At 42.8% G+C, this 68,133-nt stretch overlaps 1 protein-coding gene across 1 annotated transcript; it reads right to left on the bottom strand.

Moving 5' to 3' along the window:
• Positions 1–14,878: 14,878 nt before the first annotated feature.
• Positions 14,879–67,759, bottom strand: LOC148008130 (uncharacterized; the record flags this gene model as incomplete). The annotated part of the gene is made up of 10 exons (XM_087674464.1): positions 67,318–67,759; positions 66,175–66,356; positions 19,384–19,536; positions 19,155–19,265; positions 18,831–19,043; positions 17,598–17,659; positions 17,307–17,358; positions 16,205–16,264; positions 15,196–15,270; positions 14,879–14,965 (listed from the first exon to the last, which is right to left on the bottom strand). Coding segments are annotated over exons 1-10 (1,320 nt in total), but the record flags the coding sequence as incomplete, so codon positions are not given.
• Positions 67,760–68,133: the final 374 nt, after the last annotated feature.

Genomic DNA, 68,133 nt, shown 5'->3' with positions numbered 1-68,133 from the left:
TCTGCAAGTACATCATCACCTGTATCAAGACGCTTGATGTCTGCAAGTACATCATCAGACACTACCATCTTAATGTATGCAATGGCCTTCTTGTTAAGTCTAGCCCAATCCACATCTGTCATAGCTACAGGCTTAGTCTCCAAGAGAGTATCTTCACAATCCTTGAGAAACAAAATGCCTTGCATCCTATCTTTCCACAAGTCAAGCCAGTGCCATCAAACCTCTTGATTTCAAAGAGAGATTTAGTGTCACTGCTGCTAGAAGCATTTGCAGCCATTTTTCAGCAATACACTAGAAATTCAATGCTGCAATTTATGACAACAAAAATGAGCTGAATATTCAGCTGATTTCAGCCCAAATTTTCAGCAAATAATAGCAAGATTCAGTCCAAGTATATGTACAGCAGTAGAACGAATGACTTTCAACAATATGACTGCAATTTCAGCATACATTAAATGCATACATCGCTGCCAGGTAACTCCCACTTCAGTAATATCACCAAAAATACATCTGCAACAATCCCAAATCTGCAAATGATCACTAAGACTGCTGCAACATGAATACTCAGCAATACATCAACTCAATGGGAGCTGCCCAACATGTGTACTGCATACATATGTGCTCATATCAACTTCTGATACACAAAACACCAAGAAATCTCTGCAATTTCTCCAAAACCGCACAGGCGGGAGATAAAAAATGCTCAACTCACTCTGCTTATGGCAACAAGATTGCTTCAACAATATTCCCAAAGTGCATTTCACGCATCAACTTTGCCAAAATCCATAGATTTCAGCAAAAGCCCCAAAATTTCAATATCACATCTGCCCCAATTACATTAATGCATGTTCCCGAGAGCATTAAACCGGAAAATTTAGTAAAATTTTACAAAAACTTGCAAAAGCCACAAAATTTCCAGGTCCAAGTGTGCAAAATGTCAGCCAATTTGACTCTGCTGAACAAAATTTCACCAATACAGCAAAAGCCCCAAATTTTATAGGTCCAATGTTGAGAGATTTTCCTCAAAGGAGTAAAATTCTATCTAATTTGGCAAAATCCCCAAATTAATTGAAGTCACCACCGCACGCAATGTCTACAATTTCTAACTTAAAAATCACTGACGGGCATAAACAAGGTCTAATCTCGGAAAAGCCCCGAATTTCGGGCTCGATTTTGCACAGAATTTACAATTGTGATTTCAGGCGTGAATCCCTGGTAAGAAGAAGGGGTAATTTTGAAATTGAAGGAATTTTGTTTTACTCCTTACGTAATGACAAGAAGGGAAGGTCCGTTGACCTCACGTGACTGACGTGATGCCAGTTGTTGATTCCCCGCTTGGTCACGTGACTGAAGTGATGCCTGTCGCTGGTTCCCCGCTTGGTCGTCGCCTGCCCATCGCCACGCTAGTCCCCCCCGCTTGATCCGTCATGTTGCAACCGTCGCCTACACACGAACGACTGGTCAATTGTTGGTCGCGACCTATCTTCTGCGTGTCACCTGGATTGGGGGCACAATTGTCCTCTTGTCGACCTGCTGGTTCCCAACTCGTCACGTCTTCTGCCTACTCTCAGCCGGCAATCTGATCTCGATAAGCATGCACAACCTGTGCTCTAATACCAATTTGTTGCACTTGAGTGCTGACCAAAATGTGAGCTCGGAGTGAGTAGAGATAGAACAGAGATCGAGTAGAGAGCTTAGAGAATCGTGTTAGAGTGTACCAGTGTGTTGCCCGGTACGCAAAGAATAAAAATGTATTTATATGTTAGGGTACAAGTAAAGGGTGTGTCCACACCCGTAGGTTTATACACACGGGAGTTTACACTCGAAGGGGCTTTACACCCAACACCTTGACCCATGAGAACTCCCTCCGCGATAAAGCGCTGTGCATTGAAGCCAATCCCAAAGCTTGGCCCCAGATGGGGAGTGTCCTACAACCTAACCAAAGATCCTTGTTTCTTTTAGCTCCAACTCTGTGGCACGAACGGCTAAGAGCTATTCCTCAGTGAGAACGATACGCAAGGTGTTTCACTGGGGGGCACTCACAGAATGCATCCGCATCTGACCAGAGGTTTCCATTGCACGTCCCTATACTGAGAACCTACCAATCACATTGTTGTGCTACCGGAGGGAGAGAGTCGATGGCCAAAAGGGGGAGATGCTATTTTCTAGCGGTGGGGGGAGGTGCTAGACACCACGGATAGCCGGCTCACGACGGGCACAACGCAGGTGGTGGGTTTGCCAGACGGGGCCACAGGGCAGAGGAAGCAAGGGTAGCTCAGGGGAGAAGTAGGGCGGGTGAGGGGAGCTAGCGTAGGACCTTGCCTGGCAGGGGGGGGGCGCGGGGGTTTCTCTCTCTCTCTCTCTCTCTCTCTCTCTCTCTCTCTCTCTCTCTCTCCGTAATGGATGTTATATTTATAAAGTACTAAACAACAAAAGAGTTACAAAAGTCATGGCAAAGACGCAGAGGAAATTGCCATATGCCAGGGAAGTAAGTCCTCCCGAGGGAGTAAGTCCGAGTGCCGAATGAGATCTATCTGCCAATGCAAGAGGCCTTTAAGCCTCGCAATATGTCCCCGAACATTAGAGGCTGAATCAAAAAGAAAAGCATTTCGAATGGTCCAATTGTGCCAGCAGCCCCAATATCTAAGAAAGTGAAACAAGATCTTCATATGCGACTGTGCCGGTATGGGGTATTTGGGCCGTACAAAAACCCAATCAAAAGAACTTAGCGAGAAACCAACCACCGCTCGCCAAACCGCTGAAAAGAGTAACTTGATTTTCTTAGCCAGAGGGCAAGAAATAAATCGATGACGGGCCGATTCCACACTAGTGGTGCAAAAGAAACAATTGCCGTTGGAGATTGGACGCTTGGAAAGGGCTGAAGCAAGAGGAAGACCACCAATCATCACTCCAAAGAAAGACCTTGCATTTGAAAGGTGTCTTCTTCAACAAGCCCCCCATCACAGTTTTCTTCCACCATGACTGAGATTTACGCAATCCCCATACAGTATTAACTTTAGTAACCAGCAATTGATGATCTTTAAACAGAAGATGATACACTTGGTTAGTAGAGGCCTTTTCCAAATTCAACCGGCCCGCAAGGTCCCGATCCTGCCAGGGATGATCCGAAGCAAGGGCAGGAAAGGGTTGTCTGCTCTGGAGCACCATCAAAAGCTGTCCCCATAAATCACAGTATCCATGAGGAATCCTGAAAAGCCTCTTGGCTGTACGAAACGATATCAACACATTGCGACTAGCAAGGGTGGCATCTGCAACTAAAGTCAAGCCCAAACGTGCCATGTGGTTCAATTTTGGTCTGAGCTCATGTTTGCCTTCCCAAGAAAGTAATTGCGAGGCTACCAACAATTCCAGTTGAAAAGAGTTAGTATCTAAGCGATCCTCCGCTAGATGCCACCGAGCCTTCTGGAGTCAATTTTCAGGAGCATACCAAATGAGCAAGTAGGGATGAAAAAGGACTAGAAAACCGAGAGTCTGTATTAAGAACATGTCACCAGGAGCTCCGAATTTGGGAATTACCATGCATTTTTTACAAGCCCGTGATCCTCAAGAAAATAACGGGCTATAAAGACCCACGGGTGATGATCCAAGCACATGGCACGAAAAAGAGACCAACAGAGTGCCAACATATGAGTTTCAACATCCAAAATTGCCCCACCACCCATACATTTGGGGGTACATGCATGCAACCAAGAAATCCATAAAAGGCCTACATGTAAGGAGTCCTTTCATAACATGAAACGAATGTACTGAGTAAGAGCATTCAATGTAGTAGTAGTCCAAGGCAGCAATGGCAAGAAATATGTAAGCATTGGCAACATGATTGTCTGAATCACTTTGAGGCGAACATGGAAGGGCCAAGCCTGTGATTTCCAATACAGAAACTTAGCTGCCAGTTTCTGTGAAATCCACTCTAGTAGTTGCTTTGGCCGAACATCAACACCCAAAGGGTACCCAAGATGCCTGACAATGGAACCACGAGAAACAACCATTCCCTGCCAGTCCAATGACTGTAAATCTGACTCCGTGCAGTTGAGAATGGCTGATTTCAAAGCATTGATATGAAGACCAGAAGCATGACCAAAGAGAGTCCAAACATCTAATGCTTTGCGAAGATTATCCTTGTCCGCACACAAGCTGTCATCAGCCAAGGATTGACTAATGAAGTGCTGTCCAAAAGGAAGAGACAATCCAGCCAACTGAGTAGAAGCTGCCATATGAGATAACATCGAAAGAACCGGATGAGTCGCAAGGGCAAAGAAGAGAGGACTCAAAGGGCAACCCAATCTCACAGACCGTGCAAGGACAAATGGCTCGGTAACACTATCATTTAGCATAACTCATGAAGAAGCCGCATCACTTATGGTGTAGATCAAACGAGACATCCGATTACCAAAGCCCATAGTAGACATAAGTTCTGCAATGAAAGACCAGTCTAAATAATCAAAAGCCTTTTCCAGGTCCAATTGAATCAATACCACCTCGTGATTAGAGTGCCTTGCATAGTCAATAGCCATTTGTACATTTAAGATATTATGCAGAATATTTCAGCCCTTAATGAAACCATATTGAAGAGGATGCACAATGGCAGGAAGATGCTTATGGAGTCGATTCGCCATCACTCTGGAAAAGATTTTATACATCAAACCCATCAAAGAAATTGGTCGCCAATGTTTCAACATGAACAGCGAATGAACTTTTGGAAGCAGTTTGATAAGACCTTTCCATGAGGAAGGCATGAACCCTGTTTCCCAAAACTGTTGAAACATAGCCGTCAATGATTTCACTAGTTAGGTAGCAAAAACCTCAAAGAATTAATTGGTGAGACCATCCCAACCGGGACTTTTATCCTTAGGCAAGTGTAACAAAACATCCATAACCTCCGCCTCACAAATATCTGTCTCCAAAGTAGTTTGCATGTCATGTGGAACCTGATTGCGGACCAAATCATAGAAAACTGAAAGTGCATGAGTAACTTGGTCAGAAGGTGAAGGAGCAGAACCAAGAAGGTCTAGAAAATAATTCCTGCACATATTCACAATAATTTGAGGATCAATGACCATTTGACCTTCTGGATCCTAGAGTCTAGTCATATTTTCTCGAGCAGGAGATGCATGTAGAGCTCGAAAGAACTTATGAGTCTGACAAGCCCCATCTTGCAAATTCTCAGTCAAATTTTGCAATTTGGCCTGCTGATAAGATTTCAACTGAAACTCTTTAATAAGATCAGCCAAACGCATAGCCAATGGCAGCAGAAATACATCATCTAGAGTCTCCACCAGTAGAGAACGAACCAAAGCCAGTAATTCCTCCGCTGCTTGTCGACGCCGCCGACAAAGAGAGGCATGATGAATCCCATACTACCGAACAACCCGCTGCACATTAGAGAGTAATCGTTCAAAAGAAGCATTGCCCTCAGAGGAGAAGTCCAATAAAAATCTATCAATCAATTGCTGCATATAACCCTAAAAGATTGAATGCTTCAAATAAGACGAGTTGAAACACAAAGGGAGTCTATCCAGAAATTGCTTAAAAGGTGCAATGGGTTGAACAAGCATCTCAAGCTGTAGAGGAAAATGGTCCGATAAGGCATATTGCTGCAACACTTTCATTTCCAGCATCTCAGGAAAAAAAGCATCATCCTGCATGATATACATGCGGTCCAACCACGACCATTTAGTTGTATACTGCACAGAATAAAAAGTAAACCCTGTAGAAGAAAGGTGTAGCTATGACCAAAGATCTTGCTTAAGTACAGCGAGGGCAAATGCATTCCACACATGGCTTTCCAGAGCGTCCATCACTGAATGCTCTGATGTGGACTATGCAAGATCAACACGCATATTAAAATCCCTCATCAAAAAACCCCATCTGCCAACTGACAAGGAGATCTGCAAAGTATTCCAAAGATTCTGGCGGGATAAAGGGTCATTTGGAGCATAGAGCCCAAGTAACCATAAGATCTCTCCTTCAAATAAAACTTCAATCACCACAAAACGACCATGTACATCATTTCTAATAAGAACAGGCTGATATTTCTCATGTACAATCATAAGCACACCAGAATAATGCATGGCATGTGTCCCTGCATAAAACAAGCGAAACCCATGGTAATCCACAATTTTTCCTGCTTTACCGTGACTCTTGTGCTCAACAGCACACAAGACATCCCACTGATTCTCATGCAATAAACTCCACATAGCATGTTGCTTATTGCGAGAACAAATGCCTCGCACATTCCACGTGGCTATTTTCATGTGTATTTAAAAAAGAAAATCAGGAACGAGGCAAAGCTTGCCTCGATTTAATCTTTTCTGCTAGAATGTCAAGGACTCCCTCATCCAAAAAATCAGCTAGCACGGCAAAAGAGTTCTGACGGCCAGATTTAGAGGTAGACGGTGTATCCACTGTCTTGGGGATGGAACAGAGATAACGACGATCCCATGGGGTAATCACGTTACCTCTAGCATCAAAAGCCAACTTAGCAGGTGGGCCCTTCGGACCATCCATATATACTTTCCTAGTGGGTTGATTGCGAGCAGAAGAAACCATAGCATGAGTAGTGTGCTCTGAAGACAACATGTCTTTCCTGCGCATATAAGTACAAAAGGAATCTTGTGAAGCATTAGGCGCAGTATCCGCCATGCCAACATCAAACCTTTTACCTTTTTTGGCACATACATCTACCCAGTCATTGTCATGGGAATCCAAACCGGAAACATGTTGTTTACCTTTATCCAAAACTTTAGGTGGATGGGTCGCAACCGGCGACGAAGCATTAAGCACCATATCTTCCATGGGAGGCAAAACATGCTCAGCATCTGAAGTCGGTTGCTTCGCTGGACATTCGGCCATAAAATGCCCCAATTTTCCACACGAAAAACAATGCCCTGCAAAGTTACCCCATTTCAAACAAAAGTGCAAAGGATGCATGCCAGAGCAATTAAGACGTAACCAAGCAGGCCTTTTCCGAGCAGTGTCCCATAACATACACAAACGGTTACGATTCGTGGCCCTTAGGCTCGGGGGAACCAAAACAGTGCCCACAACGGCCATGACATCCTTTAACAATGGCCAATAGACAGCCAGGCAGTTTTCCACTTCAAACCACACCGCGCATTCGTGTTGAAGCGAGCGCTGAAAATCTACCATCGGGCGCCATGGCATAACATGGACCAAACGGCAATCGAAGAACAATGGCAGTTTAGTCAGCAAATCGGCACGATGCTTCTCGGATTTCAACAGCACCTCATAAAAACCTCGGGGCCCAACAAAAATCTCTTCAACACACTCCCCTTGTAGTAGACTTTGCAGCCACTGGCGAATATAGGAAAGCACTGGGATCCTACCAATGAAGAAGAGTATAACAGCACGTTCATAAAACACTGAGAATGAGCGCAAAACATTTTTAGGATCCACAGTGGCTTCCAGAACATCTTCAGTTTCAGAGTCAGAAAACGCTTCATGATTATGTTGGACATAATCACCAAGCAGAGTGTTGGCAAACTCCAACAAATGCTCCCAGTCAACATCCTGAGAATCCACAGAATCAGAAGCAACCTGAGCATAAGAACGTTCCTGATGATCCATTGTATCTTCCGAAGTATGCTTGGTGCGTTTGCCCGCAGGCTGGAAGTCAGGACCAGGTGGCATCTCCTCTGTGCAAGGATCCTCTGGTTCCTCTATTTCAGAATCCGGACCTAGGGCTGTCACCGTTTGGTCAATAAAGGCCATGTCCAAACCAGCCATGTTGTATCACCACTTTAACAAGAGATCTGAAGCTATTTGCAGGGCCCTCTCTCTCTCTCTCTCTCTCTCTCAACAGAGACAGCACAGCTGCTGTCACGCAGAGATGAAAACGAAAACCTAGAACAGTTCTGCAGCTGATTTCGAAACCCTAAAAACAGGTCTGTACAGGAATTCAAAACCCTAAAACAGCAGCACAGATGAAAATGAAACCCTAAAACCTCTCTCTCTTTTTTATTTCCTAAAAAAAAACTCTCTCTCTCTCTCTTTTTTTTTTCGTAAAAGGTAATTATATTAATTACGAAAAAAATACAAGATTACTGGATTACAAGATACATGATGACACAAAGCCATCATATGAAGAGGTTTTCTCTTTCTCTCTCTCTCTCTTTTTTCTGATTACAAGATACACGAGGGCCCTTGGCCAACGTGTGGGGAAGCCTCGTAGTAATGCACTGAAAAAGTTACACCAATCATGGCAACGACCCAGAGGCAATTGCCATATGCCACGGATGCAAATCCTCTCGAGGGAGCAGGTCGGAGTGTCGGATGATATCCAGCTGCCAATGCAAGAGCCCTTTAAGCCTGGCAATATGTCGGGGTACATTAGAGGCCGAATCAAAGAGAAAAGCATTGCGCGTGGTCCAAATGTGCCAGCATCCCCAATATCTGAAAAAGTGAAATAAGATCTTCTCATGCAACTGTGGCGGTGCGGAATACTTGGGGCGCACAAAAACCCAATCGAAAGGAGTTAGCGAGGATCCCACCACCGCGCGCCAAATGTGCGACAAGAGTGACCAGATATTCTTGGCGAGCGGGCAAGAGAGAAAACGATGTCGGGCCGATTCCGCCGGTGTGGTACAGAAGAAACAATTGCCATTCGAGATGCGACGCTTGGCAAGGGCCGAGGCCAGAGGAAGACCACCAATCATTACCTGCCAAAGAAAAACCTTGCATTTGAAAGGTGTCTTATTTTGCCAGCCCTCCATCAGCGTTTTGTGCCACCATGACAGCGATTTCCGCAGTCCCCAAACAGTGTTAGCTTTCTCTCCCAGCCATTGGTGATCTTGAACAAGAAGATGATACACCTGATTAGTGGAGGCCTTTTCCAGACTCAGGCGGCCTGCAAGATCCCAGTCCTGCCAAGGGCGATCCACCGTCAAGGCAGGAAAGGGTTGCCGACCCTGAAGCTTCGACGAAAGCTGCTCCCACAAATCACGGTATCCACGCGGGATCTTAAAGAGTCGCCGAGCAGTCCGAAATGAGACGAGGACATTGCGAGTAGCAAGGGTAGCATCCGCAACCGACATCACACCTAAACGGGCCATGCGATTAAATCTTGGTCTGAGTTGATGTTTATCTTCCCATGAAAGGAGTCTCGATACTGCCAACAATTCCAGCTGAAAGGAGTTAGTCTGCAAGCGGTCCCCCACTGGGTGCCAGCGGGCCTTTTGGAGCACCACTTTCCAAGAGCCGACCAAGTGCAGTAACAAAGAGGAAGAGGGACTGGAAACACGAGAGTCAGCATTAAGGACATGCCACCAGGAGGCCCGAAGCCGTGTGTTGCCATGGCGGAGCCCGCTGTCCTCAAGAAAATAACGGGCTATGATGGACCAAGGGTGGTGATCCACACACATGGCACGAAAAAGGGACCAACGGAGAGCTAACATATGAGTGTGTGCATCCAAAATCGCTCCGCCACCCATGCGCTTAGGGGTACATGCGTGTGACCAAGAAATCCAGGAAATGCCGGCCTGCAGTGAGTCCTTCTTCCATAGCATGAAACGGATGGGATGAGTGAGGGCCTTCAAAGTAGTAGGAGTCCATGGCAACAATGGCAGGAAATACGTTAGCATTGGAAGCATGATTGTCTGGGCCACTTTGAGGCGGACATGAAATGGCCACGCTTGCGACTTCCAATACATAAACTTTGCTGCCAATTTTTGTGAAATCCACTCCAGCAGGGCTTTTGGCCGTACATCCACCCCCAATGGGTATCCAAGATGCCTGACAATGGAGCCACGGGAAACCACCTGGCCTTGCCAGCCTAAGGACTGCAAATCAGGCTCCGTACAACTGAGAAGGGCTGACTTAAGGGCATTGATGCGAAGCCCAGAGGCCTGACCAAAGAGTGTCCAAACATCTAATGCCCTTCGAATGTTGTCCCTGTCCGCCTGCAAAATCATAAAGGTGTTATCCGCCAAAGATTGGCTAACGAAGTGCTGACCCAACGGAAGAGACAGACCGGCCAGCTGGGCAGAGGCTGCCATGGAGGATAACATTGAAAGGACCGGGTGAGTCGCCAGGGCAAAGAAGAGAGGGCTCAAAGGACAACCCTGTCGGACCGAGCGTGCAAGGACAAATGGCTCTGTAACTCCACCATTAAGCATAACTCTGGAGGAAGCCTCAGCACTGATGGTGTAGATCAATCGGGACATTCGGGTACCAAAGCCCATAGCCGACATGAGGTCTGCAATGAAAGACCAGTCCACATAATCAAATGCCTTTTCCAAGTCCAATTGGATCAATACCACTTCCTGACCGGAGTGCCGCGCATAGTCAATGGCCATTTGCACATTTAAGATATTATGCAGAATGTTGCGGCCCTTAATGAAACCATATTGGAGAGGATGCACAATAGCTGGAAGGTGCTTGTGGAGCCGATTCGCCAGCACTTTGGAGTAGATTTTATACATGGAGCCCATCAAAGAGATTGGTCGCCAGTGTTGCAACTTTGACGGCGAAGGGACCTTTGGAATTAGTTTGATAAGGCCTTCTTTCCATGAGGAGGGCATGACCCCCGTTTCCCACACCTGCTGAAACATGGCCACCAATGGCTTCGCCAACTGCGTGGCCGTGGTCTGAAAGAATTCATTAGTGAGACCATCCCAGCCAGGGCTTTTATCATTCGGCAGGTGCAACAAAACGTCCATAACCTCGTCCTCACAAATATCCGTCTCCAAAGCGGCTTGCATATCAACTGGAACCTGCTGGCGGACCAGATGATAGAAGACCGCACGGGCATGCGTAACCTGGCTAGAAGGCGAGGAAGAGGAACCAAGAAGATCCATAAAATAGTTTCTGCACATAGTGACAATGGTTTGCGGATCCGTGACCATGCAACCTTCCGAATCCTGGAGTCTGGTCATATTTTCGCGGGACGGAGATGCATGCAAGGCGCGAAAGAACTTATGAGACTGGCAGGTGCTATCTTGCATTGTGTCCATCAAGTTGTGCAGCTTGGCCTGTTGATAAGATTTCAACTGAAACACTTGAATAAGATGGGCCAACCGCCTCTCCAGAGACAGCAGAAAATCATCATCAGGGGAATCCAGGAGCAAGGAACGGACCAAGGCCAGTAAGTCTTCTGCTGCATGTCGACGTCGGCGGCAAAGCGAGGCATGATGGATCCCATACTGGCGAGCAACCCGCTGCACATTAGAGAGCAACCGTGCAAATGAAGGCCAGCCCTCAGAGGCGAAGTCCAATAAGAACCTCTCAATCAACTGCTGCATATAGCCCTGGAAAACTGAATGCTTCAGATAAGAGGAGTTGAAACGTAAAGGGAGCCTATCCAGGAATTGCACAAAAGGTGCAATAGAGTGTGCCCGCATCTCAAGCTGGAGGGGGAAATGGTCCGACAACGCATATTGCCGCAAGACCTTCATTTCCAGCATGTCGGGAAGAAAGTCATCGCCCTGCATGATATACATTCTGTCCAGCCGCGACCAGGTAGTTGCATATTGTGCGGAATGAAAAGTAAACCCTGAAAAAGAAGGGTGAAGCCACGACCAAAGATCTTGCTTGAGCACGTGCAAAGCAAAAGAACTCCACACCCGGCTTTCCGGCGTATCCATTACCGAATGCCCTGAAGTGGACTGAGAAGAGTCGACACACATATTGAAATCTCCCATCAAGAATCCCCTTCGGCCGAGTGACATGGAGCCCTGCAAAGTGGACCAAAGATCCCGCCGGGATGCGGGATCATTCGGAGCATAGAGGCCCAACAGCCATAAAATCTCGCCTTCAAATAAGACTTCGATCACCAGAAAGCGGCCCTGCACATCATTTTTAACAAGGACAGGCTGATATTTCTCATGGACAATCATCAGCACGCCCGAATAGTGCGTAGCATGGGTCCCTGCATAAAACAGGCGGAATCCATGACAATCCATCACTTTTCCTGCTTCACCGTGACTTTTGTGCTCAACTGCACACAATACATCCCACTGGTTCTCGTGCAAGACGGTCCACATGGCATGTTGCTTATGGCGAGAGCAAATGCCTCGCACATTCCACGTGGCTATCTTTATGTATCCTCAAAGAAGGAAGTCAGGAACGAGGCACCTGCTGCCTCGATTTCACCTTTTCCGCAAGAGCATCCAGGACACCCTCATCCAGAAAATCAGCCAATACTGCAAAAGAATTCTGACGACCTGCGTTGGAGGTAGAAGGGCAATCCACTGCCTTGGGAGAGGGGCGGGGATAACGCCGATCCCAGGGTGTAATAACATTTCCTTTGGCATCGAACGCCAGCTTGGCAGGTGGGCCTCTGGGGCCGTCGGTATAGGCTCTCCTTGGAGACCGATTGCGGGGGCCCGACGGGGCCCTAGGACGCGGAGCCTGCTGTGAAGTGACCATTTCTTTCCGGCGCGTATACGTGCGCACGGAATCCTGGGAAGCGGGCGGCCCAGGATCCGCCAAGCCTGTATCCAAGTTTTTACCTTTTTGAGGACGTGCCTCAATCCAGTCAGTACGACGGGAATCCACACTTCGGACCTGTTGTTTGCCTTTGTCCATGACATGAGGAGACTGAAGGGCTTCCTGGGGCGTGGCATCAAGCACCATGTCGTCCTTGGGCAGCACAACTTGCGCATCATCCGAAGACGATTGCTTTTCAGGGCATTCGGCCATGAAATGCCCCAATTTACCACATGAAAAGCAGTGGCCCGCAAAGTTGCCCCATTTTAAGAGAAAATACAAAGGATGCATGCCCGAACAATTGAGGCGAAGCCACGCGGGCCTTTTCCTGGCCGTGTCCCATAGCATGCATAAACGGTTGCGGTTCATCGCCCTGAGGCTTGGGGGAACCAACACTGTTCCCACAACTGCCATCGCATCCTTCAACAAGGGCCAATAGACCGCCGGACAGTTTTCCACCTCTACCCACACCGGGCATTCGCGTTGAAGCAGACGCTGGAAGTCGGCCATGGGGCGCCATGGCACAACATGAACCAGGCGGCGATCAAAGAATAGCGGCAACTTGGACAGGAGCTCAGCGCGATGCGTTTCCGATTTCAGCAGGACCTCATAAAACCCGCGAGGTCCAAGGAAAATCTCCTCAACCGACTCCCCTTGCAATAGATGGTGCAGCCACTGGCGAATATGCGAAAGCATTGGGATCCTGCCAGTGAAGAAAAGAATAACTGCACGGTCATAGAACACGGAGAAAGATCGCAAAACTGATTTGGGGTCCACCGTGGCTTCCAGCACATCATCCGTTCCCGCAACAGAAAAAGATTCGGTATTATGCTGGACATAATCGCCAAGCAGAGTATTGGCGAAGTCCAGCAAATGCTCCCAGTCGATTTCCTGCGAATCCACCGGATCAGAGGCCACTTGCGCATAGGAGCGTTCCGGAGGACTCATTGGCTCATCAGGCGTAGGCTTGGAGCGTTTGCCGGCAGGCGGCTGTTCAGAACTCGGCGGCAACTCCTCCGTGCATGGCACCATATCTTCCGGCTCCTCTGCATCGGAATCAGGGCCAAGGGCTGCCACTGTCCGGTCAAGAAAATCCAAATCCAGGCCAGCCATACTGCTGTCTTCACACAGAGGACGAACTCTCTCCTCTCTGACGAAGGTCAGGTTCAGGGTTTTCACAAGAACTGGGCGCCTCTGCACGAAAGGAGGAGCACACGCAGGCGGCGCCTCGAGCCGCAGCAGAGGTGAAGTTGACAGGGCGGCTTCAGATGATTCAGCGAGACAGGCAGGGGCGGATCCGCTGACTCACGGCTGCAGGGGCAGGCTGCCGTGGCTAGGGCGGCAGAAACAGGGCGGCGGGACGGCTCCGTGAGCAGGCGCGACCGTCAACCAGAGGCGGCGATTCCTCTCTCTCTCTCTCTCCGAGGAGGGCGACCCAGAACAGCAGGTCGCACGGCAGTAGGCTCTGAAGGACGGCAGGGTACTTACAGGTTGGCAGGGCGAGATATTGTCGTCAGGGCGAACCCCACGCTGGTCTGAGGGGAGATCTCCCGCAGCGCACAGGTCAGGACGCGCGTCACCAGGTCAGGCCCCAGCCAGTTCCGCCATCGCTCGACGCATCCTCCATCCGTCCATCGCGTTCCACACCTCTCTCTCTCTCTCTCTCTCTCTCTCTCTCTCTCTCTCTCTCTCTCTCTGCCTCTCTCTCTCTCTCTCTCTCTCTCTCTCTCTCTCCCTCTCTCTCTCTCTGTGTGCCAAACAGCCGACTCTGCATACTGCAGGAACAGGCGGCAGGCACCTGAGATGCAAGCTGGTGGCTCACAGGTCGCAGTCCCACAGGGGCGCAGCGTTATGCAGGGCAGGTAGAAAACACTCGGCACAAACAAGCTCTCTCTCTCTCTGAGTTGGGCACACAGCGACAGGCACCCACTGACCTTAGGCAGCAGACTGTGCGCAATGGTACAGGCAAGGGTTTGAGCAGGTCGATGCAGGACAGTCGCGACAGGTCACCATCCCCTCTCTCTCTCTCTCTCTCTCTCTCTCTCTCTCTCTCTCTCTCTCATAAAGAGATCAGTGATTTTTCATTTTCATCTCATAGGTCATTTGGCCTTTTGCTGATGTTAATACAACTTTCTTTCTTTTTCTTCTCGTTAATTCCATACATGCTCTGATTTTTAAAAGGAATTGTTGTTAAAGTACAGCTGATACTCATTTGCAAGCAACTTATATTCTAAAGCTTTACTTATATTCTAGAGAAAGAGGAAAGAAAAATCTAGCTCTATAAAGCAACACCTTTTGCAGAAGGCCATTCTTTGAATATAGAATCTCAAAATTTTGAGACAGTTGCCTTGCAAACATGAAACGTCTATCTCTATGAATTCATGAGATGCAAGGCTATTAGTTTAAATCATACCTCAACAACACAGTTGTAAAATATATCGTAGCCACACACTCCTGACACACCTTCTGTCACTTGTTTGACTACCTCATCTGAAGGAGCCTGCAAAAGCAAGGTCCTTCTGCATCACCCCAAAAAGGAATGGAAAATCTGCATAGAGATTGGCATTAAAAGGAAATGCTCTAACTGTGACACAGAGAATTTAGATATGGATTATGGTTTATTTATTCTATGCAATTTTTTATACATAAGGTCAGAAAAACTCAAATAGCCACTACACGACCAAGTCTGCAGATGTCAAATACAGTCCTTAATAGTCCTTAGAAGCTTACCTCCATATAAAGTGGAAAGTCGATCTGCAATGGACCCAGCTGAAAACATATTCCTCTCCGAAACCTAGTCCTGAACTGAACATGCAACATGCCAGACACCATTCTACAATTAATTAATCCTCTCTTCCCACCACCACCTTCCCCCAGGCCCCACCCAAAAGAAAAGGAAAAAAAAACATAAACATAAGACCTCAGAAAAGAAAAACCAAAACAGAATGTCAGAAGAAGAGTTCCACACTATGAAATGCATCGGTGCAAGCAAGCTTCAAAGTGCACAGTGCCACCAGCAAACATTGAAGTTTCATAAAGTAGATCTATTGCACATGATAACACTCTATTGCGAATTTATGGGCTTTTTCAACATTGTGTCAAGGAGGTCAAGGATGAAACTGAATTTGTCCCCTACAAACTGCAATGGCAAGACTATACAAGTTAATTTAACTCGGGCTCAAGACAGATGCTAGCATTTAAAGACCTTTTGTAATAAGAAGAGAAAGGATCCAGGCAAGGGAGAGGGTGCTGTGCAAGGCTTCCCAAATCTTGGAGCATTGTTCCATCTATGCACTGAGCAGTTGGAAGAGGTAATTGTAGAGTCTGCTATAAACAAAACATAATCAAACATGTGCCAACAGTTCAGTTTTATTTTACTACAAGGCTGACGCATAAACTCTTACAGAACTTGCCAGCATTAGCTGTCTGCAATACATGCCATATTAGAGTAGAAACAGTGCATAGAAACTGCCAAATCTTAGTTGGTTTTCATAAGCGGGCCAACCAAGAAAAGCACATTAAAACTAATGTCATAACACGTGTTTTGTGACTTCTGCTATATTTTATTATAACCAAAAACCGCTACGCCATAATTGAGACAAAGCAAGCAAAGAAGCATTTTTCTGAACCTTGCAAAAATTAATAAGTGGGGCTTATAAACTTGAAGTTTTCTATTCAGCTTTAGGTACAGTTGGATCACAAAAACCCAAACATAAGCAATATAACAAAATTTTCTCACCTTACCCTCAACCCCTATCCCAAAAGCTTCACCAAAAGCAACCATATTGGCCTCATTTGCCTGGATCAAAACGAAACTTCCTTGGGTTGATAAAAGTACATATGTTACATGCAAACTGAATGTACATGTCAATCTCTGATTTGCTGCACAAAACAGTGTTTATTCCTACAACTGGAATGAGTATCATGTTAAATAACTAATGAATGTCTTAAACAATGGAGAGAAGAAGCATCCCATTAATTCATCTAGTGTCTGCTTTATAAAAAAGAAGGTTTACCCCAAAACCTTTACGATAAGAAATTAAGTGATACAGTGGAGTCACACAGGCTTGTGCTCCTGCCACTACGATATCCACATACAGATCTGGGCATGATCCCAACCTTTGTAAAAGATAAGTCATACTTCACTACTTGAACTGCACCAATATATAGTAAGGCTGATTCCTACGCATGGAAAGTTGAAGTTCACATTTATTGCTGGCCCACTGCATCTGTTGTAGACCACAAAAACAAAGAAAGCCTCTTTTTATAGAGGTTTCTTTCTCCATATTTCAGCATTTGATCACATCAAAGGTAATGTGGTCAGATTAATATAGAGTACATACCAAGCTCTGGTTAGTGCATTTGAATGAAACTAACAGCTTCCATTGCATGCTCATTAAATGTAAATCTTCACACTTACAGAGAATGTAGTATAATCTAGACATGAATCTTATTCTGTCAATTTTAGCTGCACTATAAATGAACCTTATGCAACACGCACACTCTATTTTTAATGTCTCCTTCCAAGAATAAAGATCGTACTTCTATGCAAACGTAAACAGAATGTTTCTAAGGGATATGCAAGTCCTTTAGTCTTGAGACCATTAGCTTCGTTGGTATCTGACAAATCTTTGAGAAATGAATCTAGCTCCATTGGTCTAAACTAAGCGCAAAGAAACAAATCCCCAGACCATTAGCTCCACTGTTATCTAAACTATTTGCTGAGAAAAAAACCTAGTGCCCTGCACAGCAGTAGCAATATTAAGAATCACTGTACAGAATCAAGAGAGAGAATTTTAAAGATTCAAATTGTAGCCCAAAGGATGGTAGAGATTCCTTACCTTTTTCCTAGAGATAACCAAACCACTTGCTCCTGTATCAATTATGAAATACCTAAAGAATCAACATAGCAAACAGGTCATGTCCTTCTGTGACAAGAAATTTACCATTCCAAGAACCATTTCTCATTAAGAGATTTATGGTTCTCTTATACTCCATATATAAGAAAATAGCATTTAAGCACAAAAAATGTGAAGCAAGTATTGAAAAAATATATTCACAATACCAAACTAAAAGAAATTCAAGCAATTTTGACCTCCAACAATATGAAATAGATACTAGTTTTTGATTACCCAATGTCACGTCCATCAACCATAGGGCAAACAAGATGCTGACCGCTCCTTGCACGCACCATCTAATACCAAGAAACATGGCAGCCAAGGGTGAAAGAGCTTTATTTTCCTGCTCGAAATATTAAATTCATGTGATTAACTTTTTGGTAAGTACCTAATTCCCTGCATATTCTTTGATGATGCTTGCATTTGATTGAAAAGACTGGTAAGATGAAATGAGTTCACCCAATATACAGGAGTCAACATAAATAAGCCTTTGTAAAAAGTTTGCAAGACACAAAATTCACTGCACAGACCTACAATATACAGGTTCAGCACATTGAACCCATATATAAATAGCACGTTCAGAGCACAATTTCTATGAAGTCCTTAAGATCGATTGATCATGCTTGCATTCAGCTGATAAAAGAAGTCTGCCCAAAATATGGGAGTTAAGATAAATTAGCCTTTGTAAAAAAGTTGCAAGACAAAATTCACAGAACATAGAGGGTTTGATGTGAATAGCACATCCAACCCATATGTGAGTGGCACATAAAGTGCAGAGGTTTTTACAGCATCTGTATAAGGTGGGTGAAAAGTACTAAAAAATAGTAAAGAGAGATGAGGATTTCCAATTCATAATAGCAAATATGGGAATCTTGAGGATTTGAAAATCAAAACTTCACAATAGCAAATATCACAATTGCAAATATTTTGCACATCAGAATAAAAATTGATCATTTCAAATTTTCCCAGACGTTTGCTAAACAGCATTTACCAAAACAGTTAAGAACACAGGCTTAGGTTTAAAAGCTCTAGCCTATCTAGTAAGTATTTTATATATCATATTCATTTCTTTGCACACTATCGACAAACAATGCAGGATCTCTTGTTGAAGCCTATGTTCTGCATACACTTGACAAATCATACAGCTTGAATAAACATTGCAGGGTATATCATTGGACCCAACATCCTGCATACACTTGAATAAATCACTACAGCTCGGTGCACTGAAGGGATTGCAATAGCCAAAACAGACAGCTCCGAGCCAGGCCAAGCATTTTTGTGATCAACCCATAATGTCTTACAATATCACCAGTACCAACAAATGCATCGAGATTCGACATTCTAACCCAAAGGTTTCCCCAATCTTTGTCCTTTACTAATGTTTCTACAGGTTATTGTCTATTAGAGATACAATACAATTTTGACCAACACAAGATTCACATAGAGCTGTTATTAGCCAAGATATACCTTCACAGAAGGGGGGCAAGAGTTATTAAATCGCACACGAGGATAGTTTGCTGTATGCCGTGGTAATACTGATGTACTTGGCTGGGAATACAAGCAGTCTTGAGATAGATCATGCATGCTGCATGTGATGCTGTTCCCAGACACAGAATACAGATGTCTTCCACCAGATGCAGGCCAGTATGCTGTTGACTTGGCAAACATGAAGCTTCCAGGCTGTCAACAATTTACACTCCCTTGGTAAAACTTCACATATCCATGCATAACATGAAAGTTGAAGAAAATAAAAATTAATGAGATTTTGAATACAATGATATATGAACAAACCTTAAGACATTGCCAGTCTGTAAATTCCCATCTTTCAATACCTCCAAAAGCCTTGATTTCAATCCTTACAGGAAGCCAAGTGGTTTCATCAACCAAGACATGGCCTAGCATCTGGACTCAACATGGAAAAGGTACTCAGAACATGTGTCAGTCTCAAATGATGAACAGAAATTACATGAAGTCTGTTGTGAATGCAGGATATGGGTGTGATTAGATCTTCCATTTTTACCTTCTTACCCTTTATACAGACCGACAGCATGAGCTCTTTGTTAGCAGAAGAATTCTCATACTGTAGACTATCTTCTCTTTCGATTATCAGTTTTTGAATCCCCTCATCTGTGAGCCAGTAGCCCGTTCTTATCCAGACAGAAAGAAGGCAAATCTGAAGGGAAATAGCAAGATAAGCAGATCCTTCTAATTATCTTTCTTGATTAACAGAGGAAGATCTTAGGCACTCAAAGCTACAAACCCAACTATTATTTTACAAACAGGCCAAGACAAACTTCGGCATGAGTATTAAAGAAAAATGAAGATGCAATGAAGCATGGGCATGAATGGGATGAAGATCAAAGACATGAATAATGAGAACTTATAGCCTTACTATGTACACACTTCAATAAAATAATCAGCATCTACTTGCAGTCGGGAATATTCTTTAATCTCGTCGACGGCAAGAAAGACACTTAGATGGTGATGAAAAAGAGAGCATGTTGTTGAACAGACCAATATACAGCAGTAGAACATGTATAATGATAGCCATTTCTTCTTGTAAACCCCGTTATTGACTTAACAACAAGAAGCAAAAAGATTGATGATAAAGCTAGAAGCAGCACTCTGGCTTCGCCCATAAGGGACGAAATCAAACACCAAGGGGAAGGAACTCACAACAGATGCAGCAAAATAGAGGTGCTTGTAACATGACACATGCAACAGAAAGACAATTGCAATGGACAAAAGGCAAGGGCAATTGGCAATCCTGTTGCAACAGCAATGGCTTAGAACTTAAAGCAGACACTGCTAAGAAATAGTTAGCCAATATCAAAATGTAAACTTCTTCACAAAACAAACAGTGAAGGGAAACTTTGAGAAACACATAGACATAACTTGATATGGCAAGAGAAACTCTTTGAAAATGGAAGTTTCATAGTTGTCAAGCTAGAAAATTATCATTTCCCTATGTTTTCCACATGTCTTCATCTTGGTAGGAGCTCATTTTAACCCTCAGAGCCAAAGGCCTTGCTTGTAAATATATAATCTACTTGCCACATTGCAATCCACTAAGATTGGCCAAAGACACTGAAAGACAGGACAGGGAATGGGAACAGGGAAACAAGGATGGGATGGGCATGAGATGGCATATTTATCTGTTACTAAAAAGCCATTAGAATATGCATACCTTCATATGTAGTTGCAAAAAGGAGGGCCCTATGTGTATGTACGTGTGTGTGAGTGTGTGTTTTTGGGGGCTGGGGATGTTTGTTGGTTGGGGCAAAGAGATTTAAATATGAATGTGTGTGCACAAGTGTGTCTCATCCCACCTTTTTACTCTTGCAGCTTCTTCCAAGGATCACTTCAGCAACCTTTGTTTGATTGCCTCTCTCAGAGTCTCTCTTCTTGAGTTGGACCACCATATATATTAGCTTTTTACTTCGTTCTTTTGTTGTATTCTCACAAAACATAACACCCACTTTACATTAATGCAATACATCCAACTCATTTTACCAAACAAATGATGGTGAGGAGGGTCATCCAATCTGGGACAAGTCCATCTAAATAGTTTCAAGTGGGGGACATTGATCCAGTATCGTAGGGGCCCTTCCCATTTAAACCCCTTTAACTATGTCAAAATCAGCATGACAAGGGGGGGTCCATTTGGTGACAAGTCACACCATTGTTCTCCTACCACACCAGCATCATGATCTCTATTATTTTCATGCATAGAATTACTCAACTAGGCATAACATCCATCTATTCACTGGAAAACATCTGAATGCGACTTACAAGTTTCTTCCATCCAACCAGTAAACAAAGGAGGTAGATAAAATAAGCTCACGAGCTGTTGCCACAGATCAGCAAGTGCAAATGGCTGAGGCGATTACCAAATATTGGATTGGCCACTCACAAATACCTTGACCAATTTACCCTCAAAGCAAGCAACACAAATCAACATCCTCGCAAACAGCTCCAAAAGAACATCGTTCTTCACTCACTAAGCCTTAGCAATAACTTCTAGTTTCTGGGAACTATTCAAGATAAAAAGTCCGATGGGATCACTCAGTCATATGGTTGAGAACCTCAGCAAAATCTCAGCAATATCCTCAAATCTCTAGGAACTAATTGAGATAAACAATGTCGCGGGATCATAATCCTGTGGTCAAGTGAAACCAGCCTTCCTTTCCATGAAAGGGTGGTAATGACATGATAAAACACTAATCACAGCAAGCATGAACTTCATATATACTGAAATGAAATTGTTATGAAATGAAATTGTTACCAATCAATCTTGGACAATGGACACCTGATTGGCCCCAAAAATTGGCACACCTTGCAGTATTTCTTTCGCTTGAATTGAAATTAATTTGAAGTACACCAAGAATCTCCTTCAATTTCCAATTCCCCTTGCTGCTCAAGATGGAAAGCAAGTCCTAAATTCAATTTGCCCCTTGATTCTACAAGGATTGGCCTCCAACTTGAAATTCAATTATGGAAAGCAGGCCTCTTGGAATCCTTTGGAATTTTTCAAATTCAGCAACTGAATTCCAAGTCCCAAGCCTCAATTTCTGAGCACGCTTCCCAAGGTGGCTGTCAAATCCTAGTGTTACGTATCTGGTAGAAAATCTTTTGACGAAATCTCTGCCGACAGCCCTCATTTCGTAACAGGAAAATGGCTCGAGAGATCCTTTCCTCTCACCACCCAACCTCGCCTAGAAGATTGCTAGCTCCTCCTCCAAATTCGACTGCCAGCTGTCCACTTCAGGTGAGTCCTACTATTCTTAGACTCACTTACTCTCTAGGCTCCCCTTGACCCCATTCGGGTGCCCAAGGCCCCCGGACGGTCATCCCTCACGCCTGTCTCCCATAAGTTAAATTTATTAATGTAACATTTCCTTCCCCTTAAGAATCGGTTTCGTTCTCGAAAAGGATACTTGGAAGGTCCAATTGTAAATTGGAAAACCTTTTCCTTAAAGTACTTACTTGCTCCCATGTTGAGCTTTCTTCTGAACAATCTTTCCATTTGACCAAATATTCTTGATAAATAGTATTCCTTGTTCGTCTGTTACGAACATTTAATATTCTTTCTGGTTCATGTGGATTAGATTGGTCATCTAATAGCTCCTGAATGTTATCATTTAATATTAGATTGTCCAAATCACCCAGCTTCTTCCTTAGCTTACTTACATGAAAAACTGGATGTGTTTTACTACCAGCAGAGTAGTTGAAGCTTGTAAGCCTGTTCTCCCACCCTTTTAAGTATTGTGAAAGGACCACAATACCTGGGTGAAAGCTTTGGACATCGTCCCGTTTTCATGGTTTTAGTTTGTTCAGGCACCTTAAGATAGGCCAATTCTCCTTCTTCAAAGATGTCTCTTTGATGAGAATTTGCATAAGCTCTAGCTCGATTTTGAGCTTTTTTAATATTTTCTTGAGCACATTTTAACATACTATTCATATCCTCCAAAAAGTCCTTGGTTGCCTGAATCTTTTCCTTATGCAGTCCCACTGCATGAGGAGCTCTGGGCAGAACCCCATACATTAGTATAAATGGACTATATTCAGTGGAAGAGTGCTTGGCACTATTATATGCAAACTCTGCTATCGGTAGATACTCTTCCCAATTAGTTTGCCTTTTACTTACATATGCCCTGAGCATATCTTCAAGGATTTGGTTAACCCTTTCAGTTTGCCCATCAGTTTGCGGGTGGTCCACCATACTCATGCTAAGTTTAGTATCCAACTTCCTAAATACAGCACACTAAAATTGACTATCAAATTTTCTATCTCGATCAAAAACTATATTTGCCGGAAGGCCATACAATTGGTATATGTTCTCTACGAACAATCTAGCCAATTCTAGTGTTTTAACATCAATTGAAGTTGGAATAAACCTAGCCATTTTGGTTAACCTATCCACAATCATCCACACAGAGTCGTGCCCCCTCTGTGTTCTAGGTAACGCAACAATAAAGTCCATGGAGATACTCTCCCATTTTCCCGAAGGAATCTCTAATGGGTGGAAAAGTCCTCCCATTTTCAATCTTTCAGCTTTATTAACCTGGCATTTATTACATTTAACCACATAGTCAAGGACGTCTTTATTCATTCCAGGCCAATAGAACTGCCTTTTAATAAGACTATAAGTCTTATTAACTTCTGGATGTCCCGCACTAGGGGTATAATGACACTCAAAGAGTATCTGGCGCCTTATTTCATCATCTTTCGGGACACATACCCTACCCTTGTAGAGTAAACAACCATTATCAATGATAAAATTCTTCCATTTGAATCTCATTTGAGCAACCCCTAATGCTCCATTTCCTTATTGAACATCCTCATATATTCCTTCCTCAGTGGAGGCCCTTCCATTTGGATCCCCATTTTCTATTGCTTCCCATATGTTGGAATATGTCGTATCAACCTCGCATTTTCCTTTCAAAGATTCAAGTAAATCGGAAGTGAACTGAGTAAAACTCAATTCATTTATGATGGGCATTCTGTTGAGTGCATCAGCCACTATATTGTACTTCCCCTTTCTATACCTTATTTCGTAGTCAAACTCTTGAAGGAATTCGGCCCATCTGGCTTTACGCCCTTGTAGATCCGGTTGGTCATTAAGCCACTTAATGCTTTCATGATCCGACAAGATCAAAAGTTTGGCACTGTACAGATAGTGCCTCCATTTCTTCATTGCATGTACTATTGCATACAGCTCCCTCTCATAAACAGAATAATTCCGTTTTGCACGATCTAATTTCTTGCTTTCAAAAGCAACTGGTCAACCTTCTTGTAATAAGACCGCGCCTATCGCCTTATCACTGGCATCGGCTTCAACCACAAATGGTTTATTAGGATCCACAATTAAATGTACTGGAGCTATAGCAATAGCTACCTTAAGTTTTTGAAAACTTTCATTTTGGTCTATTATCCAATTAAAGCTTTTCCCTTTCCCTTTCAGTTGATCTGTCATTGGAACAGCTATTTTGGCATAATCTTGAATGAATCTACAATAAAATCCAGATAAACCTAGGAAGACCTGCAGCTCTTCCAGGTTCCTTGAAGATGGCCATTCAATAATTGCCCTTACTTTTACTGGATCCATCTTGATTCCCTCTTTCGAGATCATATGCCCCAAATATTTGGCCTCTTGTGAAAAGGATTCACATTTAGTTTTCTTCGCATAAAGTAAATGGGTTATTAACTATTAAGTATTCCAAATGTTCTTCTCTTGATTTACTAAAGATCAAGATATCATCCAAGAAGACTACTACAAAGTATCCTAGATAGGGCCGTAACACACTATTCATCAGCTTCATAAAAGTAGCTGGTGCATTAGTGAGGCCAAAAGGCATCACCAAAAAATCATAATGCCCATATCTAGTACGAAATGCTATCTTAGGAACATATTGTGCCTTACTTCTTACTTGGTGATAGCTTGATCTTAAGTCTATCTTTGTGAAGAATTTTGCCCCTTGTAATTGATCAAAAAGATCTTCCATTCTGGGCATAGAAAATTTATTCTTCACTGTTATCTTATTAAGTGCTCTATAATCAACACAAAATCGCATAGAACTATCTTTTTGCTTTACCAATAAAATTGGCGAAGCCCAAGGTGAATTACTGGGTTGTATAAACCCTTTATCAAGATAATGTTTAATTTGTCTTTCAACTTCTTGGTGCTATATTTCACTTAGCTTATAAGGTGGTTTAGAAATAGGGTGTGTATCCCTATCTATGTCAATTGGGTGATTTACATCACCCCTATCTGGTGGAAGGCCACTTGGTAAATCAGAAGGAAACACATCTTTAAATTCATCTAACAAACCACTTAATTTATTACTTACATTCAGCTCATAAACATAAGAAAATTGTTCCTTTATATTACAGAAAGTAAAAGGGTTCTGTACAGGAAGGGACCATAACATATATACCTCACAAGCTTCCTTCTTTATCAGCTTCTGAACTTCAATGAAACACAACAAAGGGTTATCAGATACTTCATGTTCACCTTGAATCACAAAAGTCGTACCATCCCTTTCAAATTCCAATGTATTATGATGATAACTACGTTTTAAGGATGGTTCCAATCACCATAGCCACTCCCTCCCTAAAGCAATATCGGCTCTTTCCATATTCATAATTTGGAAATCAAGTTTATCTTTATATCCTTGGATCTCAATTTCCAAATTGGATACCATTGTATCCCATATTTTATTATCCTGACCTTGCATCATACGAACAACATATTGATGCCCACTCTTTTGTTGGGGAAGTTTCAATTTTTTGACAAGTGCATAATTTATGAAATTGTGGATGGCAAAGTCATCAATCATGACTCTAACCCTCTTTCCAGCTATTAATCCATGCACTCTAACTAAATCATGTGGCCCAAAAGTAGGCTACCACATACAAGTTAACATACAACACCTGTGTTGTATATCCTTGTGCAAGGCCTCTAAAGATTTATACTTTCCATGCCCCTTTAATTCTGGGGTCTGCACTACATGGATTTGTTTTTCTTTTCTCTTGCCCTTGTCCTTATCCTTTCCTTTATCTTCCCCCTTTTTCCTTTGAGGGCAATTCCAGGCAGCATGGTTAGGGGATAGACAATTGAAACACGGCCTTTCTTTTTTTGCCTTATCAAAGTCATCTTGATAACGAGCAACGGCCCACAGGCAACGGCCCAAATAGATTACGGGTCCAACTTTAAATCGTGAACCCAAACTCTCCGTGCGTTGCGTAGCTGGGCGAGAGATGGCCAAGTGATAGTTGATGCGGCTCTGATACCAATGTCACGTATTTGGTAGACTATCTTCTGACGACAACTCTGCCGACAACCCTCATTTCGTAACAGGAAAATGGCTCGAGAGATCCTTTCCTCTCACCATCCAACCTCGCCTAGAAGATTGCTGGCTCCTCCTCCTAATTCGACTGTCAGTCGTCCGCTTCAGGTGAGTCCTACTATTCTTAGACTCACTTACTCTCTAGGCTCCCCTTGACCCCATTCGGGTGTCCAAGGCCCCCGGACGGTCATCCCTCGCGCCTCTCTCTCATAAGCTACATTTATTAATGTAACACCTAGTTTCTATTGTAAATTAGGTTCTTGAAGGAAGCTGTGAATTTGAGCCCAAATGGATTCACCAATAGTGACTGGAGCATCAGAGGCTATAATCTTCAAAGAGAAAGTACATCAACAGCAATCATCAACTTCCCAAGGTCAAGAATATGTAGTTGCCTTCACCAAAATGGTCTCCAATGGTTGGGAAATGGCCCCAAGAGTGCTATTATATTTTGGTAGTGACATGTGAATACAATTAGGACTGCTAGAGAAATTTATTCCCTCTTTAGAATCCCCCCCACCCCCTCCCCTAGGGCCTTGTATATATACATATTCACTTTTAGAGCACACTTAGTCTTGTAAATCTTCTTCATTGATAACTCTCAATACACTTTGAGTTGTGCTCTCTCAAGCTTTTTATTCTCCAAGTTATGTACTTTCATCCCTCCAATCCTAAATCCAACAATTGGTATCAAAGCAAGCTTCAACCTCTTGGGCAAAGTTGTCAACACCCTCCACTTGACTTTGTCTAATTGTGATGAGATTTTACGAGCATTCAAAGGTGGATATAAACTGAGGGGCAAACCCGCAAAGGCTTGGCATCATCAAATTTTTAATTCATGTTCGTTTTAGCCTCTATTTGCACTACTACATAACTACACAATAGTGACAATAGTGCAAATAAGAGTCCTTACAATCTTCATTTATACTCTATTACATAGCACAGCTTGGTTTTGTGCATGTTTTCCTCTATACAGGTAACTTCTGCATCAAGAACAGCCAATGGCCATGGTTGGAAACAATGATGTATTCCATATGTTAGATGTTGTGAAGATAAGCTGGATAGAACGAACTATTCATTCTGGGCTTATATGATGCATCATGTATCGGTCGCAATGGTATCATTATATTGTATCACATCACCCATGATCTAAGAGAGAGTGTTAGCAAATTAATTAGCTCATCAATTATGGATCCACCCTATTCACGACAACTCCTATGGCAGTCTCTATGACAAGACCTCTATACCAATATCCTACACACATTGTCAGAAGTGGGTGCATCGATGGAAGTGTACAAGACTATTGTAATAGACTGCACAACACAAGCGAGGAGAGACAACACAACAATAGAGGAACATTGCAAAGAGAACTATTAGCTTTATTTATCCTCATGTGTAAACACACATTTATTGTGTGTAAAAGTATGTGTTTAGATTGGAATACCTTTTGCACCACTTAGGATTAAATAAAGGTCAAAAGGTTACCTAACAGCTTTCCCAATAAATTCAAAACCTATCATTTATACTTTCAAGCCACATCTCTCACTTGCTAAACCACCTTTCTCTACATATTTACATTCTATCACTTGTACTTTCAAGCCACATTTCTCACTTAATATTATCAATCTATCTATTCAGTTTCTGTACTTGCAAGACTCTCTCTCTCTCTCTCTCTCTCTCTCTCTCTCTCTCTCTCTCTCTCTCTCTCTCAAAGTTCTATAAGCCAAAACCTATTGGTCACACATAAGCTCCATATCCAATGGTGATATCAGAGCTGAATTCGACTACACCTCAATCAGTCATTGCCACAACTCCCTTGAAATGGAAGAGTCGCCTCATTGAAGCCCACACCTCCACCCCAAGCCAACAAGGAAAAGAAAAAATAGTTGAAGATCAAGAAGAAAGAGAAGTTGAAGAAGTGCACCAACGTAGTAGTCTGCTCCACCTTGACACAACCTATAGTTTCCATCTACTTGTCTCGTTTGTTGGCTAGTCAATCTATCCCTATCTACCTGCACAGTGTCATCACCGTTGACTTTGGTTCCTTGCTCCATGCTAGGTAAAAAGGAGAGAGAGAAGAGAAAGAAGAAAAAAAAATGTCTCCAATTTTGCCCGTCTAGACTACCGCCTACCATCCCTTAGCTCACACTGCTAAACACATCTGTCTGTTGAGAAGGGAGATGACAGCTCTAAAATGAAAGTACACAATAGACAATAGAGAGAGTGAGAGTGAAGACATAGCTCTACACATGATGCAATACCCGAGTGTGTAAGTGAAAGTACAAAGTACAACCCTTAGACATTAGGGTTGTTAAAGCGCGTTCACACTCGAAAGGTATAAAGTATGGTAAGGGACCGAACTATATAACATAAACACACAATATAGAGAATAATGTGACTTCAGATAAAAACCTCTCGTAGGAAGAGTAGAAAGAGCCCCAATGTCCTATTGTGGATCGCCGATACTCCTCTGTGAGCGTAGGCGAGTCAATCCCTAAAAACCCCCCTGGAGTGAAAAGTGATCAACATACAAGGATTATAACTAACCTTTTGTATATCAATTGTTACCAAGACATATTGGCTCAATGATTTCAAACTAATTTGATGCTCATGTACTTTGAAAGACGATCTGTATTATTTAAGTGTTTTAAAATATAATTAAATATATATCTTTCTATTTAAGGATGGTCAATAGCTAAAACACCCTATAATTATACTTGGGTTGTCATTGATGAGCTGCCCAAGAGAAATTAAAAATTTAGTTGAGTAGTAAGACTAACCAAAAAGCTCAAACGACTAAGACTTTTACACTCAAATAGTCGCATTGATTGGAAGCCCATATAATCAGTGGTTTCACAAGGCGAAACCAAATGCCTATGATCAAAGAAACAAACTATAAACTAGTGAATCTATATAATGAAGCTCTCTATAAGCTAAATTTGGCGACTCTTAAAATTTACGAGATTACTATTTTTTGGAGTTGTTGAAATGGAAATTTTATTCATATCAAAGGCTCTGGAATTTCACAAAGAACAATTTTATCTTGAATAGCTATCTCAAATTCTTAACCATTGTAGAGATTTTTAAGTAGAAGGTTTGAAAGTTTCTTTCTTTAGAAAAGTGACATGTGGCATCTAAAATAGGACATGTGCCATTTTGAAGAGACAAGTGTTCTTGTAGCCTCTACTTTTCACTTTTGAGCACTCAAGCCCACACCTATATATTAGAGATGTTTCTCTTCATTTGGAATAAGCTCTCATGCTAAAATTTCAACCACATACTTTGTATTCTCCTATATATATCTCATCCAAGAAGCACTTTTTACTTAGTTTAATCTAATCCAAACACTAAAAAAGAAAATTGACTTGCTACCTGAGTTTCCAAAAATTAAGATTTCAAAACCCTAATTTTCAGAATTGCAGCAAATCAACAGTTTATATATGACTCATGCACTTAGTGTATGTGGTTTTATTTCAATAAATTCCTGTAAAGAGGGAGGGGCCGGTTCTCTCAACGTAGTGTTGACTCTCTCTCTCTCTCTCTCTCTCTCTCTCTCTCTCTCTCTCTCTCTCTCTCAATTTTCATGGTGATAATTGTTCAAGTTGATTAAGTTCAAAGTATTATCATTCACGTTCTTTCCCGTGCTTACATGGATATCAAAGCAAGGACTTCTTCTTTGCAAGAACTTTTCTAGGTGACAAGATCTTTGGACCTAACTTTCTTACCATGTCAAGAGGCAAAGAGAAGAATTTTGATGAACAACCACAAGGCTCCCGAAACGTTGTATGTGTATACTTCTTTGATTATGAAAAGATACAAAGATACAAGGAGTTGAAAGTCGATCTAGAAATTTAAGCTTTGATGAAAAGAAGGGCTAAAGCACGCGCTGAAGTCCTTACCGAGAAGGCTCTTAAGACAAATGGTATTGCGACTACGAAGGCCTATCTTAGCTTGAAAGGTATCAAAGTTATTGATGCAACTAAGTCTATGAAATGTAACATATCACCTATCATTCGAGGATTTATCCAAGCAATGACTTCAAAGTCTCATTATACACAAGATGCCTCCTCTTGTCCCAAGAATCTCTCCATGGAGAAGGCCAAGGAGAGAATGTCAAAGAACCAGCTACTTCCATGGTAGCTGAATATCCAAAGATGTTTTTAGCAAAGAAAAACAATGCTAAAGAAGACTTCAAGCTTGGAGAGAAGAGTGTCAAGTTTGATGTTTTCTATGGTAAGACAGTTTCTCAAACAACTGTGTCTTTTACTAGACAATTTGATGTTGCTTTTGTGGTGAAAATATACCAAAAAAATCAAAAATTAGCATGATCAAATTGCATTTAAACAATGTTGCTTTAAATTGGTGGCTTAAAGTTGTTCAAGAGGGAAAGAAATCTAAGTCTTGAAAATGAGTTTAAGGAGATATTCGACAAGAAGTTTCTTCCTTCATCCTTTGAAGCCGATATGCAATAAGAATGGGATCAACTAGAGCAAAGCCATAAAGACAATATTGAAACATATATCATCACGTTTGCAATTGTTTCTCTTAAATTTACATCTCTTAATGAAGTTCCTTCCAATATGGAGATGAGAAAGTTTATCCATGGATTATATCCGACAGTACGGTGAGCTATCAAGATAGCAAAGCCCGATACTTTGGAAGAAACCCAAGATGCGGCATAAAAGCTAAAGGACTATATATGCCATGGATGCTTAGTAAAGCCTCAAAAGAAAAACCACAGAGGAAGGAGACTAAGATGTTTGACCAAAAGAAGTTAGATAAACAAGAACCAAAGCATAAGAATGGAGGTAGATTACCTTTGCCATCCAAAAAGAAACTAACGTATCGATACTTAGCATAATATACAAGAAAAAAACTATATTTCTCTTGTGGAGAAAAAGAACACATGGCTGGTCAATGTCCTAATAAGACAAAGAAGAAAAACCAGCCTCAAAAGACACCTCAAGCAAATGTTCTACCTAAGGAATCCTTGCAACAAGATGAAACTCTGTCAGAGAAAATAAAGCTTTTTATGGCTTAGGGTAAGATTGCTAATCAAGTTGTTCTCACTCATTTTGATACAAGGGCTACATATCATTATATCCATCCTCAAATTGTTGAAGCTTTACATCTACCAAAGGAGAGGCTTGAAACACCCAAAATGTCAAGTGCTGCTTTTCAAGGAATGGAGTCTGAAGTTACTCCCATTCTTGGGAAACTACAAATTGAGATAGGAGATTATGCAGATCATGAGAGTTTTGTCATGGGAGATCTTGGTCAGTGTGATGTTACATTAGAAATACCTTGGTAAAGAAAAATAGATTCAACCATTGATTGAAATCAAAATAAGTTTAGATTCACTTGTAAGAGTTAAAATGTATCTTTTGACATGAAAGTGAAGGAAAACTCTATTCCCATCTTATTCCATGTACAAATTTGTAAAGCAATGAAAAAGTCTATTTCCTCAAACTTGATTTTTGTCAAAGATTCTAACAAAGAGCCTAGAATTTAAGAGTCCATCTCAAATATGAATGAGAACTCAATGAGTTTCTTAAAGAAGTATGAAGATTATTTTGCAAATACTTTACTTGACAAGTTACCACTAGAGAGACTAAAAGATCATCATATTGATCTCATTCTTGGAAACTCACCTCCAAATAGGCCACCCTATCATGTGAGACCAACAAAATAAAAGGAGATTACGAAGCAAGTGAATGAGCTCTTGGAGAAGGGTGTAATAAGACCCAATTCCTCACCTTTTTGCTCTCCGGTCCTCTTTAGTGTAGAAGAAAGATTGATCTTGGTACATACATAAGGACTAAAAGGTCCTCAACAAAATTACGATTCAGAATAGATCTCCCATTTCAAGATTTGATGATATCTTGGATAGACTAGATGGATCCGAAATATTAAGCCGGATTGACAAGAAGAGTGGCTATCATCAGATAATAATTGCTCCTCAAGATATTCATAAAACAGCATTCAAGACAACTTTTTGGTTTGTATGAGCTTCTTGTGCTACCATTTGGTCTCACCATTGCTCCTACAACTTAATAGAATGATGGAAAGAATCTTTAGAGCACGTCGAAAGTTTACAAGTACTTTCTTTGATGATATTTTGGTTCATTCAAAGGATGAAGAAAAGCATAAGCAATACTTGAAAATAGTATTTCAAAAACTCCGCAAACACAAACTTTATGTGAATGGCAAAAAGAGTGATTTTTTTCTAGAAGAGATTCATTACTTGGATCATATTGTATCCAAAGATGAGATTCGGATGGATCCAAAAAAAGTCAAGGCTATTCTAGAATGGCGAGAATTGAATAGTGTTCATAAAGCTCGAAGTTTCTTGGGATTATGCTCTTATTACTGTTGGAGCTCAACGATGGATGTACAGCAGTTTGAGGAGTGAGAGTGACAGCTGAAGAGAGTCGGAGAGGGAGAGTTAAAGTATGATTAGATTTTAGTGTACCAATAAATGCATTGGTACACAAAGAATAAAATGTATTTATACTTAGGGCACATAAGGGTGTATTCACATATACAGCTAAATAATATGTAAGTACTTTACACGGAGGTCAAACAGGCCTTTATCCCAACAACCTCCCACTTAAAGGTCCAAAGTGAACCTCTAACCAACTCCCACTAGTCGTATGCAATGTTCATGCTGAGCTTTGATTAGACTTTTAGTGAGAACATCTGCAGGATTGTCCTATGTTTTGATCTTGGTCATTATGATGTTGGAGCTCAATTGTAGATGTGCAGAAGTTCAAGGAGGAGTGAGCGTAAGAGTGTGACAGCTGGTGAGAGAGAGAGAGTAGAGTAAAAGTACTATCCAATATCAGTGTGCCAATGATATGTTGGTACACAAAGAATAAAATGTATTTATACTTAGGGCACGTAAGGGTGCATTCACATGTACAGCTAAATAATGTACATGTACTATACACGGAAGGTTCAACGGGCTTTTATCCTAACAACCTCCCACTTAAAGGTTCGAAGTGAACCTCTAATCAACTCCCACTAGTCGTATGCAATGCTCGTGCTAAGCTATGCTTAGAATTTTAGTGAGAACATCTGTAGGGTTGTCTTGTGTTTTGACCTTGGTCAATGTGATTTGAGCATCTTCCAGAATCTGTCTAATGAAGTGATATCGCACATCTATATGCTTTGTGCGTGAATAATACATGGCATTTTTAGCAAGATACACAGCACTCTGGCTATCGCATCTCAAAACTACAGTACCCATAGACATGCCGAGTTCCTCTGCAAGTCTGCTCAACCATATAGCTTCCTTAGAAGCTTCAGTAGCTAATATATATTCAACTTAAGTGGTACTCAGTGCAACGATGTTCTACAACCTGGAACACCAAGAAACAGCCCCACTAGCAATTGTAAAGATATACCTGCTGGTGAACCTCCGAGTGTCCAACTCACCTGCCATGTCTGCATCACAATAACCCTACAAACTAAGTGCACCCTACCCATAGCAAATACACTCTCTTGTGTACATGAGCAATGTTTGGACGAGTACCAACCATAGCATACGTAAGAGAGCCACAAGCTAATGCATAGGAAACTCCCTTCATAGCATTTGCTTCCACGTTATCTTTTGGGCTGTTAGCTTTACTAAGCTTAAGATAGGGAGATAAGGGTATCCCAAAAGGCTTAGCTTCAGCCATGTTAAATCTGTCCAACACCTTTTCATACCTTTTCAATGTACTTTTCTTGAGATAAAAACAGCAACTTCTGTATTCTATCTCTGCGAATCCTCATGCCCAAAATATGCTCTGCATTTCCCAAATCTTTCATGGAAAAAGATGATTTCAGCTGATTTTTTAGAGCATCCAAGCTGGTCTTTATTTTCCCAGTTGGCAACATATCATCCACATACAAAACAAGTATGATGGGACAGCCATCTATATCCTTTTTCATATACAAACAATGATCTGCATGGCTGCGTGTAAACCCGTGAGATAGCATAAAAGTGTCAAACTTTTTGTACCACTACCGTGGTGCTTGCTTCAACCCATACAGGCTACCTTTTAGTTTACACACCATCTGCTCTTTTCTAGGAACTATAAAACCCTCGGGTTGTTTCATGTAGATTTCCTCATCAATGTCACCATGCAAGAAAGTTGTTTTTACATCCATTTGGTACAGCTCTAAGTCCAATACAGCAGTGAGAGCAAAAAACACAAGTAGAGTGGTCCTCTTCACAACATGTGAAAAGACCTCTTGGAATTCAATTCCTTCCTTTTGTGCATACCCTTTGGTGACCAATCTTGCCTTGTACTTGGGTTTCCCATCAACTGTATTTACTTTGTACACCCATTTGTTTGGAAGAGGCTTCCTTCCTTTGGGCAACGACACAAGATTCCAAGTATCATTTGCATATAGAGATTTAATCTCTTCTTGCGTAGCTAGCTCCCGCTTACTGCCGACTTCGCACGACTTGGCCTCTTTGTATGTAAGAGGCTCACCCTCATCTGTAAGCATCACATAATGCAAGGAGGGGTCAAACCTATGTGGTTGCCTTCTTACGCGTGTAGACCTGCATACCCAATGATCAACATTTTCAAGAATTGGGTCTACATCTGGAGGTAAATTATTTTCAGCATTTATTGGCTGCTGTAAGCTAATTTTAGCATGCTGTTCATGCTGTACAACACCTTCATTTTCATTACCAGCACCTACATTTCCATAATCAGCAAGTCTATCTTGCTGTCCATGACCTCCTTGTGCTCCTATTTGCTGTCCATCATCATCTGGCTCAAAAATAACCAGCTAATCATCAATTTCAGCCTGTGGTACAGCACCATGAGGCTAATTTTCTAAAGTAACAGGTGGCTGCAAACTCTGAAATTTGACCTTATTCATATCTTCATTAGAGGCTAAAGTACGCCTCATTAAACACAACATTACATCTGCGAATAATTTTCTTGGGCTGAGGTAACCATACTCTGTAGCCAAATTCACCCTTATCACCATAGCCCATGAAAATGCCTTTGGTAGATTTTAGGTCAAGTTTGTTCCTCAGCTCATCTCTAACATACACAAAAGCATCACAACCAAATATGCATAAATGGTCCTTTGAGGCCGATTTGCCAGACCAAACCTCCTCAGCGATGCCATTATTTAAGGACTAGTTTGGAGAACGGTTGCAAATGTGAACCGCAGTTTTGAGTGCCTCTCCCCAAAATTCACGAGAGAGATCAGCAGTGGACAACATGCACCGCACTCTTTAACATAAAGCCTTATTATATCTTCCAGCCACCCCATTCAAAGAAGGACTCTAAGGAGCTGTAAGCTCCCTCTTAATACCATGCAAGTCACAAAAAGACTTGAATTCAGTAGATGTGAACTTGCCCCCATTATCAGTTCTCAAGCACTTTAGCTTTCTACTTGTCTAAGTGGTCACAAATGCATGAAAAGTTTTAAAAACAGTAAACACTTCACTTTTCTTTCTCAATAAGTATACCCAAATCTTTTTGGAACAGTCATCAATAAAGGAGATAAAATATGCAGCACCACCCAACGATTTCACGGACATACTACGTACATCAGAATGCACTAAGTCCAAGACATTGGACTTACAAGAGACACCAAAGTAAAAGGAAATTTTTAATTTGCTTTCCAGATTGACACTCATTACAAAAGTCAAGTTTAGAGCCTTTTCCATCAACCCTCTTCAAAGAGGTAAGAACATCAAGTCCTTTCTAGCTCGTATGGCCTAATCTCTTATGCCATAACTCCAAGTGACTGCAAATTTCAGCAACTGCAAGAAACTTGCCATTCAAAGCTTTATAGTGCAAACAATTACAAAGTGCCCTTCTTGGTTCCTTTTGCAATCAACATGGAACCCTTTTTCACTTTCCACAATCCACCACCAAACAATGTAGTGTAACCATGCAAGTCAAGCTGACCAACAGATAGTAAACTCTTTTTAATGCCAGGCACATATCTAACATCTTTCAACACAAGCACTTGCCCATTATCTAAAGACAAGTGTACATTGCCAATCCCATCAATGTTGCAAGCATGGTTACTTCCAAGATACACCTTTCCATAACTGCCTGCATTAAACATAGCAAAACACCCCAAGCAAGGACTTACATGGAAAGAGGTACTAGAGTCTACAATCCAAGTCTGAGTGACACTATCATCAACTGGCAAAAGTGCATCAATCACATCAGCCTTGGTAAGAGAGTCTACAATCCAAGTCTGAGTGACACCATCATCAACTGGCAAAAGTGCATCAATCACATCAGCCTTGGTAATTTGCATATCCTACATGTGACATACAAGGGCATCATAATCAACTGCACATAATACATCAGCCTCTGTATCCAAAAGCTCCTCTATGACTATACTAGAGGCCACATTGGCCTTTTCCTTGCCTTTGGTTGCCTCAGATGCATCTGTCTTATCCTCCTCCTTTTTATCTCTTTCTTCTTTCTCTCTTGTTCCTTCTTGTAATACTTGCAATCAGGTTTCTAATGGCCCTTCCAACCACAGTGATAGCAAGTAATGTCACTCTTTTCCTTTCCTTTGCTCTTGCTCATGTTTCTCTATCCTGCATTTGCATTTTTCTTTTCAGCCTTGACTCTTACATTATAAGCTGAGTTGTTGCCTTCTCCACTAGACATACGTCTAATTTCTTCATTCGAGATTGAGCCTCTCACCCTATCATATGAGAGATTGGGGTTATTGCTGAGAGAAACCACCAAGGTACCAAGGTCTCCCAAGAGTCAGGCAATGTCATGATCAAAAAGATCGCTCTCAACTTACCATCAAAATCCAAATTGGCATCCTTGAGCTGATTTAAAATGCCTGCAAATGCACTCAAGTACTCAACTGCAAACTTTGACTCATCCAGTCACATATTCACCAACTTGTGCATTAAATGCACCTGATTAACAGGTGTGGTGATCTCATAGGTAGTTTTCAGCTTCTCCCATATTGCATAACCTATATCTAAACCCTTAATGTTTGTCAAGATGTCATCAGTGACACCCATCTAAATGTACGCCACAACCTTTTTGTTGACTCTCGTCCAATCTACATCAGACATTAGTACGAGTTTATCTTCTTGCAAAGCATCCTAACAATCCTTAAGGAACAATATGCCCTACATACGGTCTTTCCAAAGGTCAAAGCCATGACCATCAAACCGTTTGATTTCCATCAAACTCTCGATGTCTAAACTGGAAGAAGTTGCAACAATTTTATCACAAACACAAGAGTAAATGCCCCCAAACTGCAAAAGCACAAGCTGAACCAGCAAACACACTATTGTTCTTCCTCGACCAGCAATAAATCTCTGCTATTTGTACATGAACCAACCACCACACGGACAAAAATGCAGAAATTTACCAAATTCTGCACAAACCCCCAAAATTTCAGGTCTAAAAGTACATAAATATCAGCCAATCTAACCCAGCTGAGCAAAATTTTACCGATACATGAAAAGGCCCAAATTTCCGGGATGCAATGTCAAGAAATTTTACTCAAAAGAGCAAAATTTTGACAAATTTGATAAAATCCCCAATTTAATTGAGATCACCACACGCAATGTCTTGAAATTCTGACCTGAATGTCACTGCCAAGCATGGATGAGATAAAATCCGAGAAAAGCCCCAAATTTCCAAGCTCAAATTTGCACAAATCTGAGATCTGTGCCTCTAGTGCGTGGACCCTTTGTGGGAGCTTTCACTCAACCACCAAGACCCACGGACCGCTTATTGTTTCAAGCGTTCCAAGCCGAGCACTAATGGCTACCTCTCACATAGCCGACGCGCCATCCATATCGATGGGTGTAGTAAGCTTACCTTGATGCCGTTCAAGTTACCTCCTCTCCCGCACACTCCGGTAGCTCTACGATCCAAGTGCAAGCTTCAAGCAAGTTCCATCCTCAAACTCCACGCTCCAAGCTCCATTGCCGCGAGCAAGACAAGACAAGAGAAGAGAAGAGAAGAAGAGAGGAGAAGATGGAGAGCTTCTCCTCCTCGGTCCCTCACCCTCACACACTCACTCCCTCACTCTCTCACACTCCCTCTCTCAAGCATGAGCTCAAGCAAGCAAGAACAAGAAGAAGAAGAAGAAGAGGAGAGCTACTTTTGGCCACACACAAGAATGAGCTTCTCATTCACTTTTCAACTTTATATACAAAACCCTAAATCCCTTTTGGGCGGTCATCCCCTTTTCCCCTTTTTACATGGCCGGCCATAGCCTAGGCCATTTTTCCCATTGTCCTTCTATCTTCCTAGCTTCCTGTCCACCGCCCGTCTACATTTACAAATTGCACGGGTGAGAGCCCGGCGCTCTTTTACAAGATTTCAGGGTGCGCCTTTTTATTTTTAAAATGCGTCTTTTCCCTTTTGCCTTTGCCTTGGACTTTTAAGATTGCCCTTGCGCTTTTGGCCTTTTCTCCTTTTCTTTCATCAGTCGGGCTACCTTTTTTCCGCCTTTGCCCTGCGTCTTTTCCACTTCCTTTTGCTTTCTTCGTGTTGGGGTTAACATTACCCCCTCCTAGACGAGTACCAGTCCCATGGCACTCACCGTCGTAGGTAGCAGGCTGTAGCATGCACGAAAGACGTGGGTGACAAGGACGCCTGTGGTTTTCGTGGAGAAGTGTTGGTGGTGGTGTGGCAGAAGGTCCTGGGGGCCTGTTGGTGGCCAAGGTGGCTGGTGGAAGGTTGTTGGAGTTGGTGGTAGGGCTATGCTGTGTTGGGGATTGCATTGATAGCCAGCACAAGTGTTGGTTTGTTGGGGATTCTGCACATGACGATTCTTTGCGGGCTTGTCGGATAGTAAGGGACAAGCATTCAAAGTTGAGTGTTGATGAAAAGCAAACAACACCTTTTACCTGCAATTGGAAAACCTCACATGTGGTCTCTCCTTAAGGGGTAGTGCTAGGCTTCTCATCGTGCACAAGACATATTTTGATTAATTTGGGAGACAGGTCGAACTCTAAGCAAGCTTAGAGTATTGTCCTGCACTTGAGGACCCAAACTGTGGATATACTTCGATGCAGATATTATGTGAGTGCTCGTGCATACTTAGATATTACATAGTTAGGAGACCGTGGGCTAGTTTCTCATAACAATGCGTGGATGAAGCAAAGTTGTCCGTGTGGAGAAGGAGTACACGTGAAGGTATATGAGACATCCTTTGCATTGTGACTGCACAATGTAGCATAATTGAATACAAGAACACCACACTTTCAGTAGCTGGAAACTATTGGACTTGCGTGATGAGTACAGTGTACTTTTTCATGGCCAATCGTGGGGTGCTTATCACCACTACTTGCAATGGTACTAAGGCAGAGTGCAAAAGAAAGTTGTGCAAGTGGGTCAGGGTGACAGGTCAAACAAGCTCCCCAGGTATGTCCTACCCTTGATGTGCCCTAAACAATTGTGGGTGATTGTAAGGGGCTAGGGGACTAGGGACGAAGCCGGTTGGTCACCAGACGTACCTAATTTGAGGACCCCTAGGTGTCGTGCTGTGATCGTGGGTGCTTCTTATCTTTCCATTCATTTCTTTTTCTTTTCTGTTCCTCTTTTCTCTGCTTTTCTTTTCTTTTCTTTTCTCTTTTTTTTTTTGATTTGCCCGAGTACAACCATTACAATATGTTGAGGCTATCAGCCTTTCAATGGGTTGGAAAATGTCAAGCTTCGAAGGCTCAGAAATGGATAGGACAATGATGATTGTGCCCTAGCCTCGTTGTTAGAGAAGCAGTTGACGAAAGGGGGAGATACACTTGAGATATTGCAACCCTCCTTGTGGCACATGCGATGTGGGTACAATTGAGGTAACGACTGCCGTGAGCCAACCATAGAGCTTGACCCAGAAAGGGGGCGTGGCCCAGGAATGTGTTTTGGGCCATGCGACGTGGGCGGTTGGCAAGGGTGCTTTCGGCAGCGTGGCTTTGCCGCGGCTCGTTGTGGGGTTGTTGGTGTTGCGGTAATTGGGCATTGAATATTTTCGCACAAGGACCTGTATTATCCTGCATCCACTTGTCGCTTCATGAAAGTACATGCATTGTATATGCCGCAACTATAATAAACTAGTGCAATGCAAGGAGACATCACTTATCGGAATTCTATGGTGTTGACTTAGATATTTTATCACCTGCGCTTGATTAGCTTTTTCTTTTGCTAAAGGCGTGGAATATATTAAACGCAGACATGAAAAGTTCATACAAGTCGGGAACATGTCAACACTTAACAAGTCGGGAACACTTAACCATTTAAAAACAAAAAGTTATGACCAGTTATCATTTGATAAGCCCTTTATGCATCATGGGCTACTCGATTTGTACGAGGCGGGGCGAGTCTGGGTGGCCGGGTGATTGGGGCTCTGCTGGTGTGGGGCTCCCGTGGGGGTGAGCAGGGAACATGTCGATCGGGACATGAATGCTATAATCCCGGCCCGCTACCGTCTCCAGAATGTCTTTAAATAATTCATTAAATTCTTCTCTTTCCCGAGCTGCCCTTTCTGTCTTTGAGCATCTGGGGCCCAAGCGAAAGCTGGGAGTTCGTGCCACTAGTGCTGCCACCTGTTGCGCGTTTCGAGTCTCGACTTTCTTGACTCGAGGATTCTTCGGCCTTCGCCCTGGGCAGTGTCGCTTAGGGCCTCGCTTCTTGGCATACCTCTTGATGGTAGGCACATAGCGCTCCGGTGGAGGGGCGCGTGCCACATGCTCCCGCCTTCTGCAAAGAGCGTCTTTGCATGCTAGATCTTTATGATTCTCCATGCGTTCCGCCGCAAAAGGAAACCTGCAAAACGCAATCCAAGGGTTAGACCTGGATATAGAATACAACAGTTTGCATGGAAGGGATTTTAGTGTGGTTCATGAAGCGCATATGACAAGGAGGAAAGGGGTGAGGCATGCGGTGTTTGTTGTAGAGCAATGGCCCCCATGCTGATGTTTGCGTTGCCCCCAGTCATTAGCGGATATTAGTTTATGCTAAGTGGCGTGTACTGGTTGTCATGGAGTGGGATAGGGCACATCCTCGGAAGGGTAGACCAAAACGGGAAGAAGGTGTATAGAAAGGGACTGCACCCTGTCTACAACATCAGTGTTGTTGGTCAAGGCCTCCTATGGCGGTAATGTGGGTTGCATGCCCTTCACTTGGGGGTGGGAATGGTCACACAGCTTTTAAATGTGCGATGAGAAGAGGACTTGAGGAGCTTAGCCTGTCAGACCCAACTCTTCTGCCTGCGCTTGACTATCATTGCTTGCGTGTGTTGATATTGTTTATACAAGGTGACACAAGAATCAGTGTTTATTTATATACATATTCATGAATCCATGTCACTTCACGAGGATAAGAACCAAGTGTAGAACTCGGGGTTGTACCGGAGCGTGACACACGCATCTAGTATTCGTGGCAGCTGACTTAATACTGATAGATATTTTGCCACGTCGAGTAGCATGGAACCTTGACAGAGTCTACTGGCAATATGTAACTCCTCCTCAATGAGAACCTTATCAATCAAAGGGCCCTGTAGCCTAGTCCCAGCTAAGTCCGTACCCCGAATGTCAGTGAGCACTCGAAGGGAAGTTGGTGCCACGTAGGATGGGTCTCTTTGAGACCGCCATTTGGCCAATCGCTCTTCTGAGACCGTCATGATCTGAGCCCCTAGTTCGGACATTACAACGCGGCTTTCGCACCAACGCTGCTCAAATTGACTCTGGCCTGCTGACAGTCACTTTAGTAGTTCTATGTTTACGAGATTCGGTCGGCACAGCACTTCATTGAACATGACGGTTAAGCGCAGTTCGTTAGCCTCCTCGTCAGGGATGAGTCGCATATGTTCATGCAGGAGCCTGTCGTAGTGCCCGTTAAGATGTTCTTGTTCTTCCCATGATAGAGAAAAGGTCAAGTAATCTCCAAGTTGCTCCTTGGGGATCGTGCCCTGTCCGCAAGGACGTAGACACACGCGACCACTTTGAGCTTAGCCTCCAACTCAGTTAAGCATTCTACGACACTTTTATGTTCAACGAGGGCTTGCTCGGTTGCTATCTCATGCAAAGTTCTAAGAGTTTTCTTAGGCTTTAGCATGGCTGGGGGCTCAGGCCTAGATGAGCAAGATTGGTCAACGCTAGGATTTCTTATGCTCTTGGAGTTCTCACGTTTCTCCTGAGGTTTTGCTGCTATTTCGTCATGGTTCTTCTCGAATGTGACTGGTATAGATTTGTCACCCTGTTGTCACAGCGTTGTATCCACTCTTGATTGATCAATGCGAGTTCTATTGTCAGTGGATAGAGTGTTGCAAGCAACTGTTGATGGCAACTGTTGCTTTGGTTTGTCAGAGCAGACAGATGTGTCTGAGGTTTCACCGCTATTAGGAGAGGCATCAGTGGGTTCATTGGTGGATGGACTCGATGCTTTATTCATCTGCTCTCCAGCGCCCTTCGTCTCAATGTTCTTGGGGTCCACAACCACCTGCATCTGTTGCTGTTTTCTCTGCTTTCTCCTCTTTTTCTTGGTCAATGAAGGTGCCTCTCTCAATGACTCAGGACCCTGGGCTATATCAACCGTTGATGTGCTTGGTCGGGCCTCAGCATTTCCCTTCTCTAGTGTGTCCTTATGGGACATAGCCGTGGTTTGCTGAATAGCCTTGCCCGGTTGTGAGGGCACAACTGCCGCTCTTTTCGAAGGGTCTAGCTTTTCAACCAACTCCCTTGCGTTTAACTCCTCCATCCTAGGCTTTAGGCACTTTGAAAGTGCTGAAGGTGTCGAGGGATTTGGTTGCGACACCTCCTCCACGGGTAAACTACTAAGGACACGTTCCACAAGGGGCATTGTCACAGCCAAGGGATGTGACTGCTGTGGTCCCTGATTGGAAGTAGTAGCAGCTAGTTTAGTGGGCTGGCTACCCTTGGTGGATTGCGGTGTCAAGTCCCTAGGGTGATCAGAAGTGGTTGTGTCTTTTGTTGTCCTTTGAGCACTCATCTGTGTAGATCGAGCATGAGTTGATCTGGTCACATTAGGTTGCTCATCCATATCCTTGGGTTGAGGGCCACAGATGGAGCCATATCCCACCTCTTGGACATTTTGAAGCTTAGACGGAGATAGAGATTGGAATTGAGCAATTTCCCTTGACAACCGCTGTTGTGCTTCCTGTGCCCGTTTGGAAAAAGAGGATGTAGGAGATCTAGGACTCTTAGGTGGACTTGGCACTCGCTGAATGACTTGCTCGAGGCTATTAGACGATTGTGCCATTTGCTTTGTTGAGCGATCAGCCTTGCCTTGAGCAATGTTATGCCTATGATGCTTGTTCTCCCCTTGGGAAATCAAAGGCACCTTGGGCACTAACAATTTTTGTGCCTGCTCAACGGCTACGTATGACCTCTGTCTATTTAGCATGCTAGGCTGAGGCTCTTTCCTTCGAACAATCATGTCTAGTTTCTTGCCTTGAGACCTAGAGTTTCTCTTAGATTTCCTCCTGTGCCATGCTTTTGATGCACTCTGGCCTTCAGCTGATAGAGGTGGTTTAGCAGGAGGTTTTGGTACCCAAATCCATTGGTTGCCTGCATAATACCCTTGAGCACGAAGCAACGCTTTGGATATCCACCGCGGCGTTGTGCTAGCTCTCCATTGATGCCTTCGCCTATAAGGCTTGGGCTTCTTTCATGGTCTTGTACGATATTTGTGAGTTCAAACCCTGTCCTTGGCCTTGTCTCTTGACCTTCTTGTTTCCGGCATGGCCTCACTCATTGGTTCTCGTTGTTCGACCTGTGCTTGTATCAACTCTTCCAACAAGTCCTTGCCCTCGTTTGCAGGCTTGACTGTTATGGCATCACCTTCCTTGCCTTTCCCTTGAGGTTCGATGAGGTCACCCTTGCTAAAGGTGGTGACTATCCTCACACCCGGTAGTGTCAGGTGTATCCTCTGTGCTACATAGTCAGTCTCACATTTGGTCGCCCTTTTGAAGGGTCTTCCTAGGAGGGTTTCTTTCCTGCAGCTAGCACTTTTTGGAGGAACATGAAATAGGATAGGCAAGCTTTCCGTTTCAATTGTCGCAAGGATGTTGCACTTCCCTATGAGTGCTTGTGGGTGTCCCCCATAAGGGCTAAGAGTTGCACTAGTCGGTGTGAGCTCTGGTTGGCCCAGTAGGGTCCATGATTCATATGTCAAGATATTAAAATCTGCTCCTTCATCAATTAGAGCATCAATAGTATGCTCTCTTTTCGCGGTGAGTTTGACCCTAAGATAAGCAGGTGGTACTATGTCTTCATCTTACGGATCTCGGCTTGTAAATTTAAGCCTTCTGACAAATGCCCTTGAGTTCTCGATCGCACGACCAGATGTGGATTCTCCACTGCTGTCTTGGATCGTCAGTGCAGTGCTATTCAAGGTACATCTCTCCTCAAGAGTATCATGTCTAGTCATCTTCGTATTTGTAGCTTGCTGAAGTTGCATTTTGCTTTGACTAGACACGGTTTGAACACAATGTCTTTGTGTTCTCGTGGTGTGGCCTTTTTGCCCTTGATGGCTAGATTGGCCCATTGATGTTCTAGGGTCTCTGTTTCTCTCTGTTCGGGTATGGTCTTTTGGTTGCTCTATTGCAAGTGAGACTCCATGCTGATGTAGAGCCATCACTTCACTAGGGCCCAATTTGGAAGACCTGTCACTGCGCGCGTTTTCTCTCCAACCTACTCGGGGGAGGTGCGGAGGGGGCAGCCCTCTCTGCGGGGGTCGGGGGGGGGGGGCAGTCCCCCCCGGCCCGCAGGGCCATTACGGTAAAATCCATACACAATTTGGAGGACCGTTTATAGCCAAATTTTGAACTATGTGCTCTAAATTTTAGCCCAGTGATGGATCTGTGATGTGCCTTTAGCTCTACGTAGCCTTTGGGGTCAATCTCGAGATTTAGATGTGTCAAAATTTATGTTCTAGATACCTGTCCGATTTTGACAGTTTTCTGTCCGATTCTCAGATGTCCGATTTTCAGGAGTCCGATTATCAGAATCGGACGTCCGATTTTGGGTTGGTTCGATCGGCCTAGTGGTCCGATTTTGGTCACGTCCAATTCTGGGAGTCGGATCAAAAAGTGGTCTGATTTTCAAAGTGGTCCGATTCTGGGAATCGGATCGGACAAGGTGGTCCGATTCTGGCAGGTCCGATTCTGAGCTGGTCCGATTCTGGGACTCGGATGGCCTGGTCCGATTCTGAGTGGTCCGATTATGGATTGGTCCGAGTGTCCGAGTGTCTAAGTCGGACAGGTTGGTCCGAGCATCCGATTCGCAAAATCGGACGGGTTGATCCGAGTGGTTCGAGTGTCCGAGTCGGACGGGTTGGTCCGAATCAGAGTGGTCCGAGTGCCACGTGGCACATCCGATCGGGCCAGTCCGATTCTAGGAATCGGACCAGACTGGTCCGACTCACTCTCAATCGGACGGTCCGATTCTGGGAGTCGGACGGTCTAACTTCCGAACTCAGGTGGTCCGATTCTGGGAATCGGACCACTACGAGTCAGTCCGACTGCATCGGTGGCGGGTGCGATTCCCCCGCGTTTAACCCCTCCTTACTGTCTGCTGCACACAATCACCATAGACTTCCTAGATCTGATTAGAGCACTTATTGGGAAGCACCAGACTCACCTGGAGCAGCACGAATCGCTGTCGCCTAGAAATCGGGGTAGCACTTCCTCGTCCTGTGAACCAGAAGCTCTCTCTCTCTCTCTCTCTCTCTCTCTCACACACAAGGCCAACCAAGGAAATGAGGTCTGTCCTGGCCTCCCACGCCTCTTAAGGTCCTTTCCCAGCACTGCAGAACCTTACAGTTGGTTCCCTGTCCATGTCTCACCCAGAAACTTGAATCTGGTCCCCTGTTTCCTTGTTTTAGCCTGTTATACAGCAATAGAAAACCCTACTGTTTGCTTGTTTTTTCTTTGTTTTTTTCCTATCCTAAATGCATCCAAATCACAAAATAAACACCTATACTACTCCATTCCACAACATAAATCTCAAGAAAGCAAAAAACCTACTTGCCAAGGAGATCGAATACCCTCTTCAACCCCCTCGCTTCCTACCTATCTACCTGAAGCACCGGTTCGGGGAAAACCCCACTCCAATGCTCGATTCGAAGCGCGCAAGCGCTCAAGGCTTGAATCCGTTGGTCCCGGCAATGGAACCAAAATGTGGGAGCTTTCACTCAACCGCCAAGACCCACGGACCGCTTATTGTTTCAAGCGTTCCAAGCCGAGCACTAATGGGCTACCTCTCACATAGCCGACGCGCCATCCATATCTATGGATGTAGTAAGCTTACCTTGATGCCGTTCAAGTTACCTCCTCTCCCGCACACTCCGGTAGCTCCATGATCCAAGTGCAAGCTTCAAGCAAGCTCCATCCTCAAACTCCACGCTCCAAGCTCCATTGCCGCGAGCAAGACAAGAGAAGAGAAGAGAAGAGAAGAAGAGAGGAGAAGATGGAGAGCTTCTCCTCCTCGGTCCCTCACCCTCACACACTCACTCCCTCACTCTCTCACACTCCCTCTCTCAAGCATGAGCTCAAGCAAGCAAGAACAAGAAGAAGAAGAAAAAGAGGAGAGCTACTTTTGGCCACACACAAGAATGAGCTTCTCATTCACTTTTCAACTTTATATACAAAACCCTAAATCCCTTTTGGGTGGTCATCCCCTTTTCCCCTTTTTACATGGCCGGCCATAGCCTAAGCCCTTTTTCCCATTGTCCTTCTATCTTCCAAGCTTCCTGTCCACCGCCCGTCTACATTTACAAATTGCACGGATGAGAGCCCGACGCTCTTTTACAAGATTTCAGGGTGCGCCTTTTTATTTTTAAAATGCGTCTTTCCCCTTTTGCCTTTGCCTTGGACTTTTAAGGTTGCCCTTGCGCTTTTGGCCTTTTCTCCTTTTCTTTCTTCAGTTGAGCTACCTTTTTTCCGCCTTTGCCCTGCGTCTTTTCCACTTCCTTTTGCTTTCTTCGTGTTGGGGTTAACACCCTTGTTAGAGGAAGGAATTTCAAAGGGATTTTAAAGAAAACAATGGTTTTTGATATATTTTTAAAAAAACGGAATGACTGGTCCGTTGACCTGTCAAGACTGGTGGCGCCTATTCTACCTCGTGGCTTCCATCAGCTGCTGTGCCCATAAGTTATGCACTGCATCAGCCCCGCACTGGTCACGTTTGCCAGTCGTCTGCCCCATTATGCGACTGCCCTATCGCCCGACTGCTGTGCGTTGCACCGTGTGGTCCCCTACCATCTCACTAGGCCTGCATCACACTAGATCTGCCGCCCAATCTGTTCACCTGTCATTGCCCGACACACTGGTCGCCAAGAACAGCAACTGTCTGCTGGTCATCAACTGATCCCATCAGATCTCGGGAAGCGTGCATTCTGTGCTCTGATACCTATTGTTGGAGCTCAACTATGGATGTGCAGCAATTCGAGGAGTGAGAGTGATGGCTGGAGAGAGTTAGAGAGGGAGAGTGAAAGTATGATTAGATTTTAGTGTACCAATAAATGTGTTGGTACACAAAGAATAAAATGTATTTATACTTAGGCCACATAAGGGTGCATTCGCAAGTACAGCTAAATAATGTATGTGTACTTTATACGGAGGTCAAACAGGCCTTTATCCCAACAATTACAAGATATTCATTACATGATTTGCAGTGGTTGCTGGACCATTGCATGATTTAACCAAGGAGACAATGACATTCTAATGGACCAAACTAGAGAAGGAAGCTTTTGGATCTCTAAAGTTCTATATCAGCAAAGGACCTATTTTGATTGTACCTAATTTGTCAAAACCTTTCTTTGTGGAATGTAATGCTTCAAGAGACTGCATTGGTGCAGTCTTAAACCATGAAGGGCATGCAATTGCTTATGCAAGCAAAAGGTTGCAAAATGCAATAAGGAATATTACAATCTATGAAAAGGAGTTATCTTAGAGATAAAGGTGAAATGTTGGCATTGAATAGCCATCATTCAAGCTTTAAAAGATTAGAGACACTATATTTTGGATGGAGAATTTCTCATCAAGACAGAACATGATAATTTAAGATATTTTCTCAACTAACCAAAGATTTCTAAAAAGCATATTCAATGCACCAATTATTTAGCTCAATTTAGCTTTCAAATACAGTATATTCCTGGGAAGCAAAACAAGGTAGCTAATGTCTTGTTTAGAAGACCTCAAATCCATCTAATGTCCATGATTCATCGTATAGATTTCACTAGTATGAGCGACATGTATGCTTCTAATCAAGATTTTAAAATCATTTGGCAAAGTTTACAACTTGATAAAAAAGTAAACTCTTATGTTATCAAAGATAGACTTCTTTTAATGAGAATAAGTTGTGTTACTAAAGATTTCATGCCTAAAGTCATGGAAGAATGTCATGCAGCTTCTTACATGGCTCATCATGGTATTTTTGCCACAACCAAGGCACTTGAGATGTATTTCTTTTGGCCAAGTCTTTAAAAAGATACTGAACAATTTATCAAAGAATGTCTTGTGTGCCAAAAAATTAAGTTTGATTGCCAAAAGCCTGCATAACATTTGCAATCATTACCAATTCTGAGTCAACCTTGAGAAAGCATTGCTATGAATTTTATTTTTGGCTTGCCAAAATCAGAAAACGGCAATGATGGCATACGAACTATTATTGACAAGTTTAGCAAACAAGCTCATTTTATTTCAATCAAGAAGACTATCAAGTCTCAACATATGGCTATAATATTTATTTAACAAATCTTTTAAGTATTATGGGTTACCACAATCCTTCATGGGTGATAGGGAATCACTTTTCACTTAGTTTGATCTAATCCAAGCACTAAAGAAAAAAATCAGCTTCATGCCCGAGTTTGCAGAAATTAGGGTTTTAAAACCCTAATTTTTAAAATTGCAGCAAATTAGCCTTTTTGTATGTGGTTCAAGCACTTGGTGCCCATGGTTTTGTTTCGATAAAATCATATAAAGGGGGAGGGGCTGATTCCCCTCTGTTGACTCCTCTCTCTCTCTCTCTCTCTCTCTCTCTCTCTCTCTCTCTCTCTCTCTCTCTCTCTCTCTCTCTCTCTCTCTCTCTCTCCTAATTTTCATGGTGATAATTGATCAAGTTGGTTAAGTTCAAAGTATTGTAATTCTCATCTTCTTCCCTGCACTTACAAGGATCATCCACCAAAGGAGATCAAATTTAAAACATTGCGGAATGCTTCAAATTTGTCACGAGAAAAAGCTTTGGTGAAGATGTCTGCCACATTGCTAATGGTAGGACAGAAGATAAGACTGATATCTCTTGCATATAGCCTCTCTGTAACAAAGTGACAGTGGATCTTTATGTATTTCATACATGCATGAAACATTCGGTTCCATGCCATTGCAATGGCACTCTGAGTGTCAGTAAACAAAGAAGTAGGCTCTATGACAGATACATCAAGATCAACCAACAAACGTCTCAGCCATACGCATTCAATTGTAGTAGTGAAAGCTGCCTTGTATTCAGCTTCACAAGACGATGTGGCAACAATGGATTGTTTTTTGCTAAGCCAAGCAATGCAAGATGAGCCAAGAAAGAAACAATTTCCACTTTTTGAGTAATAAGAATCAAAATCTCCAGCAATCGAAATCACTATAAGTATGTAACTGCAATAACCTCCCCTTGGCATAAAGCAATCAAAGAGTCCTAGTGCCCTGCAAGTAACAAAAAGCGCGCTTCACAACTTGCCAAGGTGATATGCATAGGCTATGTATATATCTACTCAAGACAGAAACTGCAAACTGAATATATTGCCTTGTGTTGCATAAATAAATGAGACATCCAACTGTTAGAGCATATGTATGAATCTCAAACATGTCACAATCATCATGCAAAGATAGCTTAGGTCCAATCTCCATCAATGTACTTACTGGCTTGCAATCCTAAAAGCCAAATCTCTCAAGGAGTTTACCAATATATCTGGATTGTGACAATCCAATGCCTCTAGTATCACGAATAAACCGAATGCTCAAACAGTAATGCAAAGGCTCCAAATCTAACATTTTAAAAGTTTGCTGCAAATGTTTTCCTAAATACTGAAATCTGACCAGCATGTGTTCCTGTGAGCAGAAGGTCACCCACATAAAGACAAATGACCAGCAAGGATTCCCCCTCTTTGCATACGTAAAGAGTAGACTCTAATGGGCTTTTAATGAATCCTTGGCTGAGTAAGAAGGTATCAATTTTGGCATACCATGCTCGTGGAGCTTGCTTCAAAACATACAAAGCCTTTTTCAGCTTGCATATCAAGTGTTTGGATCCTTCAACTACAAAAACCATGGGTTGTTGAACATACACTTCTTCCTAAAGTTCCCCATGTAAAAATGCAGTTTTAATATCGAGCTGGTGCAGAATCCAACCATACTGGACAGCCAATGTAACCATGCACTTCATAGTAGTCATACGGGATATAGCAGCAAATGTCTCCTCATAATCAATACCTTTCTTTTGCACATAGCCTTTTGCCACAAACCTGGCCTTGTACTTATCAATGGATCTATCTGCTTTTCGTTTCAGCTTATAGACCCATTTAGTACCAATGGCTTTCTTTCCAACAGGCAATGTAACTAAATCCCAAGTTTGATTCTTCATGATATAATCAAATTCAAGTTGCATTGGATAAGAATCAGGCTCATTATCATCAAGTGTGTTTGTTGCCATAACAAACTCCATAGCATTAGCATGATCATGCAAACGTGTTTGTCTTGGAGTACGACCAACAAGAGAAGCATCCAAATGACTATCTTGTAGAGTCTGCAAGTACCATCTAGGTTTTGTCTAGCCTCCCGATTATATACATGCTCTTGATGAACCTCAAGTTTAGCATTTTGCTGAATATTCAGGTCAGCCCTAGGCTGAATTTGTGCATTATTTAATGGAGCAACTAGCTGAACATTTTGTTCATTTAATGAAGCTCCAATTGTATCACCAAAATAAATAGGCAATAGCCCTTCAAAGACATCATTTGCAGCCTGATATGTGTCATAAGCAACAAGAGATAATTCTGATTTTTCATCAAAAATCATCTCTCTACTGACGAAAACTTTCTTGGAAACAGGATCATACATTTTGTACCCTTTTCTTTCACTAATGTACCCCACAAACATGCACTTGACAATCTTATTGTCCAACTTTTTTCTCAATACTTTGGGAATATTAGCATATGCAAGACACCCAAAAGTACGAGAGTGACTAGCTGAAGGTTTTCAATTGTTCCAAGCCTCAAAAGGTGTTATATTTTTCAATGCCTTAGTAGGGCACCTATTCAAAATGTGACAAGCACACATTACTACTTCCATCCAAAATCCATGTGGCAATTTTTTAGCTTTCAGCATACATCTAGCCATCTCCATGAGTGACCGATTCTTCCTTTCTGCAACCCCATTCTGCTATGGAGTATATGCAGTACTACACTGATAGGCAATGCCTTTTTGCTTCAAAAAAATTCAGCAAGGAAGACATGTATTTCCCCCCTCGGTCCGAATGGAGAGTCTTAATCTGACAACTGACTGATTTTCCACAAGTGCAGTAAAAGCCAAAAATGCATCGTACACTTTTGACTTTTTCACCAATGAATAAACCCAACAAAAACGAGTAAAGTCATCAATAAAGGTGACGAAATAATAGCATCCAACCAACGACTTTGTCTGCATGGATCCACATGCATCCAATGCACAATCTGCAACCTAGGCGTAGCTTTAAAAGTAATATCACAAGGAAAAGAAAAGTGATACATTTTTCCCAAAATGTATTCCTTACAAATGTGCTTAGGAGGCCTCTCCAAGAGAGATAGGCCTTCCAACATCTAAATACGTTGCATAAGCATCAAACTGCCATAGTTTACATGGCCCATGCGAGCATGCTATAACTCTGCCTATGACATAGCAAGATAAATAGTAGATACCAAATAAATTGATTGATCAACCAAATGAGCATCTAACTCATAAAGTCCATGACATAATGTCCCAATGAGTACCAAAGTCAAAGATTCCTTATTCCTGACCATGCATTTATCATCATTAAATGTGACTTTCATTCCACATTTTGCTAAAGAAGAAATGGATAGCAAATTCTTCCTTATCCCTGGCACACATAAAGCATCCTGCAAACAAAGAGTAGGGTCATTAATGGCTTTCAAGATAATCTCTCCAACATCTTTAACAGGATAAGATACATTGTTGGCACATTGCACTAAATTGCCAATAGGAGCTGCAACAACAAAGGTAAACAGATCCTTGCGAGAAGTAATGTGCTTAGAAGCACCACTGTCAAAGAACCAAGTGCTAGCATCCTCTGTAGAGCTAAATGTTGTATCTGCCCAAGAAGAATCATAACTGCAAGTGGAAAGACAGTAGTAATGATCAACAACGAACAACGCGAACTCTGTAGTAGTAGCAGTAGAAGGTGCATCTGAAACTAACATCCCAGACTCCTTGTTGTCCTTTGCAATGCGTTTCTTGCATTCTATGATGTAATGACCTAGTTTTTTACAATAATGGCACTTGCCCTTCTTGGCTTGTGTGCTCCCCTACTTCTTGTTATTCTGTGAAGTTCTTGAACTTCCAAAACTCTGCGGAGCATTCCTGGACTGTTGACTGCCCTTGCTCTTCTATCTTGCCACAAAAGCCTATTCAAAAGCTACAACATCCACCCCACTATTCTTCTTGTTTGCTCTTTTCCAACAGCAAACTAACCAACTGAAGAAAGGTAAGTGGCTGCATAAAAAATCGCATTGTAAGATTCAATGCCGTATGAAAGGCCAAATAAGAAGGTCGCAGAGAATTCAAAGTGGTAGAGATCATCTAAGCATCATAATAATACTCATCTACATTCATCAACTGCTTGGCAAATCCTGAATTTTATTAAGATTATCCTGCATAGCATCACCTTCTTCCATCTTCACATTTTCAAGCTCCTTCTTTAAGAAAGAAATGTGTGTATCATTTTTTCCAGCAAACATATGCTCAAGTGTAAGCCATGCTACTCGTGAAGTAGCAGTAGACTGGATGTGTGAAATTATAGACCACTGAACTAACAACGCAATAAGTGGCAATCCATTCTACCCTCCCAAGCCGTTCCAAGCCTTCTGTGCAATTGTTCTTTGGGGTGGTGGCTGAACCAGAGCTTTTACCATTTAATAACCTACTCAAAACATGAATAGCGATACTGATATCTTGCCTAGTGTTACACAAGTAATGAGTTTGCCAATCAACCTCCTGTACCTCCCAATGTCTACTAGTATTGATGTATCCTCAACGGATAACTTCATATTGACCTCCATAGGCATAGCTATCTCCTTATACTCGGTCATGCCAAATGCTTTCAAGATCTCCCATGCATACTTCTTTTGAGAGGTTTGCCAAGCACTTGCTTAACTTCAATCCCAAAAAAATAGTGCAACAAGCCCAAGTCTATCATTTCAAATTCAAAGCTCAAAGCCTTTCGAGTCCAATGAATCGCATCTTCGTAATCACTTGTAATAAAACGGTCGTCCACCTATAGGACAATCACTGTAGACTTTTCGCCATCCCTATAACATACAAGTTAGCATATGAGGCACATCTTTTGAAATTCAAACCTAAAAAGAATTTATCTATTAGCTAGTACCAGCTCTAAGGACTTGTTTAAGCCCATACCATACCTTCTTTAGCTTACAAACTTTGTTCTTAGAATGGGAGACCTCAAACCCCGATGGCTGAGCCATGTACACCTCCTCCTTGAGGTCACCATTCAAGAACCCTGATTTAACATCCAATTGGTAAATTGGCCACTTCTTATGGGCAGTAACTACAAGTACTGTGTGAATAGTGATCATTCTAGAAGTTGGAGCAAATGATTCTTGAAAATCAAATCTTTCAACCTATGAAAATCCATGTCAACTAATATGCCTTTGTACTTTTCTAAGCTACCATCAGCCTTGTACTTTACCTTCCATATCCACTTGGTGCCAATAATCTTCCTCTTTTCTGCCCAATCCACCAGCTCCCAAGTATAATTCTTCATTATGCTGTCATATTCAACTTGCGTAGCTGCTCTCCATGCTAGATTAGTGAGTGCTTTTTCCAAGTCTCTTGGCTCCTTTACTTCTCTCATAATCTCAACTATCGATGTCATATTAACTATGTGAGTAGAAGCCTTTCTTTGCTTCTCTATTTTTAGAGACCTCCTTGGTCCATCTACATTTTTCTCAACTATGGTAGGCATAGGATTACTACAACCATAGAGCCGCTTCACCAATCGCAGCAATGGCTTATCTGGTGGCATGATTGCAAGTTGGTGAATTTTTGCCTCATCATTTGAAGATGATGCTATCTTCTCCTTGAGAGTAGAAACAACTCTTGGGATAGGTTCATAGTGGACTACTACTTCACTAGATGATAAAGTCAAGAAACTTATATTCTTCTCCTCCACTGTATATGGTTGTTCCTTGAATACCATGTCACGGCTTGCTATGATCTTCTTTGCTTCTTAGTGATATAATTTGTAAGCCTTTTGCTCATCACTATAGTCCAAGAAAATGCATTTTGTGCTTTTTCGGTTTAACTTGTTTCTCTTATCCTTTGAAACATATGCATAACATTCACATCCAAAAGTTCTAAAGTGTGAGACAAATGGTTTCTTACTAGAATAGGCCTCATAAGGAGTTTTACCCTTAAGAGCCTTTGTGTAACTCCAATTGAGAATATAGACTACAATATTAATAGCTTCCATCCAAAATTGGTTAGAAAATCCCTTGTCCTTAAGCATACACCTTGCCACTTCCACAATGGTGCAATTTCGAGGTTCAACGATGCCATTCTACTGAGGTGTAGAGACATCGTTGATCAACATAAAATAAGATCCTCCCAAGGCTTGTGTAGACATTTTACTGCACAAGTCAGCATGCATCAACTCTAAAGAAGCCTTCACTCTATTCTTGTCTTCTTGTGGAAATACATTTCTCCATTGGTTGCCCATTGTGCAAACTTCACATGGTTCCTTCATTTCAATTAGTACAAGTAGGCGAGCAATCATACCTTACTTATGCATCTCCTTTAACACTGCAAAACCAATGTGACCAAATCTTTCATGCCAAATTTTATTTGTACCCACACCAACAGTGACTGTAAGAGCACTTAGCTCATACAAGTTGTTCCTTCTTTCTCCTTTGCCAACAACTTTGCTAGCACTGTCAATGATTTCTACACTTGTCTTAGTGAACCTCACCTCATGGCCAAGATCAATTATAGAAGCAATTGATAGCAAATTTCTCTTAATTCTGGAACATATAACACACTTGAAATTTTTCTTAGTTCACCATTTGCAGCAACAAAGAAAATAGTATTTGTGCCCTTAGCAAGGCATTTTGCATAATTCCCAACAATCACAACAATGGATTCTTACGAAGGCTTCATAGAACTATATAGACCTTTCTTGTTAGTCATGTGATGGGAGGTCAGTATCCAATACCCATGAGTCAATGGTAGATATTTCTTGTGCTGAGGAACACACTTCCTCAATTGGTTGTCTCCTTTCCTTTAGTCTTCGCGGTGCCATTCCTTTCATTTGCCTTCTTAATATGACAATTTACAATTGCATGTCCTTTCTTCTTGCAATAGAAGCACTCTCCTTAAAACTTTTTCTTATTATCATTCTTCTTTTTGCCACAGTTAGTAGAAAAACCACCTTTTCCTTTTGCATTGGCGAAGAATGCAACATCCCCACTATTGCTATCTTCTCGAGCTTTAAGCTGCAACTCCTCCATTAGTAGTGCACAAAATTCCTTAAACGTCAAAACTAGGGGTCTCACTTGAGTATTTAGGGCAGTTATCAATCCATAAAACTCTGGTGGATAAATCTGAAGACATCTCCAAGCTAGCTTCTCACTAGTCTTCTGTATCTCAACACCAACCATCTGGTCACGCAAATTCTTGATCCGAGTGACAAAAGCTATCTCTCCTTCAGCAAACTTCTTTGCTACTAGTTGATTCTCCAAGTTCTAAATCCTTGTTTAATTTCACAATTTTTACTAACTCCTCAAAACATTCCAAGCCTCTAATGCCTTGGTTGTATGCTGAATCAAGGTCAAAACACAGCCAGAACAGCTTGTAACCAAGGCACACAATGCACGTTCCTTTGTTTCCAAGCTCATAGAATATTTGCATTTGGAGAAATCATAACACTCAATTTGATGGGGTCGAAGGTGGGTTGTGATTCTGGGTCGGTCCCCAAAACCATCTCCAAAATCTCATAAGAATCAAGGATATATAATTTTAAGCTTCCACCAAGTGTAGTTTGTACCATCTAACTTGCCTTTGCTGAAGGTTGGTGGACGAATCCTCATTGTTTGAATTGTCGGTACAATAGTACCACCACTTGATGCGCCAACACTGCTACTTAATGCAACAAATAACATTTCTCCTCTTCATTGTTGAAGCCCTTGTCTCTCGCGTACTCTTTATTCCCAAAAGCCCCTTGGGCTTTAATAATATGTAGAAATTACCCGGTGCAACAAGAACAAAATCTGAGCAAGGAGTAGAGAATACATAGCAAATATAAGCATAACAAAACTGCTTTAATTTCAAACAAACTAATACAAAGATGGCTTTGTCCACCCATGTGCTTCCACTATGAAGCTTAGATAGCAATCCAAATAGATGATGGTGAATAACTTAAGGCTAGCTAGAACAACTCTAACTGGGTGAAAGATAGATTGACAACAGCTTTCAAAGGGTCTTCCATTTAAAGCCTAGGAAGCTAGTCTAGTCGACATGCTTGACCATATTATGAACCTTCCCTAGTCGTCTAGGGAATATTCGAATGAATATTTTCTCTATTGTTCGATACATTGTGCCTAGAGTTGTTACAAGCATAAGTGCTCTATCTAACCCAAAGGCTAGATCCGCAATGGTCACTTTTTTACCATCTGATCACATAGACCTCATCTGATATACAAGTCAAGACCCAACCAATGTCTGTGCTCACACATGGCTTCTCTTCATAATGGGAGTCTTACAACTTAGAGAACCATGGATCATTAGTAGCATCTTACGAGGGTGGAGCATTGAGCAAATCTAACAAATAGATATACAAAAATAAACTCCATAGTAACAGACGTAGCCTTTGAGTTCTTCGAACCATCCCTTGGCTTCAAATGGGAATACTTCTGCCACCACTTCCTGAGATAAATACCCTTTCCACAATGCGAGCACTTGGTTTGGATGTCTTCTCATCCTTCTTATCATCCTATTTCTTGTTGTTATTTACCTTCTCATTTTCCTTCTTGTTTCCCCCCCTTATGCCTATAGTAAAAGCTTTAGTAGAGTTGGTTCCATAGGCTCCTGTCTCTTTAAGATACTCATCATGCTCCAAGACAAGCAAGACTAACTCCTCCCAAAGAAGAGTCGCATACTCTCAATGTTAGAACTGGCGTCATGAGGACATGTATTTTTGAAACCTCACTTAACATGTGGATTAATTTTTAATCACATGGTTAAGTAAATGTAAGGTGTAACTGGGATTAGAGTAAATTTAAGAGCCCACGACCCAAGAAAATCACAAGATGTCAAAGGCAAAAATCACTATAAGTTATGTTGCAGCGGTACTTGGTGGTATCTGGTGCCAGTTATTAACCTGAGTCATTCATTTGGCCATAAGTGTCAATTGGAGATACTAGAGAAGTGGCGTTTAATGGTACCTAACACCCATCTGATAGTCAAAGTTGACATAGAGACACTCGGAAATGAAAGTTGCTTAGTCAATTTAATTATTGGCTAATCAAATTATTTTTTAGGACATCGAAATATGTATTAGATTAATTTTTAATATTTAAAGATCGAAAATTAATATTCAATTATGGATAATGCTGAAAAAACCATTTGGAAAGGCTGTCACTTGTCAAAAATGCCCATGCAAGATTGAAAAACGTCTTTAGAGACTGGAGAGGCATTTTTAGTATTCAGCCTGTAAGAGAGAGGGAGGAGATGTTGTTGGTCTGATTTGCAGCCATTGGAGGACCTTCTAAGGCAACCAGGGGCAAGAGAAGACCAATCAACAACAGGTGACACCATCTACGCGCTGTTGAGACAGAGCAACATCAGTAAATGACTGATTTTCTTTAGATTTTGCATCTACAAGCTATTGTGGCCGGCAAGCATTTGCATTTGACTAATTTTCAGTCATTCTTTACGACAAAACTCTAAATTTTCTCTCTCTATATCTTTCTCTTCATCTCTCAACCATTTCATAGCCTTGCTCCGAAGATCTCAGCATTTGGACCCTTGGAGGCTGAGAAATTGCAAATTTCTCTACTGTAAACCCTAATTTACAACAGAAATTAGAGTTTAGCAATAGCCTTAGGAAGCATGCCAAAAATTGGAAGCTCCAAGATTTGGATTTTTCAGGGCTGAAGCTGAATTTCAGCTAAATTCAGGTGGAGGACTAGCCAACCATTGAATTCGAGGCATTTCCATCATCTATGAAGTGGGTGAAGGCCAATTAAGTGCTCGAATCAAGGGGCAAAATAGATTGAAGACTTGCTCGTCACTTTGGACAACAAGGGGAGTTTGGATTGCAAAGGGGATCAGGAGAATCCCATTGTAAATCAACTTCTTCTTCAATAAAGCTAAAGAAATATCGAAAGGGGCGCCAAGTTTGGAACCAATCGGGTGTGCATTGTCCAAGATCATTAGGTAAATTTGTATTTTCAAATTTGCATTAATTGTTTGCTGTTGTAGTTAAGTTGTAATCAGGGATTTACCACCCTATCCGAGGAGGAAGGCTGGTTACTGTCAGAAGTGGAGCAGCGATGGAAGCATAAACATGTGCTGAAATAAACTGCTGAAACACGAGACAAAAAGAAAAGAAAGAAAGAACACGGATACAGATGAGAACTCAGATATATGCACGGGAAATGGAATCCATATATCTGAACACGAGACAGTCGCATACAACAGTGAGTCACTGGCTGTGTGGGCACTGGTATTGGCATTGGCTCCTCTCTCCACAGAGTCTGCAAATGGTGAAGACGATGATGATGATGATAATACTAACTAAGGAGGAGCCACTGAGTATAAATAGGCTGAAAAGTGGAAAGCAATAAATGCTAGTCGGTCAGCATTAATGCTGGCTGACTGGTGCATAAAATGCTCCACTGGCATAAAATGCCACACCAGAAAAATACCTAAAATACCTAATAAAAATGCCCAGCCCAGATCAAGCTCAAACTCACACATGAGCTGACAAATACTCTGCTAACACCCTCTCTCAGATCATGGGTATCGAATACAATACAATAGTACAATGAAAAGGGATCAGAAACTATACAACATAGAACCACCAAGTAGAACCATGGATACCCAAGCAGTGGGTGATCAAGCCACCACCAAGATGCCTCGGAGAGAACTTGATGTTGATGTCGATCGTACCAAATACCTGAAAATAGAGAAGATCATAGCATGTCTCTGTGTCCATCACCAATGTCTCGCAGTAGCATACAAAACCATCCTGTCAAAAATGCCCCTAAACATAGGTGACCATGGATTCCCCGCCTTTGGCCAAACCGCCAAAGTGTCCCCTCATGTGAGCTCCAGACGAAAGCCTCCCGCTCTCTATCAGATAACCAACTCATCTTGAACCTGGATGTCAATCCCAGCTCTAGGATTTGATTCCGCCAGACTGAAGTCGATGCGTTAGGGACGTCCCTCTCTGGAACCTGTGCACCTGTATAAAAGTATAGATGAGGCGTAGCTGCCCCATCTGAACACCCGCTCACACTCCCTCTGGCACAAGAGAGTCGTGAGGGATGACCTCATCACCACCACTAGAAAGCAGCTGAGGAAGGGGCCACCAAGCCCTTCCCGCGATCCGAAGAAGAGGATCCCTTCCACGCCTTGGACTTCACCTTGGTCGGAGGATCTGAGTCGGAGTCTGATGAAGGAGAGAACTCATCGGTAGAGTCACCAGCCCGCTTCGACTTCTGCTCCTGCTTCTTGGAAGCCGCTAACGTCTTGCAGTCCTTCCGCAAATGTCCCTTCTTGCCACAGTGGTAACACTGGGCCTTCGACTTCTTCTTCCCGTCACCCCTCTCTAAAGCTACATAAGCCTCGCCTCCATAATGTGCCGGAAGCCGCCCCTGTAATCTCAAGGATGTCTCATGCTCAAGAAGCATCGAGGTCATATGTGTAAAACTGACAAAAGTCGATGATGTCTGCGCCCGCAAAGCATTGGCCACTCCATCAAACTCCGGGGGGAGCTTGTAGAGGACCGTCCTGATGAGATGCGCCTCGGGAAGAGCAGATTGCATGTACCGAAGCTGGTCCTGTACCTGCGTAACACGAAGGAGAAAAGACTGAATAGTATCTTTCGGCTCAAACTTCATCTGCTGGAGCTGGCCATAAAGTGTGACGGCGCGCATGATGGAAGGTGCCTCATACATCTGCTGCAACTTCTGCCATACTTCAGGAGATGTCCTACAGGAGGTAACCACCGGTAAGACCGCTTTAGAAATACACCGAAGCAACGCTGAGTAAGCACGGGCATCGTCCGAGTCCCATGTGAGCACCGCTTCCTCATGGTTGTCCTCATCAAAGTCTTCAGGAAGAGGAAAAGGATGGAGAGGTCGAGGAATAGCTCCACAGACGATGTACCATAACCGCTTCTGCACAAACCAAGCTTTCATGACAGCACTCCATGTGAGATAATCAGGTCCATGTAACTTATCATCAGTGGAAGTGCACGGAGGAGCCATATGGAGAGGATAAGAAGAGAAGTAAAGAAGAGATGGAATTTAGAGAGGAAACACGGCCAAAACACAAGCACAAACTGCAGAAAATGAGAGTTCACATGCAATATAACCCAAAATGTGATCAATAGAAGACAAAATCTGCGGCAGAAAGTCAAAAAAAAACAGTCAAAAACAGCAAAAACGGCCTGAATTAACAGTCACCCAGCCACGAGAGATGCTGAATCAGCAAAAACGCAGGCTGTAAACTGCAGAAAAACAGGTAGAAAACTGTCGCCACCAGCTGCAGATGAAAAACGCAGGCAGCTGAGGGTGCGGAGGCAGCAGGTGATGGTAAAACTGCAAAAAACGCAGGTCAAACAGGTCGCCTGTATTGAGCAACAGCCACCTGACAAAAAAGGGAAAAACAGTCTTGAAATCAGCAATAAAACACAACAGAAACACAAATCCTGAAAACTGATACCATGTCAGAAGTGGAGCAGTAGTGGAAGCATAAACATGTGCTGAAATAAACTGCTGAAACACGAGACAAAAAGAAAAGAAAGAAAGAACACGATACAGATGAGAACTCAGATGTACGCACGGGAAATGGAATCCATATATCTGAACGCGAGACAGTCGCATACAACAGTGAGTCACTGGCTGTGTGGGCACTGGTACTGGCACTGGCTCCTCTCTCCACAGAGTCTGCAGATGATGAAGATGATGATGATGATGATAATACTGACTGAGGAGGAGCCACTAAGTATAAATAGGCTGAAAAGTGGGAAGCAATAAATGCTGGTCGGCCAGCATTAATGCTGGCCGACTGGTGCATAAAATGCCACACCAGAAAAATACCTAAAATACCTAATAAAAATGCCCAACCCAGATCAAGCTCAGACTCACACATGAGCTGACAAATACTCTGCTAACAGTTACATGGTTCCATTGCTGAGATACCATCAAATCCTTTGAATTGGTGGGCCTGTGGTACTTGATTGCAACTTAGGACTATTGCATTATTGCTGAAATTGTTCTCGGCAGTGAATTACAGCAAGCATATCTTCACATGGTGATACGGGTTCAGGTGGAGAGGATGCATCACTCCATAGTTGTCAGGTATGAAAAGTACGATACGGTACAGTACGATAAAATACGGTACTAAATGGTACCTTAAGATTTTATAAGGTACGGTACGATATTAGTACGAAAAAAAATTAACTTCATTATTTTGAACTATAGATGATAGAACAAATGTTTGAAGTCTAAATAGCAATGCTATTGGAGTATATAAGATGAATACTTGAGGGTAACACGCCAAAACCTCTATGGCATATTGCCGCATGCGCAACATGCGCTACAACTTACAAGTACATACATAGGAGTGGATACATCATACATGAATTATCATACAAATAAGAGGCATGTATGCTTGAGAGAGAGAAGGTTGAGAGAGAGGGAGAGGCGAGAGAGAGAGAGAGAGAGAGAGAGAGAGAGAGAGAGAGAGAGAGATGAAATGACATGAGATGCTTTATTAACGTCTACAAGAGGCCAAAATGACCTGTGAGACCAACAGTTACCAAACAAACCACCAAAGGTTTTGGGAAAAGATTTATGAATTTTGTTATGGTTTTGTTTGGCATTGCTAAGGCTAAAGTAGCTACCGATGGTACATTTACTAATTCGTGTACTCTCAGAAGGTATATTAGGCCAAGCTATCCTCTGGCCTAGTTTTATTAGCAATGTGTACTAATGCTTTGGATTGGATGGTGCAAAATGAGCTGTGAACAAAGGTAAAATCAAGAGAATTAAGCTACTTGATGATTCTCAAATGGTGCTGAATTTATTTATTGATGACACTAACATATTGTGAAAAATGATGGGACATCAATTAGAAACGTTTGGAACTGCTTGAATACCTGTGTCAAAGTGCAGCGATACAGAAGCGTAGGACAAAGATTGAGAGAGAGTGAACACAGAGAGAAGAGAGAGAGAGAGAGAGAGAGAGAGAGAGAGGAGACTGTAAACGCAGAAAATCTGAAGTGTAGTATGCTGTATAAGAGTGCAAAAATACACAAGGGGGCAGAGGAAATATCTGCGTATGTCTTTGACTTGATGACCTTGATCTCCGTCAGCCCAAGCACAGTCTATCTCAGCCAACAGATCTCAAGATCAGAATCTGAATAATGAATACTGGAGTGAGCCACGAAACCGGCTATAAATAGCCATAAAATAGGAATTAATATGGCCAACTGTACCAGTGCCCTGCCGTACTGTTGACGTGGACTGCCATACTATTGATGTGGAGCCTGCTGTCCACCAACCTGCTGATGTGGAACCTGCTATTTGCCAACTATCCAGGAAATGACTGTCTAACACCTCCTCTCAGATCCTGGACGGATCAAAAGACTGAGGGATCTGGAATGTTGCCGAAGAAGAACCTGGGGAAGCGCCTTCGTAAACAAATCTGCAAGATTATCCTCCATCTTGCAATACTCCACATCAATGGTCCCATCCAGAAGCTTCTCCCGAATGAAGTGATACTGGATCTCAATGTGCTTCGTCCAGGCATGGAATACTGGATTCTGTACCAAGGCAATGCAACTCTCATTGTCGCACCACAGAAGAGTAGGATGAGTCTGGGGGTAGCCAAGCTCCTCCAACAATCTTCAAAGGAGAAGCCAAATCAAGGATCCAATCAACTGACGGTAGCATGAAGCATCCATCACAGGAGAATCTGAGTGTGAAGTGGCCTTCCAATTCGGATCCATAGGAGTAGTAATGGGCCAACAAGTCTCCTCAAAAGTCACCAAGAGCTCCTGAATGTACCTCTGCTGAGTAGTACCGAATGGTGGCGGCAACTAGAATAGTAAGGTGATCGCCATGTCTTCGGAGGAAATAGGCTTCCCCGCATTTTCAACCTGCATCTAAAGCTACCAAAGCTTGTTGATGTGTTCCCGAAGCAAAGAAGACTTATTCACGGACAAAGTCTACATCTGCACCTCCAAAGAAACCCTCTTCATCAGGGTCATCCGGTTATACATCTGGTCGAGCTCCAGTCATATCTCACAAGCCACCGTCAAGTGCTCGATATGAGCTATCATGGCTATGGCGTAAGACAAAAACAGAAAAGATAGAATCCTGGCATTCAATTTATCCCAATGAGATTGGGTCTTGGTCAACTCTGCACGAGCATTGGAAGAGAGTTTGAACTCATCCCTCACCAAGGGCCTGTTGATCTTCTCCATCACCAGTTTCGATAAATCATAAGACTCTAAAATGGCCAACATCATCACCCGCCAGATGCGATAATTGTCACCATCAAGCTTTTGATCCGTTGGAAGAACCGGTAGGACAGGCACCTTCCTGTCCATAATCGCCTGGAACTCCAAATCAGTCTCTGAAGACATGTTAACCTGCAATACCTACACAAACGCAAAAGCAACCCCCTCCATATGTGAAAACGCAACCTTCTAGGACTGATTCCTCCGCTGCCCAAACCTTCTTCACCCGCCGGAGGCGATGAAAAGGTAAAATCTGCAATGGAAGGCCTTAAACGCAGCCTTCCTCCCCTTCAAACAGCAATAACCTGCAACAAATTCACTGATTAGACTCCTTTCCCGCACGCCCACGCTCGCTTCAACCCTGATCTGATGCGCAGCCCTCCCGCTCGCCCTCGAAACCTGGAAACACAGCCTTGTGTCGCACTAAAATCTCCTCTTCAGATAGGTTCAGCCCTCAGCCAGTCCATCTTCACCACTCTGATACCGTGTCAGAGTGCAGCAATGCCGAAGCGTAGAACAAAGACTGAGAGAGAGTAAACACAGAGAGAAGAGAGAGAGAGAAAAGGAGACAGTGTAAACACAGAAAATCTGCGGTGTAGTATGCTGTATAAGAGTGCAGAAATACACAAGGGGACAGAGGAAATATCTGCGTATGTCTCCGACTTAATGACCTCGATCTCCCTCAGCCCAAGCATAGTCTGTCTCAGCCAACAGATCTCAAGATTAGAATCTGAATAATGAATACTGGAGTAAGCCACAAAACCGGCTATAAATAGCCATAAAATAGGAAATAATTAGAGCAGGTCGGCTACATTAAATGCAGCCGACTGCAGTAAATCTGGCCGACTGTACCAGTAAATCTGGCCAACTGTACCAATGCCTTGCCGTACTGCTGACGTGGAGCCTGCTGTCCACCAATCTACTGGCGTGAAACCTGCTGTCTGCCAACTGTCCAAGAAATGACTGTCTAACAACCTTATGTATGGCCTTTGGCTCTAGGATAAATCATAACAAAACATGTATGAGGAGTCTAATCAAGCTTCCACCCCCTTTCTTGGTTGATCGATCAAGGCTACAAAATCACCACCACCACCACAACAACAGCAGTCAACAACCCAAACCATCGCCAACAACAACAACCACGCCCAAACAAAAAAAAAAAACCAAAAAAACCAAAAAAAGTGCTTGTTTTTTTGTATGAATTCGTACGGTATAGTACGGTATGAACCATATAGTACAAACCAGTTCATACTACGTACGAGTGCAACTATGCATCACTCCTTGGTCAATCACATGGTGAAGGGGAAAATGCAATGACTAATGTTGGGCATGGTTCTCAGCATGGACAGTATGCTGAAAATGTGGGAAATGTCCCAAATGTTGTCACTTCAATGCAAAAAGAGGCTGATGACCAGCAAGGAGCTGAAGAATTTGATAATAGCTTCAAGGATTGAATGCGTACAGCAACAAATCTTTTTGCTGAATTGGCAAAGGATCCCCAGTTTACTTGATTCTTGAATGCCCCAAAGAAAGACAGCAAAAGGCAAAGAGAAGAAGACACCTTCTATAGCTTCAGAACAGCCACAAGAACCGAAGGAAATACCTAGGCCTTCTTTACAAGAGCCCAAAATGCCTGATGAGCACAAACAGTTGGTATCCGTGGGGCAGCAAGTGCAAATGCATGGCCAACTTGGTAGTGCCAACCCATGGAAACATGGGCAGCAAGGCAATTATGCACACGCAAGCATGGGACAGCAAGGATACTTTGGTGGTCTCCTTAGAGGCTGGCCTTCAATAGTCACCTAAATAGAAATTACACACATATGCACCTATTTCACAGCCAACCCAAAAAGGTAGGAGGAGGTCAGGTTGCACACCTATCAATTATGTTGCAATATTATCAACAACATGGCTGTATTAAAGATCTATCAGTTTCACAAAATTTCAACATCCTCTACAATACCTCTTCATGATCAAGCTCCAGTTCAGAGACACGACCAGCAACATCAGCATGCCAAGGACTGTGCTGTCCATCATAACCATGCTCTAGCTCCATTTCACTGCAGATATAATGCTCGTAAAATTGCCCTTCTAGGCACCATGTCAGCTGCCAATCCCCTTCTAATTCAAAACAGATTTGCCTGCCTGCCTGCAAAAAGTAGTTCATTAACAATCTGCACAAGTGTCCTGCTCTAGAAATTAATGGCTGCAAAAAGTCTCATCATGTATGTACTTGGCAACGACGAACACATATCTAAAGATAAGTGAAATGAGTTTGACACAACTCATAATTCAACACATGCCCCATAAAACATTGTCTATTGAACATGAATCAATAAGAAGACCTCTTAGACCAGAACGAGGTCATTTACTGTATGCCCTCCACAGCAGCAATCAAGAAAATCATGCTGACAAATAATAAATTATGATGCACTCTGGACCAAATCAAAAGCCTAAGCCTTAGGGGAATTGACCAAGAGGATGCCATGGATAAAGGTTTCTCATTTGCAAATACAGAGAGAGAGAGAGAGAGAGAGAGAGAGAGAGAGAGAGAGAGAGATCAACATTAGCATCTTCAAAACCCCAATATGACCAGTAATACGGAATGAAAATGGAAGTAAAGGCCTTTGGCTATCGAGGGATACAACTACCAGAGGAATGCTGCTCTGCTATCGGATGAATGCCATCCTGTAATGTCCCTTATCGAATGCTTGAACAGGAAGAGTAAGGTGTCGAGGTGGATGGAGGTCATCCTAGAAAGTCCCTGTTATCAGTTGAATGCCATCCTGTAATGTCCCTTAACGAATGCTTGAACATGGAGAGCAAGGAGTCGAGGTGGATGCAGGTCATCCTAGAATGTCCCTTGTATAATGGCCTCTGTGCGTGCCTATGCACATGCACGCAGGTGTGTGGAACAGTGCTCTCTCTTTTCTCAAGGCTTTTTACTCTGGCTGTAGTAACACTGATCATAGCTACCTTTGTACATAGATATGATATACTTGACCAAATATGTGTGTGTGTGCACGCGCGCAAGCGCATGTGTGTCTGTGCGTGCATGCGGAAAGGAAACACTCGTCATCTAAACTTGAAAGCATACAGGGATCACCTGTTACTGTGTAGTGTGCGTCTGGCGAACAATCTACGATCCCCAGGGCAAGTCTCATTTGATTCAGAATTTGGTCCAGTCCCCATTGCTCCTCGAGCTGCATCACAGGGGCATTGCTGCTGCTAAGGCGGCCTAACGCAGCTTCTCCCTTTCCTCTTCCTCTTCCTCCACCTTGTCCGGCCAATAGAGGCACCATGCATTGAAGCCATGGCTGCCTCTCCCGAAGTCGGAAGCTTGCGAGGCTGCACAATGCATCCTTCTCTATGGCCCTGCGGTGCACGAAAGGCGTGGATAGGAGACAGTGGAACTTCACAAAGGCAGCCATCTTGCTCTTTCCTGTGACACAAGCTCTGAACGTCTAGATATGTGAGAGCCTATACGAGGACATGGTCACCAACAAGGGATTCCCATGCATGCCCCTTACCCACACAAAATTATATATGCTCGTGCCTTTTCTGCCTAACTACTAATCTTATCTAGCGCATCCTCTCTTACTTACTTCATTATCCAATGCATATATCTTAATGCCTTCTCATCTTCTAATTCTATCTAATGCATCCTCTTACGTGCTACTCTTCATGATCTATTGCCTTCTCAACCTTTCAAGGGAAGTGGCATTACATTTATTCATAATCCTGCAAATAAAACTCCTATGGATAAATATTTAGAAACTTGCAAAATCTTTTGTTTCATATGTGTTGATATCCTTTCCATTTAAACTTATATAAAAAGGAGGGCATGCTTATATATAAATGTTCTTTCTTATCTCATGTGTATGAATCTTAACCCTTGCAAGATTCTTTAAAACCGCGCTTA

The sequence above is a fragment of the Lygodium microphyllum genome, unplaced genomic scaffold (assembly GCF_053477565.2).
Source record: "Lygodium microphyllum isolate KBCC unplaced genomic scaffold, Lygodium_microphyllum_v1.1.10 scaffold_337, whole genome shotgun sequence".
NCBI lineage: Eukaryota > Viridiplantae > Streptophyta > Polypodiopsida > Schizaeales > Lygodiaceae > Lygodium > Lygodium microphyllum.
Note: the sequence above shows the minus strand (reverse complement) of the source record. Positions and strands in the feature narration are given on the sequence as shown.